The sequence below is a fragment of the Lethenteron reissneri genome, chromosome 26, assembly GCF_015708825.2.
Source record: "Lethenteron reissneri isolate LAM-NWPU_2019-01 chromosome 26, ASM1570882v1, whole genome shotgun sequence".
NCBI classification, from domain to species: Eukaryota; Metazoa; Chordata; class Hyperoartia; order Petromyzontiformes; family Petromyzontidae; genus Lethenteron; species Lethenteron reissneri.
This window is the reverse complement of record NC_083804.1, coordinates 13,791,471-13,849,841: the sequence shown is the minus strand read 5'-3', so window position 1 is coordinate 13,849,841 and position 58,371 is coordinate 13,791,471. Positions and strand designations below refer to the sequence as shown.

Below are 58,371 nucleotides of genomic sequence, written 5' to 3'. Positions count from 1 at the left end.
GGTGATTTTTTTTACAATTGCCACAACATCGTATGTCGAGTGTATTCCCCTCCTAGAAGCTGTGTGGCAGGTCGAAGTGTGAACGTGCTGCCCTCTGCTGTGCGTCGACCGGTGCTCTTGAAGGACGATTCTGGGTGCAGCTCTTTGATGTCCAAGTCCGCGGGACGTTTTTTCGCACGTGGAGCTCGTTGCACGCCTCTCAAAGAGTTCCGACGTCACGTGACGCGACGTCAGGATCACAATCTGTGTAAGATTGTAATAATTGAACAAAATGCAATCCATTCAAAGCGGGACAATTTTTTATTGATTACTAAAATTACAACAACATTAAACACAGTCTTAAAATATTCTTAGGTTTTTTTCGGTAAAGTCACGTAGGTAAAGAAACATTAAAAAGTAAAATAAAATAAAAATCACGACGTTTCGGAGGCAACACAAGCTTCCGTCTTCAGGTGGTACCGTCACAGCCACGACAGCTGTATCAAGTAAATGAGAGATTGCAGAAGCTACCACTCCGTTTATATAATGGTTGGAGAAGGTGGTGGGGCTTACTTTTAATGTTTTTTACCTACGTGACTTTACCGAAAAAACCTAAGAATATTAATCATTGCAGTCACGAAAGCTTCAAATCTAGAACAGTCTTAAAAAAACACTGCGACCTTAAACAGAAACATCATTAGTATCCGACGTTTCAGACACTGGTCCATCTTCCTAGAACTTATAATTGCCGTTAGCCGAAACGTTGCCTATAATATACAGTGTATGCTTTTCAGGCCACACACAGCGTTGTATGCATGTTGAACTTCTTTCACACCGCACGTAGCCAACCGTGCTAATCGGAGGTGCGTGGGAAGGACAGCAAACTAACACACAAAATTAAGTTCTAAAGCAATGAGTTTGCAATCGAGATGATTTAAAAGTGCATAGCTCCAGTGGCTTTCTAAAATCGGACTGGAAGAGCGTTCCAGACGGCCGTAGAAGCGCATCTGGAAGCGCCGCGCGATGCCGCTGATGCTGCGAAGATGATCGGAGTTCGCATGATGATGGTTTATGTCCCGTGAAGAGATCCGCAACGTATTGTGGTTCATTTGTGGCAATGGGCTGCGACCTTATGATGTATTCGTTCGGCAACCAGAAGTCAATGTTATTGATGAATGTGCTGTTAATTGGTTTTTTACCCTTTTATCTGGCAACAAAACTTACACCTTTTTTACGAGGAGTCATGTTTGCATAGACCACAATACCTGCAGTCATAATGCTGGTATTGTGGTCTATGCAAACATGACTCCTGGTAAAAAAAGGTGTGAGTTTTGTTTCCAGATAAAAGGGTAAAAAAACAATTATCATATTTTTTACTGGCAAATGAGGTACCAACGGTGAATGTGTTGTTGTTTGTCCTTGTGCACCACTGCCAATGTAGCAGCAGCTGTAGCAGCATCACCACCGGATAGGTAATTGCGTTCCACAACTACAATGGAATATGTCCCCCGAGTGACTCTGTCCACACTCGGAGCTCTCTGCAATTCTTGTAAAATGAGATCGCGAGTCTCAATGGCTCCTCACCTGGTTAAGTGCAGGGGCCATCGCCTCTCAGCGAATGAGTCACCGTGAAGAGGGGAGGAAATGCACGCCCTCTCTTGCCCATGCATGACCCAACAATTGCTTCTCGTAATGGGGGGGGGGGGGTGATTCCTATAAATGAACACAAGACGAGGAAAGACGAGAGAGACGAGAGACCCGGGGGAACGAGGACTCTTTACCTACTGCGCAGGGCTTCCCCACAATCTGGTCTGTAATTTTTTTTGGTGGCCAATTAATTAAAGACCCCCCCCCCCCCCGTGGTAAAATCTGCCCGGGGTCTCCAGGAATCTCGAGGTGACTCTGACCCTGTGCGGTGGGGTCAAAGTCCCAGGAACACTCGGTCGCCTGCGTTTTCAGCTGCCGTAGTATTTACACACTGGCTAGGAGATGGTATCTCCCTCGCCTGGTATATAATATACAGTGTATCCAGGCCACACACAGCGTTGTATGTACAGTATGTTGAACTTCTTTCACACCGTACGTAGCCAATCGTGCTAATCGGAGGTGCGGGGGAAGGACAGCAAACTAACACACACAATTAAGTTCTAAAGCAATGCGTTTGCAATCGAGATGATTGAAAAGTGCATAGCTCCAGTGGCTTCCTAATATCGGACTGCAAGAGCGTTCCAGACGGCCGCAGAAGCGCATTGTGGGTTCGATCCCGACTCTGACCGCGTGTACATTTGGAGTGTGCGTGTTCTCTCTCTCTCTCTCGTGGTGGTGGTGGTGGTTGCGTGGCTTTTTCTTCGGGTCCTCCGGTTTTTTTCCTCCACATTTCTAATCAACACCACGGCGTTCAGATGATTTGGCCGCTACTTTCAATTCCCACGTATTGATGCGAAGCCACTTTGCTGGGCTATCAATCGTGACAGCCAGGTGGCATCCGAAGAAGAGCTGCGTAGCTCAGTGGGCTTTGCCTGTCAAATTACAAACAGTTTCGTTTTAACGGAGTGCACGGGAGGGTTCGTCTCTGTCACGTCGCCTTCAACCACCGCACTCACCGCAGGTCGCAGCGATTGGATCTCTCTCTCTCTCTCTTCTAGATTTTTGACAAAAAACAAATAACTCCCACTGTAGTTATTTTGCTGTGCCTTTTTACACCCGATGAAGGAAGCTTGTGTTGCCTCCGAAACGTCGTGATTTATGATTTTATTTCTATTATTTCTATTATTTTTATTATTTATTTTATAAATACGTGTTTTATTATTTTTTTGTTTTACCTACGTGACTTTACCGGAAAAAACCTCAGAGTATACTCTCTCTCTCTCTGCTTCTTGCCGCGCATCTTAGGCTCCCCCTCGGCAGGTCTGTATGCGCAGCTTCTTTCGCACCGGACGTAGCCGACCATTCTCATCGGAGGTGCCGGGCAAGGTCAAGAATCTTAAACACAAAAAGCAGTTCTCAAGAAATGAGTTTGTCAATCTAGATGATGATGATGAATTAAAAGTGCACAGCTCCCAGTTGGTTTCTTAATATCGGTAGGAAGAAACGTTCCAGACGGACGCAGAAGCGCGTCTGAAAACGGGCGACGCAGTGACAGCCGTCTTTGTTCCACAAGTCGCCAAAAGCCGCCTGCTGCGAAGATAACCGGAGTTCGCGTGATGATGGTTTATGTTCCCTTATTATTCTATGATAATAAACCCTCCACGTTTACTGGCATGAGAGCGTTGATACCAGGTCTAGCCGGAGTTTCTTCGGGAAAGCCGAATCATTCGTTGGATATAACGCGAAGAAAAAACACAAATCCGTACGGCAGATAGGTCAGAAACCCACGCAGCTCTCGTTTATATAATTACTAAGAGCTTTAGACGTATTACATGGCACGCGATCCACAACAGATGCATTTTTGTGTGGGGTTAGATCGCGTAAATTATAAATGTGCCGTTAAACCCGCCACCACCCGACGCAGCCAATTCATGAGCTTGTGTCACGTAAAACAAAACGTGCCAATTCGTGACTCGTCCAGCACACCGCTTGTGTGTTGGAGAGTAAACCCACGAACATTTTACATCTCGTATTCTTGGTTCTTTCGGTAAAGTCACGTAGAAGGGAAATAATAAAATTACAAAACATTTTTTTTTAATATTTCCATTATTTTATTAGTTCCCTTCTACGTGACTTTACCGAAAGAACCAAGAATATGAATCCCTGCAGTCACGAAAGCTTTAAGTCGAAATTTTACATCTCGTTTCGCCGGTGATTACAATCAGCCTCTGAATGATCCAACGACGCCCTCAACTCGCCAAATCGTCACCCTTTAGGGGCGAGCGCCGCCGCGCGTTCACAGCCGAGAAGGCAGCGAGCGACGTTTGAATCTCGGTAACGAACTTGTTGGGTGATGGGCGACCGGGTACCGTGCGTTGAACTTCTTTCGCACCGTACGCGGCCACAACCGTGCTGATCGGAGGCTCTGCTGCGTTGGCGATGGTACACAAACAACAACGACAATAACAAACAACTCATTCGTCAATAGCGTGAGCCTTCAAAAGAAAAACAAAAATCTAACCTATAAAATACAACGATTCAGGCAGTGACTTCTGTACGTGCTGTGAAGAAGGGCCATTGCCCGAAACGTCGCCTTTTGTATAGTTTTCTTGACGAATGTGTTGCGTTGTTATATCTAGGATACATGTATATATATATTTTGTAAAAAAGTTGCTAAGGGGTCGTCCATAAATGACGTCACGCACCTGGAGAGGGGGAGGGGGTCAGACATTTGTGACGATGTGTGACGAGGGGGGGGGGGGGTGAGAAATGTGACGTCACATCAAAATGTGCAACTTTAATTAAATATAGACAACACGTTCTACTTAATTAAATTAACTTTTTTAATAAAACTTTTCTCCTACAACATCAGAGTGCAGCGCCACATTAAATACGCACTACAATGACAATAGTTTAAAGCGATTTGAAGCATGTTTTATTTTCAAAATGGAAATATGGTTTTGGGGGGGGGCGGGGGCAGAGCTTTGTGACGTCATATTTGAGGGGGGGGGGGTCTGACTCTTTGTGACGCCGTGTATAGTGTAGTGTATAGTAGTGTAGTGTATAGTGTAGTGTATAGTGTAGTGTATAGTAGTGTAGTGTATAGTGTAGTGTATAGTGTAGTGTATAGTAGTGCAGTGTATAGTAGTGGAGTGTATAGTAGTGTAGTGTATAGTGTAGTGTATAGTAGTGTAGTGTATAGTGTATAGTAGTGTATAGTGTAGTCTATAGTAGTGTATAGTGTAGTGTATAGTAGTGTATAGTGTAGTGTATAGTAGTGTATAGTGTAGTGTATAGTAGTGTAATGTATAGTAGTGTATAGTGTAGTGTATAGTAGTGTATAGTGTAGTGTATAGAAGTGTAGTGTATAGTGTAGTGTATAGTGTAGTGTAGTGTATAGTGTAGAGTAGAGTAGTGTAGTGTATAGTGTAGTGTATAGTGTAGTGTATAGTAGTGTATAGTGTAGTGTATAGTAGTGTAGTGTATAGTAGTGGAGTGTATAGTGTAGTGTATAGTGTAGTGTATAGTGTAGTGTAAAGTAGTGTAGTGTATAGTGTAGTGTATAGTAGTGTCGTGTATAGTAGTGTATAGTAGTGTAGTGTATAGTGTAGTGTATAGTAGTGTAGTGTATAGTAGTGTATAGTAGTGTAGTGTATAGTGTAGTGTATAGTGTAGTAGTGTACAGTAGTTTATAGTGTAGTAGTGTATAGTAGTGCAGTGTATAGTGTAGGGTATAGTAGCGTAGTGTATAGTGTAGTGTATAGTGTTGTTTAGTAGCGTTGTGTATAGTGTAGTGTATAGTAGCGTATAGTAGTAGTGTAGTAATGTAAAGTAGTGCAGTGCTAGATAGAGTCTGTCGCCGGGGAATGGGAGGTCTGGACCTCCACGACTCAACATGCTGCTGTAGTGTATAGTGTAGTGTATCGTAGTGTATAGTTTAGTCGTGTATAACCTAGTAGTGTATAGTGTAGTAGTTAATAGTCTATTGCGTAGGAGTGTATATTCTTTGGGTCTTTCGGTAAAGCCACGTAGATAGAAAAATAATAAAATTATCACGACGTTTCGATCGCAATAAAAGCAATCGTCATCTGGTGAAAAAATATAGTTTCTGCTTAGATTAAATATCGGCCGTTCTATAAGATTCGGGGGGGGGGGGTGCGTCAAGCGAACGTACGCAGGTGAGTGGGGGGGTGTAAAAAGTCCACGTACGTACAGGGAGGGGGGGGGTCAAGTTTTGACAGATTTGTTGTGTACGTGCTAAATGACTGACCCCTTACTCTCCAACACGCAACCGGTGGTGCTGAAGTAGTTTAACGCGTAAGCTTTCGCGAACAATACCATCCACAATATAGGGGGAGAGGGCTCGCGATCTAACCCAACAAAAACTATTCAGGTGCTGAAGTAGTCACAAATTGGCACGTGTTGTTTTACGTGACCTACCTTACCAATTGGTTGGGTCGGGTGGTGGCGGGTTTAACGACACATTTAGAATTAACGCGATCTAACCCCACATTAAAAAAATAACTTTATAATGAATAATAATATTGGTGGCGAAAGCCGCCACTTGCTTTTTGTTAAATCTCCCTGGCTGCCATCCGACTTTCCCAGGCAAACATCGCCCCCTGCCGGATAATGGTTTTGTAGCGAAAAATTCAATCCCATTACCAGCTCCCCGTCGCCACAATACAGCCACTCGTAGTGAGATGGGTGTGGGGGTGTGTGGAGCTGGTTACTCGGGCACCGTATAAATCTGTCAAGCAGCGTTTTTGTAAAATTAAACAGTCGGAGACGCGGGCCACCATCCGTAGAGTTTTCCTGCAGAGTTTGTGTTATTAAATTTGACGACCGAAGGCCACATTTTAATTTCCGCTGACGACGAGACGCACAAATCTCAACACTTTGGTCATTAAACACTGCCTCCGTAAAACAAAACAAAAACATAAAAGAAAGTTGCGTGGGTGAAACTGTTGTACGGCAAGGACTAAAGGTCTCTGGAAATAGCGCGGAGATCTCGTCAACATCGTTACCATCATCACCGTATTCCCAAACACCATCTACATATCCGTAGATTCGCTCGCCGATTCGCATTTTCAAGGCTCATTTAGTGGCCTACGTGCGGAATGCACAAGTATTGCCACCCCAATCGAGATCAGAGAAAGTGCCGCGGTGGCTAGGAGATGTTAACTACCTCGTCTGGTTTACAGGAGGTCGTGGGTTCGAGCCCGACCCTGACGCCTTTTGATTATTTGGGATTTTGCGTGTTTCTCTCCCCGTGGTCTCGTGGATTTTTCTCCGGGTCTTCCGGTTGATTTCCTCCACATTTAGAATCAACGTCACGCGTTGGGAGCATTTGGCTACTGCAATAAATGTGCACACGTTGATAAGCCACTTCGTTGAGCTATCATCAAGTGCGGCAAGCTGGCTACTGAGAAGTAGCTAAATAGCTCAGTGGGCCTCACCTGTTCAAAATAAATACAGTAGTTAAGTTTTAGTTTAGTTTAGAGACAAACTCCAAAATCCACCGTGACACAAATCTTTGGGGCACATTGATAGAGGCAGCACACTACAGGATCCCACAACCATCCTTACAGGGCATCGTTATTTTGCATTTGGCTCGGCTCGGATTACATTAAAAGAGGGGTGAGCACATGGAAGACCTTGGATTGAGACCATCACAGACTGGATGGGGATTTAGACCGCAACCGGCTTGGTCCGTGAGGTTTCGCACGTGGCAAGGCGGTGGGAGATCACGACCAGAGAGCTGCCGGTGTAGGTGGCCCGATGCGCTCGTCGTTATGAGCGATGAGTGGGTGGCACAGGTGGGTGGATGGATGGGTGGATGGAGGGTGGGTGGATGTGTGGATGGGTGGGTGGATGTGGGTGAGTGAGTGGATGGACAGATTGATGTGTGGATGGGTGGGTGGATGGAGGGTGGGTGGATGTGTGGATGGGTGGGTGGATGTGGGGGTAGGTGACTGGATGGATGGGCATATGGACGGGTGAGTGGATGGAGTGTGGGTGGATGTGTGGGTGGGTGGATGTGTGGATGGATGGGTGAATGGGTGGGTGGATGTGTGGGTGTGTGTGAGCAGCTCACACATCCTTGAAAGATCTGGACACATTCCCATCAGTGAGCTCCTCCGGCAGGCAAGACTGTGTTGGCTGTATCATGTCGCCCGCATGCCCAGCCACCGCATGCCCGGCCACCGCATGCCCGGCCACCGCATGCCCAGCCACCGCATGCCCAAGCAGCTTCTGTTTTGCCGCATAGAGGGGACTAAACGGGCACGACATGGGCTGGAGAAGAGATGGAGCTGATGCGTTACAGGAGGATGTGGAGCTGAGTGGAGTTGCCGATGAGTGGTACCAGCGGTGTCAAGATCGGCCTCTGTAGAGGAGGCTCGTGAAGGACGCTACTGGGCAGTTGGAGGCAGTCGCCCTCCAACAACAACGGAGGGCAGAGGAGCGACGCTCACAACAACGAGCGGAGCGCCGGGCGGATAAAATGCAGCAAGTTGGCACAGTAGGGGGTACAGCTGGTGTGCATCTACCAGTCATCTCAGTCAGCCAACCCATGGCACCTGCTGGGTCTGTCCCAATAGCCTCTGTCAGCGAGCCTTCGACACTTCACGTGGTAGCCGCAAAGTGCACCTAGCCTGGCACAGGTGCCGTGGTGACGGCACCGTCACTTAGTGGCGAATAGCGGGTGTTGGTATCGGGCGGGTGGGTGGACAGATGGGTGGGTGGATGTTATCTTATTTTTTAATGTATATAGCGGCCTTGATTAAGGCGCTGAACAAATAATTAGCTCTTTGTCGATGTGTTGAAGGCTCAAGTTGGAGGCTAGAGGGGACGATGAGAACGGACGACCATTGCTGTTGAAACAACACGCAGCGGTTAAGCGTCTGTGATCGTTTGCCCCATATGTGTTTGTACAGTATATATGTTTACTGTATTTGTGTATGTTTTTGGCACCGTTAAATCGATGTGCCTATTTAGGTTTGCTCAGAAGATCGGCGGTGTTGGTAAAGGCATATCGTAAAGGGAGTGAGGCAAATGCTACATCTAAATGATGTGTTTTCAACAAAAAATAACCTCATCAATAACACAGCCCACTTAAAGACCGGCACGTATACACGGATTGCATCAAGGTGCACCTAGCATGGCACACGCGGCGTGTTGATGAACCAACGGCGGTTGTTGTTGTTGTCGTATAGATGTCGACATCCTTCACACTGTTTTTAGAATAAACGTATAATTACGATAAGTAGCGTTCTGTATTGTTTTGCCTTGAGCGCAGGGAGACGTGTGTCCCCTCACCCATGGGGGGACAACCCCAAGGGGGGGCAACCCCAAGGGGGGACAACCCCATGGGGGGGGCAACCCCAAGGGGGGACAACCCCAAGAGGGGGCAACCCCAAGTGGGGGCAACCCCATGGGTGGACAGCCCCATGGGGGACAACCCCATGGGGGGCTCTGCGGGTTTTGGGGGTTGAAATTTTTGGCACCAAAAATAAAATCTCCGCGTGCACGCGCGGCGCGGGGCGGGGCGGGGCGCGGGGCGGGGCGCGGGGCGGGGCGCGGGGCGGGGGGGGGGGCGGGGCGAGTCCCCCTCCCCCCATCGTGGAGGAGGGGGTAGGGGGGGCGGTAGGGTAGAGAGGGGGAGGGGGTAGGGGGGCGGTGGGGTAGGGGGGCGGTGGGGTAGGGGGGGTGAGGGGGTAGGAGGGGTGAGGGGGTAGGGGGGGGCGGTGGGGTAGAGAGGGGGAGGGGGTAGGGGGGCGGTGGGGTAGGGGGGCGGTGGGGTAGGGGGGGTGAGGGGGTAGGAGGGGTGAGGGGGTAGGGGGGGGCGGTGGGGTAGAGAGGGGGAGGGGGTAGGGGGGCGGTGGGGTCGGGGGGCGGTGGGGTAGGGGGGCGGTGGGGTAGGGGGGTGAGAGGGTAGGAAGGGGGAGGGGGTAGGGGGGCGGTGGGGTAGGGGGGCGGTGGGGTAGGGGGGTGAGGGGGTAGGGGGGCGGTAGGGTAGGGGGGGTGAGGGGGTAGGAGGGGGGAGGGGGTAGGGGGGCGGTGGGGTAGGGGGGTGAGGGGGTAGGGGGGTGAGGGGGGCGGGGTGCGCATCAGGTTGTGGGGGGGAGGGAGCGAGGCGAGACGGGAGAGAGAGCGAGGAGGGGGGAGAGAGGGGAGACAGAGCGACGGTGAGAGAGGGGAGAGAGTGGCAGCGGGGGGGGGGGGGGCGAGGTGCGAGATGGAGAGAGGGGAGAGATGGGGAGGGAGGGCGGCAGAGAGAGTGAGAGGTTAGCAAGGGCGATGGGGGAGAGGGAGCTGGGGGAGAGAGATGAGAATGGAGAGAGGAGGAGGAGGGGGGGTCCCCGCGTGGGGGAGGAGGGTGGGGGACGCATCAGGTTGTCGGGGAGAGAGAGAGGTGGGAGATGGAGCAGTGGGCGATGGAGGAGGCCGTGTGCTCGGTGGCAGATGACGGGGAGCTCTGCATGCTGATGTGAGCTACCTGTCGGAGGCCGTAGGACTGCGAGGAGGGCTGCGTGCAGATGCAGCACTTGTCGTAGTAAAAAAAACATTACAAATGTTACATAGAAAACAGAGGGAACATAGACATGGAGTAGGGAGAGAGGGGGTAGAGAGAGAGGGTGGGTACGAAGGAGGAGAGCAGAGCGTGAAATCTTTTGTGAAATCTTTCATTTAAAAAGGGGGGGGGGGGCACATAAAGCAAAGCGTTGGGAAAAAAACCGAAATGATGAACGAAGCAAAGTGCCGACTACACCGAGCATCTTCTTGTTTCCTCTGATCGTAAAAACAAAAGAGAGCGCGCGAGGTGCGAGATGGAGGGAGGAAAGGGATGGGGGAGGGATGGAGGGAGGGAGAGAGGTTAGAAAGGGAGATGGGGAGAGAGAGGGGGGATAGAGATGTAGGAGAGGGGTGGGGGCAGAGGTTAGAGAGAGTGGGAGATGTGGAGGGAGGGAACATTGAAAAGGGAGGCGGGGAAGGAGAGAGGAAAGAGGGGGAGAGTGGGTGGGAGAGGAGAGAAAGGAAGATGAAAAAAGATGTTGAGCGTGAGCATATGGTGCGAGAGATATGGGGGGAGATAATATAGTCGGAGGAGAGAGAGGGGGGGGAACAGGTGGAGAGGAAAGAGAGACAAGAAGGAAATCAATAGAGAGGAATTGGAGTGAGAGAGAGGTGGGGGTTTACATAAAGCAAAGTTTAAAAATTTAAATTAAAAAAATTACGAAATGATGAACGAAGCAAAGTGCCGAATACACCGAGCATCTTCTTGTTTCCACTGATCGTAAAAAAAGAGAGGGCGACTCTTGTATGTGAGCGAGGGAGAGCGCTTGAGAGAGAGAGACTGTGTGAGGGGAGAGCATTCGGGAATATTTGCGAAAGAAGAAGAGAGATAGAGTGAGGCTGTCCAATACTAGAACGGCAGGGTGGAGAGCGAGCTGAGCGGAGGGCGAACTGCAGGGAGAGGGCGGAACGGGGGGAGCTGCCGGGAGAGACGGGAGAGCGAATCGAGAGAGGAATAGGAGAGCTCTTGAGAGATAATAGAGAGAGGGAGGGAGAAAGAGAGAGGCAAAGGGAGAGCTTTAATGAAGAGGGGAGAGGGTGCGCAAGCTGTATGGAGAGATAGCAAAGAGAGCTCTGTTGGGAGAAAGCGAAAGGAGAGGGGGGAAACATCGAGAGGGGGAAGGTGAAAGGGAGAGCGAGAAATAGGAGAGCGAGAGAGTGCAGGGGAGAGCTGTAGGGAGAGAGAGGGTGAAGGGGAGAGCTGTAGGGAGAGAGAGGGTGAAGGGGAGAGCTGTAGGGAGAGGGGGAGAGAGCGAGAGAGTGCAGGGGAGAGCTATAGGGATAGAGAGGGTGAAGGGGAGAGCTGTAGGGAGAGCGAGAAGAGAGAGTGGAAGGGGGAGCTGTAGGGAGAGGGAGAAGAGAGAGCGAGAAGAGAGAGTGGAGGGGAGAGCTGTATGGAGCGAGAGAGCGAGAAGAGAGAGTGCAGGGGAGAGTTGTAGGGAGAGCGAGAAGAGAGAGTGCAGGGGAGAGCTGTAGGGAGAGCGAGAGAGCGAGAAGAGAGCGAGAAGAGAGAGTGGAGGGGGGAGCTGGAGGGAGAGCGCCGGGCATCGCCTCTCCGGGGCGGGACGCATGGCGGGCGAGTGCACGCGATGAAGGAGGAAACAAGATGAAGATGAGGCGACGGGGAGGAGGAAGAGGAGGATGCTGCGTGAGGGGCTCTGGCTCAACTTGGATTCAACATGTAGCAGCAGCAGCATCGCACGCGTATACATCGCGAACAATTAACGACGACGACGACAATATTGATCATTAAAAGAACAACAGGCAACAGTATTCCCGTCATTTAAAACCAACCCCACGCACGAACCGGTTTTGACCTCAAGTTGAGGTCGCGGTGAAGAGAGAGAGAGAGAGACACACAGGGGAAGCATTCAGCAGGTGAGCGTGTTTCATTCCCTCAAATGTAACCTACATTTCGTGGTAAATATGGTCATCTGCATTTTGCTACGTGCATTACCCCCCCCCCTCTTCCCCCGGCTTCGTGCTTTTGAAACGGGTCAAAATGTGCAGTCGAATGGGCGGTCAGCACCGTGCATCGCCGTGCCGTCCCTGCTGCCGACGTCCTTGTCGTTGTTGTCGTTATAATAATAATGATGATGATGATTATGTGTGGCCGTGGTGGTGGTGTTGTGGGGACAATTAAACCGTCCACGCCTCCCCCGTCCCCCCACCCTCTATAAAGTCCTACAGGCGGCGGGGGCCATCACCATGTCGTGCTCAGATGCTGCCATTAAAAGAGTGACAACGCGTGTCGAAGAGACATCTGGAGAATATATATTATATACACACATATGCATATATATGCTTTTCTGCTGTCGCGTGTGATAATGCTTTGGCAGCGTAAATTATATAAAAAACAAACTAAACACATTTGTCAAAAAACACTGCCCTCACGTGAATATATATGCGTGGTTTGCGACGTTTCGGCCAATGGGCCCTTCTTTCATAGTTCACAGCAGAGAGAGAGAGACACATTCGTGGCCGGAGCGAGAGGCTGGACCAATTTTTTTGTTGCTCAAACCCCCGCCACCACCACCCACCGCCCCGAATTGATGACGTGATGGGGGTGTTGTGCAGTCGTTGGTGACCGGAATGGTGCCATGAAATTCATTCGCACGCCACAGGTTTTGGTGGATTTGAACGGAGGAAATCAGTTCACCTTGGGCCAGGTGTATCTGGCATGGCGCTGTTATGGGACCTCTGAGAGAGGGAGACAGACGAATACAAACACAACACCCAGAACCGAGGGCTTATAATAAACGCGTGCGCTCAGCAGGACTGGCTAGACGTATCTGACATGGCCATGACGAGACATTCGAGAGAGGGGAAGAGAGGCAACACGCTCCGGTGGATCTGTGGTGCTGCTGGTTCGGTGTCTCGGACGTGGACATCGTGAACACAAAATGACATAAACATCCAGCTCCAGGGGCTTGGGGCTCTGCCGATGATGAACCAATGGAGAGAGAGGAGAGGGTGACACACAACAACCGCCATTCGCCACTAAGTGGCGGTGACGTCACCACGGCGCTTGTGCCAGGCTAGGTGCACGTTGAGGCCACGTGAAGTGTCGAACGCCCGCTGGCAGGAGGGTCACGGGGCAGACCCAGCAGGTGCCACGGGTCGACTGACAGATGACTGGACCGATGCAGCTCACCTGTGCCCCATACTGTGCCAACTTGCTGCGCTTTAGCTACCCGGGGCTCCACTCGTTGTTGTGAGGGTGACACACACACACGTAGACCCAGGACTTGAAACCCGGTACTGTGTGGTACCGTGTTTGGCTCTGGCTCCGACACGGCCATCGTGAAGCCACGTAGTCACACAACCCCCGTCGTGCACGCGTGAGCGTTCGTCTTCATTGGGTTCGCGATTAATATGTGGCGGTGGGGGAGGGGTCATTGATAATGAAATTGTTTAAATAGCGGCGATTAAGAAGCCAAAATTTTCTGCCTGAAACTCCATTGAAGCGTGCTAATTGGTGCGCTCGTGTAAACTGTGTACTGTCAAAATAAATAGAGTCCTCACATGGCAACGTATGTGTATTGAATAACGTAAAAATCTATATATGTGTTTTTTTTACATGAGGAAAGCTTAAACTGAGTGTCAGGACTTTCGTTTACAATTGGAGATGTTCGGCAACATTCCTCGGCCCATCTCTGGATGGCTCCAGTAATCTTAATTGAGAATCAAAAAGAAAAAAAATCATAAATCTTCCCATTGGTTAATTGTTCTGACACCAGAGGGAGGCTATACAAATTGTAATATCACTACATGTTTTATTTTACCAGGTAAGGCACACCGAACTATAATTTGAGCTCTTTTTCAGAAGCGAACCTGGACAGTCGCAAACGACAGCTCAACGAAGTGGCTCAATTAATTATCATCGCCGCGTGGAAATTGATAGCGACCGAATGACTCTAAACGCCTGACGTTGATTCTAAACGTGGAAAAGGCGCGTTTAAGACCCCGGAGAAAAATCCACCTGTGCGTTTGTTGACTCCACGGCAGTCTCTCGTGACCATCGACCTGGCAGAAGAGGTTGCACTCGCTTGTGATCCAGCACTTTGATGGCAAAGGGGGTTTGTGCATCGCGTAGAGAGATGTCAACTACCTCGCCTGGTATACAGGAGGTCGGCATGGCGCACGAGGGGGTCGGTGGCCGCCACCACACACGGCCGCTTCTGTCTCCCCAGTGGCGATGTTTACACACAGCACCAGGCACTCATTTGAGGCTGAGTCGTCCTAGGGGAGGCCCAGAAGCGGTTCAGATAATCGTCACTTGGTGTTGACCGTGAGCGGGAGTCGAACTCGGGTGGCCGGGTTCCTAGCGCTAGGGTAGCGAGATGTTAACTACCTCGCCTGGTATACAGGAGGATCCTAGCAGGATCCGAGGTTCGATTCCAACCCTGACGCCTGCTGCTGTATATTTGGAGTTTGCTGTATTTCTCTCCCCGTGGTCGCGTGGATTTTTCTCCGAGTCCTCCAGTTTTCCCCCTCCACGTTTGGAATCAAACGTCACGCGTTAAGAGTTATATGGCTTCTATAAATGTCCACGTGATGGTAAGCCACTTGGTTGAGCTATCATTGTGTGTGTGGCTCGTGTGCAGGGTGTTGTGGGGCATGTGCAGGGTGTGTGTGTGAGTGTGTGTGGCTCATGTGCAGGGTGTGTGTGTGTGTGGGGCATATGCAGGGTGTGTGAGTGTGTGGCGCATGTGCAGGGTGTGTGAGTGTGTGGGGCATGTGCAGTGTGTGTGTGGCATGTGCAGGGTGTGTGTGGGGCACGTGCAGGGTGTGTGTGTGTGTGGGGCATGTGCAGGGTGTGTGAGTGTGTGTGTGTGGGGCATGTGCAGGGTGTGTGAGTGTGGGGCATGTGCAGGGTGTGTGTGTGTGTGGGGCATGCGCAGGGTGTGTGTGTGTGGGGCATGTGCAGGGTGTGTGAGTGTGGGGCATGTGCAGGGTGTGTGTGGGGCACGTGCGGGGTGTGTGTGTGTGTGGGGGGGGCATGTGCAGTGTGTGAGTGTGTGAGTGTGGGGCATGTGCAGGGTGTGAGTGTGTGTGGGGCATGTGCAGGGTGTATGAGTGTGTGTGGGGCATGTGCAGGGTGTGCGTGTGGGCAGGTCGCTTCTGAGTGGTTGGTGCCTTACACTGTAAAATAAAAAAATGTATCATTTAGTTTGATGATGCAGCAGTGTGGATTTGTCATCCCGTCTGTGTATCACAGCTCTGCGTGCTGTCCGTCACCTTATGTGTGAGTGTGCTCCGTGAGGTTTTCTCCTAACACTGCACTGCCCACCCCACTCCAGACTTCCTCCCGAACGAAACCGAACCAACTTCACTTAACAAGCAACTGGCCCCAAAGTATCCCAAATGTAGCAAGGGCAACTCTTGCAAACGAGTCTTGAGACTCACCGAGACCTTTCCTGGGTAAAAGTAATGCATCTATCCTTGACCTGCATTGGTCAATGATAGACGGGTCCCCGTCATCGGAACATGGATCATTATCATCATCAGCTGCAGCGTGATCTGCAACAGGTGGACACCTTCTGCTACACACAGATAGATACATTTATACATGATACATTACAGCCCTGCATTGGTCAAGGATAGACGGGTCCCCGCCATCGGAATGTGGATCCATCATTATCATCATCATCAGCTGCAGCAGGTGGGCACGTGCCGTCTCGCACAGCAGCGACACTTGCGGCTTCGAAACGGCAACCACTGCTGCGGTAATAACCCCCTGAACCCCTCGCCCCGGACTCGAACCCTGACCCACAGAGAACGCTGGGGACTCGCGTCCTTCACCTCCACCATCAACTGCCACGAACCACCATCAGCAACCTCCTCCTCCTCCATCACCAACCACCATCACCAACCTCCCCCTCCTCCATCACCACCATCACCAACCTCCCCCTCCACCATCACCACCCTCCACCATCACCACCATCACCAACCTCCCACTCCACCATCACCACCACCATCACCAACCTCCACCATCACCACCATCACCAACCTCTCCCTCCACCATCACCACCATCACCAACTTCCACCATCACCAAGCTCCTCCAGCCGAGAAGTCTCGGAGCATCGACTGCGGACGTGGGCGGCGCCATGAGCGGCGGTGAGCGCCGGACTGCAGGCAGCCGTCGATGATGTCTTACGTGCAGGTGTGTGCTGCGTGCAGGTGCGTGCTGCGTGCAGGTGCGTGCTGCGTGCAGGTGTGTGCTGCGTGCAGGTGTGTGCTGCGTGCACGCGCGCGTCTGTGCCGACACGAGGGAGACAAAGGCGGCCGGGCGTGGTGCTGGCCACCCCCCACCCCCCCTTTCCCCCCTCGTGCACCGTGCCGGCCTTGGATAATAGCACTTGCCCCCCCCCCCCCCCCTCAACAGTCTGTCGAGGCTATACGGGGGATCTTTGTCTTTGTGTGGACCCACACTAGGGAGACAAAGGCGGCCGGGCGTGGTGCTAGCCACCCACCACCCCCTCGTGCGCTGTGCCGGCCTTCGTAGGTGGTGCTACTCGCTAACAGCTCTTGCCCCCAAATAAGTCTGTTAAGGCTACACGGGGAGTCTTTGTCTTTGTTTGCATCGCCACTGGGGAGACAAAGGCGGCCGGGCGTGGTGCCGGTCACCCAGCATCCCCTCGTGCGCCGTGCCGGCCTTTGTAGTCGCTAACAGCACTGCCAAGGCGATACGGGCGATCTTCGTATCCTCCACTCCTAGGTCGACTCAGCCCGAAACGTGGTGAGCGGAAAGATCACCACCGGCTAAAGGAGAGTAGGGGACGGCGGAGGTGTTGGTCTTTGTGTTGTTGTTGTTGTTGTTCTCCGCTTGCTGCATATCGCAGCCATCGTCACCGTCATCAGCGGCCACGGTCAATCCACCTCCGGGTGAAATCCTCCCGAAGCCGCCGTCACCTGTAGCGTGAACGTGCGCGCGCGCGCACACGTGCGTGTATGACGCATTGCACCTTAATAGGTGCTCGCTAAATACAAAGTTCATTTGCCTTTGCCGCTGTAGCCTTACAACAGAGTGCTGGGGGCAAGTGCTGTTAGCGAGCGGCGATCTGTGAAGGGGTTGGTTGGGTGGGTGGACAACACCACGCCCGGCCGCCTTTGTCTCCCCAGTGCTGATGTTTACACGTCGCTTATTTAAGGCTGAGTCAACCTGGGGGGGGGGGGGGGGGGGGTGGGATCCTCAGGACCGGTTCAGATAGTCGTCACTTGGTGTTGGCCGTGAGCGGGAAATCGAACTCGGGTCGCCGGGTTCGTAGCGCGGCGCGCTGACCGCTGCACCACCGCTCCCCACAGACGACACAGACGACAGAGACGAAGATCCCCCGTATAGCCGTCAACTGGTGGGGCAAGTGCAGTTAGCGAGTAGCGCCTATGAATGGCGGGACGGCAAAGACGACACACACACAGTAGACACACACACACTAGACACACACACACAGACGACACACACACAGACGATACACACACACTAGACACACACACAGACGACACACACACAGTAGACACACACACACTAGACACACACACAGTAGGCACACACAGACGACACACACACAGTAGACACACACACAGACGACACACACACACACAGACGACACACACATTAGACACACACACAGACGACACACACACAGACGATACACACACACAGACGACACACACACAGACGACACACACACAGTAGACACACACACAGACGACACACACACACACAGACGACACACACACACACAGACGACACACACATTAGACACACACACAGACGACACACACACAGACGATACACACACACAGACGACACACACACAGACGATACACACACAGACGACACACACACACAGACGACACACACACAGTAGACACACACACAGACGATACACACACACAGACGACACACACACAGACGATACACACACAGTAGACACACACACAGACGACACACACAGACGACACACACACACTAGACACACACACACAGACGACACACACACAGACGACACACACACACTAGACACACACACACAGTAGACACACACACAGACGATACACACACACAGACGACACACACACAGACGATACACACACAGTAGACACACACACAGACGATACACACACAGTAGACACACACACACAGACGATACACACACAGTAGACACACACACAGACGACACACACACACAGTAGACACACACACACAGACGATACACACACAGTAGACACACACACAGACGATACACACACAGTAGACACACACACACAGACGATACACACACAGTAGACACACACACAGACGATACACACACACAGTAGACACACACACACAGACGATACACACACAGTAGACACACACACAGACGATACACACACACAGTAGACACACACACAGACGACACACACACAGTAGACACACACACAGACGACACACACACAGTAGACACACACACACTAGACACACACACACAGACGACACACACACAGACGATACACACACACTAGACACACACACAGACGACACACACACAGTAGACACACACACACTAGACACACACACAGTAGACACACACAGACGACACACACACAGTAGACACACACACAGACGACACACACACACACAGACGACACACACATTAGACACACACACAGACGACACACACACAGACGATACACACACACAGACGACACACACACAGACGACACACACACAGTAGACACACACACAGACGACACACACACACACAGACGACACACACACACAGACGACACACACATTAGACACACACACAGACGACACACACACAGACGATACACACACACAGACGACACACACACAGACGATACACACACAGACGACACACACACACAGACGACACACACACAGTAGACACACACACAGACGATACACACACACAGACGACACACACACAGACGATACACACACAGTAGACACACACACAGACGACACACACAGACGACACACACACACTAGACACACACACACAGACGACACACACACAGACGACACACACACACTAGACACACACACACAGTAGACACACACACAGACGATACACACACACAGACGACACACACACAGACGATACACACACAGTAGACACACACACAGACGATACACACACAGTAGACACACACACACAGACGATACACACACAGTAGACACACACACAGACGACACACACACAGTAGACACACACACAGACGATACACACACACAGTAGACACACACACACAGACGACACACACACAGACGACACACACACAGTAGACACACACACAGACGACACACACACAGTAGACACACACACAGACGACACACACACAGATGACACACACACAGACGACACACACACAGTAGACACACACACAAACGACACACACACAGACGACACACACACAGTAGACACACACACAGACGACACACACACAGTAGACACACACACAGTAGACACACACAGTAGACACACACACAGTAGACACACACACAGACGACACACACACAGTAGACACACACACAAACGACACACACACAGACGACACACACACAGTAGACACACACACAGACGACACACACACAGTAGACACACACACAGTAGACACACACAGTAGACACACACACAGTAGACACACACACACACAAACGACACACACACAGTAGACACACACAGTAGACACACACACAGACGACACACACACACTAGACACACACACACAGTAGACACACACACAGACGACACACACACACAGATGACACACACACACAGATGACACACACACACAAACGACACACACACAGTAGACACACACACACAGTAGACACACACACACAGATGACACACACACACAGTAGACACACACACACAGTAGACACACACACAGACGATACACACACAGTAGACACACACACAGTAGACACACACACACAGACGACACACACACACAGTAGACACACACACAGATGACACACACACACAGTAGACACACACACAGATGACACACACACACAGTAGACACACACACACAGTAGACACACACACACACACACAGTAGACACACACACAGATGACACACACAGTAAACACACACACACAGATGACACACACACACAGTAGACACACACACACAGATGACACACACACAGTAGACACACACACAGATGACACATACACACAGACGACACACACACAGTAGACACACACACTTAGACGACACACACACAGTAGACACACACACAGATGACACACACACACAGACGACACACACACAGTAGACACACATACAGTAGACACACACACACAGTAGACACACACACAGATGACACACACAGACGACACACACACAGACGACACACACACATATACACACAGACACACACAGACGACACACACACAGTAGACACACACAGACACACACAGTAGACACACACACAGTAGACACACACAGACGACACACACACAGTAGACACACACACACAGTAGACACACACAGTAGACACACACACAGTAGACACACACACAGACGACACACACACAGTAGACACACACACAGTAGACACACACACAGACGACACACACACAGTAGACACACACACAGTAGACACACACACAGTAGACACACACAGACGACACACACACAGTAGACACACACACAGTAGACACACACACACAGATGACACACACACAGTAGACACACACACACACTAGACACACACACAGACGATACACACACAGTAGACACACACACAGTAGACACACACACAGTAGACACACACACACAAACGACACACACACAGTAGACACACACAGTAGACACACACACAGTAGACACACACACAGTAGACACACACACAGACGACACACACACACTAGACACACACACACAGTAGACACACACACAGACGACACACACACACAGATGACACACACACACAGATGACACACACACACAAAGGACACACACACAGTAGACACACACACACAGTAGACACACACACACAGATGACACACACACACAGTAGACACACACACACAGTAGACACACACACAGACGATACACACACAGTAGACACACACACAGTAGACACACACACACAGACGACACACACACACAATAGACACACACACAGATGACACACACACACAGTAGACACACACACACAGATGACACACACACACAGTAGACACACACACACAGTAGACACACACACACAGTAGACACACACACAGTAGACACACACACAGATGACACACACAGTAGACACACACACAGATGACACACACACACAGTAGACACACACACACAGATGACACACACACACAGTAGACACACACACACAGATGACACACACACAGTAGACACACACACAGATGACACATACACACAGACGACACACACACAGTAGACACACACACTTAGACGACACACACACAGTAGACACACACACAGATGACACACACACAGACGACACACACACAGTAGACACACACACAGTAGACACACACACACAGTAGACACACACACAGATGACACACACAGACGACACACACACAGACGACACACACACATATACACACAGACACACACAGACACACACACAGTAGACACACACACAGACACACACACAGACGACACACACACACACAGATGACACACACAGATGACACACACACATAGACGACACACACACACAGTAGACACACACACACAGACACACACACACAGTAGACACACACACAGTAGACACACACACACAGACACACACACACAGACACACACACAGACGACACACACACAAACACACACACACAGACGACACACACACAAACGACACACACACACAGATGACACACACAGACGACACACACACACAGACGACACACACACACAGTAGACACACACACACAGACGACACACACACATAGACGACACACACACACAGTAGACACACACACACAGACGACACACACACATAGACGACACACACACACAGTAGACACACACACAGACGACACACACACACAGATGACACACAGACGACACACACACACAGTAGACACACACACAGACGACACACACACACAGACGACACACACACATAGACGACACACACACAGTAGACACACACACACAGACACACACACAGTAGACACACACACAGACACACACACAGACCACACACACACACAGTAGACACACACACAGTAGACACACACACAGTAGACACACACACAGACCACACACACACAGTAGACAAACACACACAGATGACAAACACACAGATGACACACACACATACACACACACATACACACATACACACACAGACACACACAGACGACACACACACATACACACATACACACACAGATGACACACACACACAGACACACACAGACGACACACACACACAGATGACACACACAGATGACACACACACATAGACGACACACACACACAGTAGACACACACACACAGACACACACACACAGTAGACACACACACAGTAGACACACACACATACACACATACACACACACACAGACACACACACATACACACATACACACACAGACACACACAGACGACACACACACATACACACATACACACACAGATGACACACACACACAGACACACACAGACGACACACACACACAGATGACACACACAGATGACACACACACACATAGACGACACACACACAGTAGACACACACACACAGACACACACACACAGTAGACACACACACAGTAGACACACACACATACACACATACACACACAGATGACACACACACACAGACACACACAGACGACACACACACATACACACACATACACACATACATACACATACACACACATACACACACACACATGCACGTGCGCGGTAAATACAAGAGGTGGGGGGGGGGGGCGTGTGACGCGCCTCTCCTCCGTGGTGATGTTATCTCGTCACCATGGCGACCGGAGCACACGGGAGCGAGGGGGGGGGCGATTGGGTCGAGATAAATGATGGAGAGCGAGGGGAGAGGTGCAGCCAGAGGGAGAGAGGGAGGGGGAGCTGGTGGTGCTGGTGGTGGTGGCGGTGGTGGCGGTGGTGGTGGTGCTGGCGGTGGTGGTGGTGGTGCTGGTGGTGGTGGTGCTGGTGGTGCTGCTGGTGGTGGTTCTGGTGGTGCTGGCGGTGGTGGTGCTGCTGGTGGTGCTGGTGGTGGTGCTGGTGGTGCTGGTGGTGGTGGTGGTACTGGTGCTGGTGGTGGTGGTGCTGGTGGTGCTGCTGCTGCTGCTGTGGGACACTGGGTAGAGAGAGAGATGAACAGTGGGAACATAGACATGGAGTAGAGAGAGAGGGGGTAGAGAGAGGGGGGGGGTAGAGAGAGAGGGGGCAGAGAGAGAGGGGGGATATAGAGAGAGGGGGTAGAGAGAAGGGGGGAATAGAGAGAAAGGGGGTAGGGAGAGAGGGGGTAGAGAGAGAGGGGGTAGAGAGAGAGGGGGGGTAGAGAGAGAGGGGGTAGAGAGAGAGAGGGGGTAGATAGAGAGGGGGGGTAGAGAGAGAGGGGGTAGAGAGAGAGAGGGGGTAGAGAGAGAGGGGGTAGAGAGAGGGAAGGAGTAAGAAGGAGGAGAGCAGAGCATGAAATCTTTCGTGAAATCTGTCATTTAAAAGGGGGGGGGGGGGCACATAAAGCAAAGCATTGGAAAAAACAAAAAAACCCCGAAATGATGAACGAAGCAAAGTGCCGACTATACCGAGCATCTTCTTGTTTCCTCTGATCGTAAAAGAGAGAGAGAGATGGCGGCAAGACACACACAGAGAGAGAGAGGTGGGGAGAGAGAGAAAAACAAAATGCAAATTGAGAAAACCGTGAGGAAGAGAGTGGGGAGGGAGGAGAGAGGTAGAAATGAGAGCGGCTGGAAGGGAAACATGGAGAGAGAGAGGCGAGGGGTGGGGTGGGAACTGGACAGAGAGTGAGTGGAAAAGATGAGGGGAGGAGGGAGTGGGGTTATGAGAGAGGGCGACAGCAGACGGACGAGAGAGGGAGGCAGAGGGGGGGGGGGAGACATGGATAAGGAGGGCGATAAGGAGAGAGATAAACTGAACACGTCGATAATGGGACACTGATGATCAGACAGGTGCACGCTTCAACTGTTTGCATCATCAACATCATCACCACCAACATCACCAACATCATCACCATCATCATCATAAACATCATCACCAACATCATCAACATCATCATCACCGACATCATCACCAACATCAACATCATCAACATCATCACTATCAACATCACCACCGTGTTGTCCACACTGATGGGTATATTAATCGATCTCTGTGTCCTGGTGTTTGTCTGTGGCGTGCACACAATCGTGTGTAGGGGTGCGTGCGTGTGTCCGTGCACAAGTAGAAAGATCCCGTCCCTCCCCGTGTAGCCCACATTGACTCTTGGGGCAAGGGCTTATTATTGAACGCCGATTAAGGTTGGCACGTCGCACGACAGCGTGGTGTGGCCATAACCACGCCCGGCCGCCTTTGTCTCCCCAGTGCTCACATCTGTATATGTCACGCAGTTTGGTCGTGGTGGTGGTGCTGTTTGTGAACGTCATGGGGAGCGGTGGCGCAGCGGTTAACGCACTCCGCAACGAACCCGGCGACCAGCGTTCGATTGCCCCACACGGCCAGCGTCAGTGGAAAATATTTGAACCGCCCCTGGGTCTCCCCTAGGTCAACTCAACCTTAAAAGGGTAGCTAGCTGCCACGTGTAAAAACACAGGCACTGGGGAGACGAAGGCGGCTGGGCGTGATGCTGGCCACCCAGCCCCTCGTGTGCCCTGCCGGCCTTCTTCATAGCTGCTACTCACAAACAGCACTCGCCCCTAAACAGCATGCTAAAAGGCTATACGGGGGATATTGGTTCGTCAAAAGTGGATTGAAGGCAAAGGTGGCCTCGTGTAGCATGGCACGGTTTGCCTCGGCTACACCACCACCGTTATTATTTAATCGTTGCAACTTAATGGGTGCTCGCTAACAGCATGCGGCCCGAATTGTGAGTCCATCACCTGACAATTGTTGACCTCTCTCTTTCTCTCCCTTTGTCCCTCTCTCTCTCTTCCCGCCCACCCTCTCAAAGGACAGTTGGACCCGAGAGATGGGGTGAGAGTACGTATACACACCACCAACACGTCACACACACACACACAACAACACGTCACACATACACCAACACGTCAACAACAACAACAACAACCGCCATTCGCCACAAAGTGGCGGTGACGTCACCACGACGCTTGTGCCAGGCTATGTGCACGTTAAGGCCACGTGAAGTGTCGAACGCCCGCTGGCAGGAGGTCACGGGACAGACCCAGGTGCCACGGGTCGACTGACTGAGATGACTGGCTGATGCACCACCTGTGCCCCCTACTGTGCCAACTTGCTGTGCTTTAGCCACCCGGCGCTCCGCTCGATGTTGTGAGCGTCGCTCCTCCGCCCTCCGTTGTTGTTGGAGGGTGACTGCCTCCAACTGGTCAGTAGCGTCCTTCACGAGTCTCCTCCACAGAGGCCGATCTTTACACCACTGGTACCAGTCATCGGCAAGTCCACTCAGCTCCACATCCTCCTGTACCAAATCACTCCATCTCTTCTCTAGCCTGCGCCGCGCCCGTTTAGCCCCCTCTATCCGGCTGAACAAAAGCTATTTAGGCATGCGGTGGCTGGGCATGCGGGCTACATGACCCAACCAATGCAGCCTTGCCTGCCAGAGGAGCTCACTGATGGGACTTTGTCCACATCTTTCAAGGATTTTGTGAGCTCCTCACACAATCGAATATTGTTAAACCCAGGATGGATCGAAGGCAGGCCAGCCTAAATGTTTATAACCGACGAATATGTTCCATCAGGGGGGTCCACATTTCGCAAGCGTAGAGAAGGGAGGGATTGACCGTAGCCAAGAAGACCTGAAGCTTCGTGTGCAGCGACAGACCAGGTACAGTGAGGGAAAAAAGTAACATTTCTGACATGCGTTTTTTTGGATTTTGTTGTTGTTATTCTGTCTCTCACTGTTCAAATAAACCTACCATTAAAATGATAGACTGATCATTTCTTTGTCAGTGGGCAAACGTACAAAATCAGCAGGGGATCAAATACTTTTTTCCTCACTGTAGCTTCCACACAGCGTTACGCAACCGATGAAAGATAATGCCACTCGACTGATTCGGAGTGAGACGTCTGCTGTCAAACCGGAGCCGGTCATGAGCATACTGCCCAGGTATGGGAAACTCTCCACTCTCTCCACAACTGCCCCATTACCAATTGAGAGTTGTGGGGGTGGAGTTTCCGATGGTACAAAAATACAAAGGCAGGTGCTTAGTTTTGGTGGGGCTGATGGTAAGGCCCCACCTGTTAGTGGCAAGCTCCAGGTTCAGCAGCAGCGCCTCCAACTCCTCCTCTGAGTGAGCAGCAATTACCAGATCATTGGCATACATAACATGGTTGACCAATAGGGAGCCATCCCTTGCCGCAACTGGGCATCGATCAGCCTCCCATTGTATCTGTACCAGATGAAAATTCCTCCATACAGCCATCCAAGGCTTCACAAACTACGTGGTCGAAATAGATGTAAACAAAATGTGAGAGCCAGAGGACATCCCTGTCGCACTCCAAGGTGATCAGGAAATGGCTCCGACTCCCAGCCACGTAGTCCGCTCACCATCATGAAGGTTCTTAATGATCATGAGCAGCGGGTTAGGGACTCCGAAAGCACGAAGAACAACCCAGAGCCCATACCTACTGATGGTATCATAGGCCTTGACCAGGTGAATAAAGCAGAGATGTAGGTCTTGTTGGAATTCTCTACACCTCTGCTGTAGCAGACAGACAGAAAATATGGCATCTGTGCAGGACCACCCTTTCCTAAAACCTCACTGGGGCTCCTCAAGCCTCTCCTCAGCATGCCTGGCAAGGCGATGTTGAATAATCCTTGCCAGAACCTTTCCCGGCACACTGAGGAGTAAGATGCCCCTGTAGTTGTTACAGTTTGTGCAGTCCCCCTTCTTTCAAAGGGGACCACCAGGGCATCCTTCCAATCGTGCGGAACCCAGCCAGTGGTCCAGACTGTTATGATCTCATGTAGGGCAGTCTGTGCACAAACTGAGCGAAGACTCTGGTAAGCCTCCTAATGAGGAGGCTTACCAGAGTCTTCGCTCAGTGGGATGCTGTCGACGATGAGAGTGGACCTGTCGCTTTTTCTCAGCCAGCCTGAACACCTCCTCTGTCAGCCAGGATCTCTGAGGAGGTCTGGACCGTGTACCTAAAGCTACCATTGCAGTTGCATGAGCCACAGTCCTAAACCTCGCCCATTTCCCGTCGACATCAGGAGGAGTGAGGGACGATGCCAACCCCAGCCGCAAGCGATGATGAAATTCTCGCTTGCAACTTTCATCAGCTAGCTGAGACCATGCCATTATGGGTTTGAGTGGGGTCCTGGGTGTACACCCACCACCGGAGTGGAAGAATTGCAGGCGCATCTTACAGATGACAAGTCAGTGGGCAGATCAGCTCCACAGTAGGTCCTGGTGTCAAGGACATGGGCCCGCATCCGCTGTTCCGTCACTATGTAGTCCAGCAGATGTACTTACTTAGACCCGGCATGCGTCCATGATGTTGTGTGGATGCGCCGATGCTGGAAAAGCGTGTTCGTAATTACAAGCCCATGGGCTGCACAAAAATCTAGCAGCCTCCTGCCGTTGTTATTGAGCTGATCTGGCCCATGCCTTCAAATCACTCCAGACCAGGTGCCAGCATCATGACCAACTCGGGCATTGAAGTCACCCAACAAGATGACTCTATCCCGAGGGGCCACTTTCGCTAGCACCTGTGACAGGAGGTCATAGAAAGCATCTGACTTATCGGCCTTGCCTGCATCCCTCCACGGATGTTCGTCTTCGGTGGGGGCATGGAAATACAGTTCACCATGGGAGTGAAGTTCACCATGGGAGTCCAGTTTACCATGCAAGTCCAGTTTACCATGGAAATACAGTTCACTATGGAAGTCCAGTTTACCATGCTAGTCCAGTTTACCATGGAAATACAGTTCACTATGGATGTCCAGTTTGCCATGCTAGTCCAGTTTACCATGGAAATACAGTTCACTATGGATGTCCAGTTTACCATGCTAGTCCAGTTTACCATGGAAATACAGTTCACTATGGATGTCCAGTTTACCATGCAAGTCCAGTTTACCATGGAAATACAGTTCACTATGGATGTCCAGTTTACCATGCTAGTCCAGTTTACCATGGAAATACAGTTCACTATGGATGTCCAGTTTACCATGCTAGTCCAGTTTACCATGGAAATACAGTTCACTATGGATGTCCAGTTTACCATGCTAGTCCAGTTTACCATGGAAATACAGTTCACTATGGATGTCCAGTTTACCATGCTAGTCCAGTTTACCATGGAAATACAGTTCACTATGGATGTCCAGTTTACCATGCAAGTCCAGTTTACCATGGAAATACAGTTCACTATGGATGTCCAGTTTACCATGCTAGTCCAGTTTACCATGGAAATACAGTTCACTATGGATGTCCAGTTTACCATGCTAGTCCAGTTTACCATGGAAATACAGTTCACTATGGATGTCCAGTTTACCATGCTAGTCCAGTTTACCATGGAAATACAGTTCACTATGGATGTCCAGTTTACCATGCTAGTCCAGTTTACCATGGAAATACAGTTCACTATGGATGTCCAGTTTACCATGCTAGTCCAGTTTACCATGGAAATACAGTTCACTATGGATGTCCAGTTTACCATGCTAGTCCAGTTTACCATGGAAATACAGTTCACTATGGATGTCCAGTTTACCATGCTAGTCCAGTTTACCATGGAAATACAGTTCACTATGGATGTCCAGTTTACCATGCTAGTCCAGTTTACCATGGAAATACAGTTCACTATGGATGTCCAGTTTACCATGCTAGTCCAGTTTACCATGGAAATACAGTTCACTATGGAAGTCCAGTTAACCATGCTAGTCCAGTTTACCATGGAAATACAGTTCACTATGGATGTCCAGTTTACCATGCAAGTCCAGTTTACCATGGAAATACAGTTCACTATGGATGTCCAGTTTACCATGCTAGTCCAGTTTACCATGGAAATACAGTTCACTATGGATGTCCAGTTTACCATGCTAGTCCAGTTTACCATGGAAATACAGTTCACTATGGATGTCCAGTTTACCATGCTAGTCCAGTTTACCATGGAAATACAGTTCACTATGGATGTCCAGTTTACCATGCAAGTCCAGTTTACCATGGAAATACAGTTCACTATGGATGTCCAGTTTACCATGCTAGTCCAGTTTACCATGGAAATACAGTTCACTATGGAAGTCCAGTTTACCATGCTAGTCCAGTTTACCATGGAAATACAGTTCACTATGGATGTCCAGTTTACCATGCTAGTCCAGTTTACCATGGAAATACAGTTCACTATGGATGTCCAGTTTACCATGCTAGTCCAGTTTGCCATGGAAATACAGTTCACTATGGATGTCCAGTTTACCATGCAAGTCCAGTTTGCCATGGTAATACAGTTCACTATGGAAGTCCAGTTTACCATGCTAGTCCAGTTTACCATGGAAATACAGTTCACTATGGAAGTCCAGTTTACCATGCTAGTCCAGTTTACCATGGAAATACAGTTCACTATGGAAGTCCAGTTTACCATGCTAGTCCAGTTTACCATGGAAATACAGTTCACTATGGATGTCCAGTTTACCATGCTAGTCCAGTTTACCATGGAAATACAGTTCACTATGGAAGTCCAGTTTACCATGCTAGTCAAGTTTACCATGGAAATACAGTTCACTATGGATGTCCAGTTTACCATGCTAGTCCAGTTTACCATGGAAATACAGTTCACTATGGATGTCCAGTTTACCATGCAAGTCCAGTTTACCATGGAAATACAGTTCACTATGGATGTCCAGTTTACCATGGAAATACAGTTCACTATGGAAGTCCAGTTTACCATGCTAGTCAAGTTTACCATGGAAATACAGTTCACTATGGATGTCCAGTTTACCATGCTCGTCCAGTTTACCATAAAAATACAGTTCACTATGGAAGTCCAGTTTACCATGCAAGTCCAGTTTACCATGGAAATACAGTTCACTATGGAAGTCCAGTTTACCATGCTAGTCCAGTTTACCATGGAAATACAGTTCACTATGGATGTCCAGTTTACCATGCTAGTCCAGTTTACCATGGAAATACAGTTCACTATGGATGTCCAGTTTACCATGCTAGTCCAGTTTACCATGGGAAACCTGCGGCCCCGGGGCCGCATGCGGCTCATCAAGGACTGTATCGTGGCCTAATTTATCAAGGACCCACCCTCTCGTATTCACCACGTGGCATTGCGGCTCTTGAAGTATTGGAGGTTATTTTTCACCGAAAAAAAAAAAAACGCAGGGCGAGTGTGGGCAACAGATCACTTAATCAGAATCAGAAGAATATTTATTTAGACTGGAGGAGGAATCCGACGTGCCATGAAATTCTTATTTCACAGATGTCCAGTCGGGGCGGGTCACAAAGTTAAAACAACAGACAATACAACACATGACAGGAGTGGAAAATGTAGGACAGGTAAGCAAGTCGCGAAAATAAAAATAAAATGAATTGAGTACATAAGTACAATTAGCAAACGTTTTTCAATTCCTGACAATTTTTCAACACTAAATGCAAGCTTGGGCAAGGCAGAAAAACAACAGCAACAACAACAGCAGTCCCAGACCACAGCAAGACAACAACAACAACCACAACAACACAGTCCCCCGATAAAATTAAAGAGCGTAAATCTTAGAAGTAGTTCTGCGAAACGCCGCTTTCCAAGGACCGCTCTCCGACACGGCCTCATGCACGACTGTGCGAGAATGGCTTCTCGCGACACAACTGGGACTAAAGACGTCTTTAACAACAACAACAACCCCGCTAGTCTCTCGTTATCCATTTTACGCGTGCTCAGCAATATTAACACTTTCCTGCTCCCGCGCAGAAGCCTCGGCTCACAAAGTGGACAGCAGCAGTGCCACGCCAATCAACATCAACCAAACTCCGCCCACTGTGTGTAAAGATATTGCAACTACTGTACTGTAGAGGCGATCACGTGGATTTCGGATTAACCGGAGCAGCACATTTGTTGTAAAGATTTCCAAGAATAATAATATATAACTGTTTTTAGATTGCTAATTTGGGCTGAAGGGACAATCTCAGGTGCGCTGTCAATCCACAAATCGGATAAACCGCACGCTGGTAATAGAGAATCTACCACAGAAAATGTTCCCCGTGGCTCTCACTCCATTTACGCTAATGAACGGTAACGCGATCAAATTGTCCTTCTAAGCTGCGAGGCCCTCCGTCATTCCACCACAAACGAGATTGCGCGCGCGCACACGCACACACACGCGTGTACACACGCGTGTGCGCGCGCGTAACGGGCGTCTGCATGTCGATTTCGAATTGCTAGCCCGTGAATCACGCGGGCCCCGCTCTCTTGCACGAGAGGGCTCGTCACCGAGGCTCGAGACTTTGTTCGCTAGAAGACGTGTCCTGCTCCGTCGCGATGTTCGGTCGATTCGACTCGCGGGAACGCGGTTTGCCTGCGGGAGACGGAAACCGGATTGGCCGCAGGAGAACCATTGCTCGCGCGGGGATAACACTCAAAGCTCCACACACATGGATCCTTGAATCCATTGCTGTACTTTGCCATCACCCCCGTACACCTCCCCGAGCCCAAGCCTACGACACCTGTGGTATTTTGATTTAAAGCTTTCGTGACTGCAGGGATTCATCTTCTTGGTTCTTTCGGTAAAGTCACGTAGAAGGGAAATAATAAAATAATAAAAATAAAACATAATAAAATACAATTCTCACGACGTTTCGGCCACAACGCAAGCAGCCGTCCTCAGGTGAAGAACAGGTCTGTCAGAAAGACAGCGTCTGAATGAATGATTCATGCAGACGCTGTCTCTCCGACAGACCTTGCGTTGTGGCTGAAACGTCGTGAGAACAATTTTATTATGTTGTATTTTTATTATTTTATTATTTCCCTTCTACGTGGCTTTACCGAAAGAACCAAGAAGATGAACCTGTGGTATTCTTATTTCGTACGGCAAGGTGATGTGAGCCACGTTACATTCATCGGGTGCGCCTCAATAACCTCCTTCCATTCTTCGCTTGCAGCCTCACCTCCATCGCCCATTCTCTTCGTCTTCCCTCCCCTCCCCTCGCCCCCCCCCCCTTTCACCCCTTCCCATCCCTCCCCTAACCTTTCGTCATCCCTAAGCATCCCTCTATCGCTGTCACTCAATCCTCAACCCTTATAGCCACGCCCCTGCCATCCAAGTCATTCTATTCTGTTAACGTTTTTTTTTTTTTAAACTTGTGTCGTGCGCCTAAGCCATGATCAGAAATCGAACTCAGGCTTGGCCAGGGTTCGTCGCGCTAACCGCTGCGCCACCGCTCCCCGCAATACGGCAGAACGCTCACTCGCTCGGCTGGCTGGCAGTAGTCGATTATCAGCGTAAGGCACTACCACTAGAGTAGAAGTTATCGCTTGTTCATAATAAATTCCAAGTATAATTGTACCCTACGTTACTAAAATCCGACGAATGGTTGTTGTAGAACAAAATGAAGGGCAGATGGATGTGACGTGCCCAAGAAATACCCGGGGGAGCGTTCGGGACTGGTTCCGTCTGAAAGTACACAGCACTCAAAACGGCAAATAGAGTTTGATTGTACAGGGCGCTGTACACACGTTCAGCATCGCGGGGAGCTCTACGGGATGGTCCAGATGTCTCGTGTCCCCCAATTAATGATAACTGCATATTCTCTGCACACGCTCAGATGTATGTTGATTAACTGCGAATAGCCCAACCAATAATAGGTTCTGCAATTTAGCAAATTAGCATGATCCATTGTAACGTATATGACGAAATTAACCCCCCCCCCCCTCTTGTTTTCGCATTTGATAGGACCACAGTGATGGCATCACCTTTACCCCCTCTATTTAAGACCGAAATACTGTAGGAGGACTTTCTTCACAACTCTGGCTATCGCCTGACGAGGCTGGTTGTAATTACTGGCGAAACGTCGCAGTACTCGAATTGTAAATGTTCGTGGGTTTACTCTCCAACACACGTGTGCTGAACTGGTAACTAATTGGCACGTTTTGTTTACGTGGAAAACCTTACTAATTGGCTGTGTCAGGTGGTGGCAGGTTTAACGACACATTTATATTTACGTGATCTAACCCCCCCCCCCAAAAAACTGTATTATGGATAATATTGGTCGTGAAAGCCTAATACGTAATAAACTGACCCCCAATTAATATTGACCCCAAATTTACTTTTCCTTTGCCTATTAACTTCTCTTTTAAATAAACCTTCCTTGAAAAAAATATAATTAAGGTTTAGAGGATTCACTGGCGGGGGGGGGGGGTCACAAGACATCTGGACCAGTCCCTGTAGTATAAAAACAAAATCTAATTGGGCAATTAAATCACTGCATCTCAGGCGGAGCAAGCTAACTCGAATATGTTTCTTCATTAAATTTCGATTGTGGCACTGACAGTGTCTTCCATCCCCCCCTCCCTCCTCCATTGATTCCTCCATCTGCTACGACTGCATATGATTGGCAAGTGCTGTTAGCGAGCACCTATTAGGGCCCGCAAGGCACAAGAGGGGGATGGGTGGCCGGCACCACGCCCGGCCGCGTTTGTCTCCCCAGGGGCGATGATTACGACACACCACACCAGGTACTCATTTGAGGCTGAGTCGACCTAGGGGAGGCCGAGGACAGGTTTAGATAGTCGCCATTGGTATTGGTCGTGAGTGGGAATCGCGCGCGGGTCGTCGGGTTCGTAGCGTCACGGTGGCTAGGAGATGTTAACTCCCTCGCCAAGCGTGCAGGAGGTCGTGGGTTTGATCCCGACCTGATGCCTGCTGCTGTATATTTAGAGTTTGCGTGTCTTTCTCCTCGTAGTCACGTGGACTTTTTTCTCGGGGATCCTCCGGTTTTTCCCTCCACATTTAGAATCCACATCACGCGTTGCAGAGTATTTGGCAGATATACATTTCCACACGATGATAAGCCACTTCCTTGAGCCATCATTTGTGACCAGTAGCGCAGCATGCTAACCGCTCCCCACACACGCTCGCACGCGCGCACACCCGCACACGTGCGCGCGCAGGGTGTGTCGTCTCGCGTGGCCGAGCTTCTCCGGTACCGCTGGAGCTTCCCCCAGTCCTGGAGCCGCTGCTGGAGCCGCTGCTGGAGCCGCTGCTGGGCAGCGCTGTGCGCCTGCCTGGAGCCGAGCCACGACCAGGAGGAGGTGCAGATCCTGGGCCCCTTCCCGGCGCCCACTCCGCCCTGGCTGTGAGTCCCACACGGAGCCACCAGAGCCTCCTGCTGAGTGGGGCGCGTTCACAGAGTGTACCCAACAAACACTGGCACATCCACTTTGACGCGCCCTCTCGCTCCGTGTCTCGTCGCGCGCTCTCGTCGCAGGCTGGAGGAGCGCGATGGCGACGCGGAGGCCATGGTCGTGTCGGCGCACGCTCACCCCGCGGCGGCTGCCGCCAGGGACGGCCCCGCCAGGACAACGTCGCTGTCGACGTCGTCGTCGTCGTCGACGTCGTCGCGAGTGCCCTCCTCCTACAGCCTCGCTAGCCGCAGGGTCTCCGGTAAGATCTGGCACCCCACCCCCACCGCCCCCCGGAGATGTCAAAATATATCCCAGAAAGAATTCCGACATCCATAACCTCAACACGGCGCCTTTCGTCCGCCTTGCTCAGATCTGCCCGGTGAAGCTGGTTGTAATCGTCGGGATTGATTCTCCCGACACGCAGGCAACGTGCCGATCGGCACGTTTCGTTCACGTGGCAAACCAGCTAACTTCACTATTTGTTTTTTTATTTCACCAGGCAAGGCCCACTGAGCGACCTAGCTCAACGAAATGGCTTATCAAGTGGACATTTATAACAGCCAAAATAATGTCAATAATCTAAATGTGGAGGGAAAAATCGGAGGACCCGGAGAAAAATCCACGTGACCACGGAGAGAGAGAGAGAGACACGCAAACTCCAAATATACAACAGGCGTCAGGGTCAGGATCAAACCCACGACCTCCATACCAGGCGAGGTAGTTAACATCTCGCCACCTTGGCACCCTTTCTGATTGGCTGCGTCGGCTGGCGGTGGATTTTAACGGCGCATTTATATTTACGCGATCTCACCCAAAACAACAAAGGCAAACCTCGATTTACGAATTATTCTGGGCAAACCTGAAACGTTGCATTCTGGTGCTATGGGCGTGCAGTGCGTGTGCTCTCTCTCTCTTTCTCCTGGACCACCTCCACTGGCTCCTCTCCCGTGAGCGAACCGACCGTGCGCCATGCGTTGTGCGGACCACGCGCGTATTTAACGAGACCGACGGTGAGAAGCGTTGGGGCCGATGGAAAGAGCGGCTCGCTGTGATGGGGAGCGATGGCCTCGATTGAAAAGTTGTGACCCCCGTGGCGAGTAGCCATCGGTTGGGGTTGGTAGGGAAGGTGGAGGGTGGGGGTGGGGCAATGGAAAATATTCCATGAGAAATCAAGCTCTGTGGGGGGGCTGAGCTGGCAAGGGTGGGATCCTAGGTCCTGGTTCCAAATGCTGTTTCCAGCCACCTGCCCTTTGAACTGGAGTTGATTTCTGGGTACGTTCGCTCCTACGGGGGTGACATTCCGCTGCTTGCAGTGAGCGTTGCAAATCGGATGTTGTCCTCGCATCGCCCCGTTCGATCGCTCACCCCCCATCGCTTCCGTAAACCAACCACCCCGTCGCCCGCCGGTCATCCATCTCATCAACCACCCCCTAACCTCCCCCATCATCTCCCACCATCACCCACCCTAATCACGCATCTCCATCGCCTCCCCCCACCCCATCGCGTCCATCGCCGCCAACGTCGTTCGCCAGGCCTGGACTCGTACCGCCGCTCCAGCTCCTCGGCGCCGGACAGCCCGGGGCCCCGCGTCACCGCGGCGCCGCTGCCGCCCGACCCGTGGCCCCGCCCGGGGCCGGGCCGCACCGAGGCCGGGCGGCCCGCGCAGCGCGTGGTGGCGGCGCCGCCCCCGTCGCCGACGACGACGACAGCGTCGCGGCGGCACGACACCCGCGGCTCCGTCCGCCACGCCGAGCGGCCCAGCAACATCGAGCCGCGCCTCTACCGCGCCGACTCGGGCGCCGGCGGCGGCGGCGGAGACGCCGGCGGCGACGCGGACTCGCTGACCGACGAGGAGGTCCTGTCGCGCTACCGGCTGGGAGCGCTGCACTTCAGCGCGCAGTACGACCTGCCGCACGGCCGCCTGCTCGTGCGGGTCATCGAGGCGCGCGAGCTGCCGCGCCCCTCGACCCGCACGCGCCACGGCCACGGCCCCGGCGAGGGCGTCGCGGGCGCCGTCGCGGGCGTCACCTCGCTGCGCCGCCGCGATTCGCCGCCGCCGCACTCCAACCCGTACGTGAAGCTCTGCCTGCTGCCCGACCAGAAGAACTCGCGGCAGACGGGCGTCCGCCGCAAGACGCAGGACCCGCTGTTCGAGGAGCGCTACTCCTTCGAGCTGCCCTTCGTCGAGGCGCAGCGGCGCACGCTGGCGCTCACCGTGCTCGACTTCGACAAGCTGTCGCGCCACCGCGTCGTCGGCAAGGTGGCCATGCCGCTCGCCGAGGTGGACCTGGTCAAGGGGGGCCACTGGTGGAAGCCCATCGTGCCCAGCTCGCAGGTGCGCGCACCTCTCCGCGGAGGCCCAACAAATCCCCCTCCGGTTAAATCTGCCCGATCGGGGTGGGGCGCTTGTAATCACCTTCGCTGAAACACATCACGAAAGTACCCGGATTGTCAGGTGTTTGTGGGTTTACACCCTCCACCAACACGCACACATCAAGGTGTGTGCGTGTGTCTTTGTGCTCAGGGAGTGACTAATGGGCAACATTTTGTTGTGCGTGACAAACCTTGCTAATTGGCTATGTCGGATGGTGGTAGGTTTAAGGACACATTTATAAAACTAAACTATTTTTTATTTTACTTTACGAGGTAAGGCCTCACTGAGCTGTATAGTTCTTTGTCAGAAGCGACCTAGCTATCACAAATGATAGCTCAACGAAGTGGCTCGTCGCGTGGCAATTTATAGCAGCCAAACGTGGAGGGAAAAACCGGACAACCCGGAGAAAAATCCACTCGACCATGGGGAGAGAGAAACGCAAACTCAAAATATACAGCAGGCGTCAGGGTCAGTTTCGAACCCACGACATCCTGCATACCAGGCGAGGTTCACTCCTGATTGCTAATAAAGCTAAATGTGGCGCTTGGGCAGGACACGTCGCTCGAAAGGACGCTAGCCGGTGGTCGAGACTAATCGCAGAGTGGCAGTCAAGGGAAGGAAACACGAGCAGAGAGCACATCCAGCGGAGGGATGGAGGGGGCGCTTGACACATTGTTGCAGGAACTGATCCACGTTTATATTCTCCATCGAGGTCCCCGAGATCTTAGAGTCTCAGAAGGCGCTCTGACTAAATATAAATTAGATTGCTGTACAGTACTTCTACGCTTCCACGTCCGCGCGCCCCGCTTTCACCGAGACGCGCTGACCAGCGTGGTGAAGTATGGTCAAATAGCCCGTCGGGTCCCGCGCTATGAGACCTTGGTGCTGACCTACAATCCACTCGATGGGTTGGCCCCGCAACATTGACAACGAGGTGCCGCAGATCTTGGGATCGCCGTCTTTGAAGCACTCCGAGCTCAAGGACTCCGTGCCTGGGGGTGATCGCGATTTTGCCCCGCGCTGTGCAGCCCCCAGACTATGGAACGACGCTTTGCCCTTGCTGATAAGACGGAGTCGTTAGATTTATATTTAAAACTCTTGAAATTGGCCTTTATACACCCCTGCCTATATCTGGCCGTTCACCCTGCGGGTCCTGCTCGTTTCCTGGCTTTCCATACAACGGCGGTGGCGCTTTGGTGCCATCTACGGATGAAATGCGCCGACTTACAAATGTAAATGATCATTATTTGGGGCATAGGACCGTTCGAGTTGTTGATGGTTTGGGGAGGCCTTTTTGTCCAATGGTGGGAGGACAAGATCTGATGACGACGACGACAATGACCACGATGAAGACGATGACGATGACGCGCGTGCGTGCGTGTGTGTGGGACCGCAGAGTGGGGAGCGGTAGCGTAGCGGTTTAGTGCGCTACGCTACGAACCCAGTGACCCGAGTTCGATTCCCGCTCATGGCTATCACCGGTGACGATTATAAATGATCTGAACCGGTACTGGGCCTCCCCTAGGTCGACTCAGCCTCAAATAAGTAATCCGGTGCGGTGAACATCGCCGCTGGGGAGACAGAATGCGGCAGGGTGCGGTGCTGGCCACCGAACCCCTTCGTGTGCAGTTTGACACGTCTGCTTTCGCGACCAATATTATTCATAATCAACGTTTTTGGGTTTAGATCGCGTTATTTATAAATGTGTCGTAACCCTCCACCACTCGACACGGCCAATCAGTAAAAAAGTGTCACGTTGACAAAAGACAAATAGTTCACTGCTTTAGCCCACCGGTGTGTTGAAGCATGAAACCACAACATTTACAATTTTTGAGTAGCACGATGTTTCGCTGGTAATTGCATCCGGCAATTCGCCAGAATGGTGAGGCTCTGCGCTCTGGCTCCCGGTCTTAAATAGAGCAGCAGCAGCAGCAGGGTGACGTCATCATTAACTCATCAACTCATCAGGTGCAACGATTTGAGGCCACGGGTGCCGGTGGCTTCCATGTGCTCTGCTGCTCGCTAACAGCGCTTTGCCCCGACAGTTTGTTGAGGGGTGGGGGGGGGATCTTTGTCTTTGATTGCAGAGCGAGGTGGAGCTCGGCGAGCTGCTAGTGTCCCTCAACTACCTCCCCAGCGCCGGGCGACTCAACGTCGAGATCGTCAGGGCCAAGCAGCTCCTACAGACCGACATGGCGCAGGGTTCAGGTTCGACACTGGGCCCTGGTGCCCTCGGCTCTCCACCACAGAACGACTCTTACCGTACTGACTGACCGTATTCTTGCCATCCTCCCTGGATTATGACGCAGTTATTTGCCCTGGATTTTAAAGCAGAGGTCTGGGGCGTGTTGCGTCTTACCAGCCAATTTTTTTTTTATGTGGGCGCGAGAGAGATGTTAACTCCCTCGCCTGGTGTACGGGAGATTGTGGGTTCGACCCTGACCCTGACGCCTGCTGCTGTATTTGGGGTTTGTGCGTTTCTCTCCCCCCGTGGTCGCGTGGATTTGTCTCCGGGTCCTCCTGTTTTTCCCTCCATATTTAGAACGAACGTGCGCGAGAAGGATTTGGCTGCTACACATTTCCGCGTGAGAAGTCATTTCATTGAGCTATCATTAATGATAGCCAAGTCGCTTCTGAAAAGAGCCGTGTTACTCCGTGGGCCTTACCGAGTAAAAAGATAAATCAAGAGTTTGCGTCGTTTAAATCGTTTTAATCTGAACGAGACAACTGAGTTACCATGCGATCATTGTGTTACCGAAAGGTACGTTGTAATCTAGTTGATCGGTCCAAACTTCCGGAAGACGTTTGATGATTTCCATGTTTTCTTCGAGGTGTTAGTTCATTCTAGGTGCTTGGCTTTCGTCATTTTTGGTGTTGACGCAGGTCACTCGTGCGGACGAGACTCGTGCTGCCCTCCTTTTAGTTCTCACCGAGTTTAAGCAAAAGTCAACAAACGTATTTCTCACAGCATAATCACCTTCTGGAAGATCGCTTCCCCCGCAAAGTACCACATTCTCTCAATTATAAAACACGCCCTCGTTTTTTTTTCCCAGCGTCCGTTCCGTGTTTCCTAACTTCATCATTTCTCGATATCTGACATCCTCGTTTTACCCTTTTTTCCCCGAGACACCCTTGTACTCTGAATGATGACCGTAACCCTCCTCTTGACTCCCACGCGTTTCATTCAATCAGGGTTTAGCAACAAGCAAAAAAAAGTCCAGCCGTAATCTGGTCCCGAGCGTCGTAAACGGCGCAGATTCTATTTGAAGACCGAGATTGTGTTTGTGCGCCCGTGTGGTCCGTGTGTGTGCTCGTGTGTGTGCTCGTGTGTGTGCTCGTGTGCGTGGGGAGCGGTGGCGCCGACGTTACGAACCCGGCGGACCCAAGTTCGATTCACCGCTCACGGCCAACAACACCGGTGACGATTGTCTGAACCGGTCCTGGGCCTCCTCTAAGTCGACTCGGCATCAAATGAGTACCTGGTGGGGCGTGTAAACGTTGTCACTAGAGAGACAAAGGCGGCCGGGCGTGGTGCCGTCCACCCACCCCCTCGTGTGCCGTGCCGGCCTTCATAGGTGCTACTCGCTAACAGCACTTGCCCCAGCAGTCTGTTCAGGCTATATGGGGGATCTTTGTCTTTGTGGATCGGTAGTGCAGCAGTTAGCGCGCTGCACTACCAACCTAGCGACCCCAGTAAATAGTGATGATTATTTGAACCGGTCCTGGACCTCCCTTAGGTTGACTCAAATGAGTACCCGGTGCGGTGTGTAGTAAACATCGCCACGCGGGGGAGACAAAGACGACCGGGCGTGGTGGCGACCACCCAACCCCCCTCGTGTGCCGTGCCGGCTTTCGTAGGTCCTCCTCGATAACAGCACTTGCCCCAACAGTCCGCTAGGGCCACCCGGGGTACCTTCGTCTTTGCATGGCTTATTTGTGTCCCTCAATTTGATTTGGCGCTCTCGATGCCACGCGGGGGGGCTCTGCGAGCCACTCGCTCCACCGCTGAGCCACCGGCCCGGTTTATAATCTCGGTGGAAGGTGCCTGACCTTTGATGCCATCCAAGGACCATTTGTGCTGCTCAGCTCATCCTGAAGGGGCCTCTGTCCTGTGTGCATGTCCGATTGACGTTTGCCGGAGGGAGTTGTTGAGGTTGCCGGAGGGAGTGAACTCTCTCTGTCGCTCTCTCTCTCTCTCTCTAACCACTATCCGAGAACACCAACCCAATAAACTACAGATCCTATTCTTTTTTATTTTAGCAGGTTAGGCCCACTGAGTTGTGTAGCCCTTCTTCAGAAGCGACCTGTCACAAATTATAGCCCAAACGAAGTAGCTTAACATCGGACATTTATAGCAGCCAAATACTCAAAAATGCGCGATGTTGATTCTAAATGTGGAGGGAAAACCCGGAGGACCTCGAGAAATATCTACACGACCACGGGGAAAGAGACACGCAAACTCAAAATATACAGGAGTCAGGGTCGGGATCGAACCCACAACCTCCTGCATACCTGGGCGAGGCTGTTAACATCCGTGTACGAGCACAGGCACTGGGGTGGCTCTCAAGAGAGCAGGCGGTGCAACTGCACTGAGGCTCGTGCCTTAGAGGTGCCCAGGCGCCATACTACGAAGACAAGGTGGGGGGGGAGGTGCAAAATGGACAGGGGGCAGGGGCCCATTGCATTCACCCGAGGCGCCCACCCACCACGCTAACGCCGATTCGGCTGGAGCAAGTGACTCCTCCTTTTAATGGAAAGTTTCGTTGTAGTTGCTGGCCAATTTGTGTTTGACGGCAGTGGTTCTCAAGCGGTGGGTCGCGGCCCCTCTGGAAAAGCCTTCCCACAGGAGGGGCGGTGGGGGGGGGGCCGGGGAGCCCAGTCTGTGGCAAGGATACCGTGCAGGAGAAATTTTGAATGCCACGACAAACAAGTCGAGGACCGCTGCGGTTTTTGCAGGCGTCTGCGCCTCCCGCTCACTTTTGCAACGAAAAAATCAATGCAATTTCTGCCCCCCCCCCCTCCCACACACACGGTGGCCAGACCCGTTTGCGAGGGTGCAGCTGGTGCACGCACTCAAGGTGGTGAAGAGCAAGCGCACGGCGTGCATCCACGGCACCGTCGACCCCTTCTACAACGAGTCCTTCAGCTTCCACGTCACCCCCGACCTGCTGGACGACGTCAGCCTCGTGCTCACCGGTGAGTCCAGTCGCCGCCCGGTCGCGCGAGGCCACTGGATCCCCAGATACCCGGACCCTGGCTAACGGACCCTGGCCAACGGCCCCTGGCCGACGGCCCCTGGTACCTCCGACCCCCGACCACCGGTCCCCGTGAACCGCTTGGCGCGAGAGGAAGGGCCGAGGAGGGGATTGAACTAAAACTAAACCAGTGTGTTAATTTTTTTATTTTACCAGGTAAGGCCCACCGAGCTATGTACGATCTCTTTTTCAAAAGCTACCTGGCCACACGTGATTAGAGCACAACAAAGTGGCTCATCATCATCATGTGGACATTAACAGCAGCGGCGATATTCTCTAAACGCGTGATGTTGATTCAAAATGTGGAGGGGGAAATCCGGAGGACCCGGAAAAAAAAATCCACGGCACCACCGGGAGAGAGAGACACCGCAAACTCCAAATATACAACAGGCGTCAGGGTCGGGATTGAACCCACGACCTCCTGTATACAAGAGGCAGTTAACATCTCACCACCGTGGCACCAAAAGAGATGGCGCCAGGGTTAGCGTGGGGGATTAAGGCTGGGCTTCAGGGTTTGGGTCGGGGTTAAAGCCGGAGTTGGCATTGGGGCTAGGCCAGGGGTCAGCAACCCGTGGCTCTGGATCCGCGTGCGACTCTCTGCCAGGACCGCCGCTCCGTGACGTTGTTCATTCAGGACTCACCGTCTCGTATTCACCACGTCGCATATTGCGGCGCTCGAAATATATTGAGGTTTTATTTTTTTGTTACCGAATTCTAAACGAAAAAAAAACCCGGATCTTCTTGTCATTGTGTTTGCCGACCCCCGGGGTTAGGGATGAAGACCTGGGCTGGGACTTGCGTTAGTGTTCAGGATAGAATTAATGATAAGGGTTCGGGCTACGGGTAACAGGAATGGGTTCGGTATCGCAGTTCACGTTCAAGCCAGGGTTAATGATAAGGATATAATTGAGATTTGAGTTCAGCGTTGGGTTAGGAGGCTGTGGTTAGCACCAGCGTTTGGATTTGGATTAGGTTGACCCCTAAGATGGCTGGGGCTCTACGGCTCGGGCAAATGCTTGGCTCTGGCGCTCGGTCTGTACGTCCGCATGCGTTGTGTTTATGCGTCTACGTGTGCGCATCTGCGCGTGTGTGCGTGTGTGTGCACGCGCACGCCATAAAATGACTGCATCTCACAGGAATGGAACCATTAATCAAGCTATAAACCAGTGGACACACTCACGCAGAGCCATAGACCCAGCCCCATTTAGCCTGATGGAGCCGAGCTGCAACAGCTGTTAGCGAGCACCTATTAGGTCTGGCGGGGCACACGAGTGGGGGGGAGTGTGACCAGCGCCACCACAGCCGGGCCACCGCTGTCTCGCCAGCGCTGATTGTTGGCGCGCCATCCCGCTTCGCTCGCATGTGGCCGAGTTGACCGGGGAGAGGCCCAGGACACGTTGCGAATATTACCGGCCACCGACGGCGTGTGTCGACGACCAAGGGTTGAAATCCAGGTCACTGGGATTCTAGCTCAGAGCGCAAAAACCCAGATGAACATCTCGCCGGATATTTTTTCTCGGGTGGCTGGCAGACTGCGCCAGAGTCGGTTGATTGATACGCGACTCGTGGCCAAAGCGAGAGGTGCTTGCTGGATTCGGCGTTGCCCGTGTGCGGCACTGTTCTCTCGGGTCGCCGACAGAGACAGACTTGCCCGAAATGAATCCCCGCTTGTAACAACTGCAATCGCCGCACACACACAAGTCGCAGTGAATTCCTGCTCAAGTGAATTCCTGCTCAAGTGAGCATTGAAGTGGTTTCTCATGCCCCGCCAAAGTGGCTAGGAGATGTTAACTACCTCGCCTGGTCTACAGGAGGTCGTGGGTTCACTCCCCACCGCCGATCCCTGCTGTATATTTGGAGTTTCCGTGTCTCTCTCTCTCTCTGCCTGTGGTCGCGTGGATTTTTCTCCGGGTCCTCCGATTTCGCCCTCCACATTTAGAATCAACATCGCACGTTTTAGAGTATTTGTCTGCTATCCATTTCCACATGACGATAAGCCTCTTCGTACATCTATCATTTGTGATCGCCAGACCGCTTCTGATAAAAGAGCTACATAGCTCAGTGGGGCCTTACCTGGTAGAAAAAAATAGTTTTGGTGTCAATTCCACATTCCTATGGCGGGGGTGGTGGGTGGGTGGTGGGTGGGTGGGTGGGTGGCGGGTGTGAGTCTCTCCTTGCGACGACTACTGTCAACGTCCACCACAAAGCCAGCGCTCATCGACCCCGGATTGGTGACGGTCCCGGGTTCAAGCCCCGGTTAAGATTGCATCCCGGAGACGTTCACGACCGCGAGCCGCCGCTCCCACCGCTGAGCAGCGCCGAGGGGTGCACGAGCCTGCTAATTTATGGGGCTCCTCTGCGCTGGATTTTCCCCGCGCGCGCATTAATCTCACTTTGGGGCCGGGCGCGCGCCTCCCGGTATTGAGCCGCCGTTCACCCGCCCGAGTGAGCATTTTATTTACCGTGCACTTACTGTCACGCTCGTCACGGAACCGCCCGACTCGCCTACACGCACGCGCTCGTCACCCTGCGTGTCACTCTGTGTGTCACCCCGTGTGTCACTCTGTGTGTCACCCCGTGTGTCACTGTGTGTCACCCCGTGCGTCACCCTGTGTGTCACTCTGTGTGTCACCCTGTGTGTCACCCTGTGTGTCACCCTGCGTGCCACCCTGCGTGCCACCCTGCGTGTCACCCTGTAAAAAGTGGTAAAGCTATTCTCATTAACTGGGATTGTTTGTCCGCGTGTTTGTGCCTCGTATGGGTGTGTACGCGTCATGCACAGCACAGCTACCCTTCGTTTTACGCAGGGGGTTGTGGCCTTGAAAAGCGGCGCGTAACTCAACATTGCGTCGATTAAACAGAATCGAGACGCGCGGACAAGATCTTTTAAATGGCGAGCGAGAAGGGAGATGCTGACTGCTGCTGCTGTTGCTACACCGCAGGCATCATCGCTACTCCGACTAACGATCAGATCCCAGCGCGTTCCGTACACCGCAAGCCAACGCGTTGAAGCGCGTTATCTCAACAATAGTGCGCGCGCACGCGCAACAACGAAAAGCGTAAATTATGAAAAAATAAGGAGAGCTTTTACCCTTTCTGGCAATAAAACATTCGTGTTAAGATGTTCAAACACCAAATACCATTTTGCGAGGAATCAAGTCTGTATTAACCACACAGACTTGTGGTGATCATGAAAACAACACACGGCTCTGATAGTATACGCACTAAATTTCGATTTAAAGCTTTCGTGACGGCAGGGATTCATATTCTTGGTTCTTTCGGTAAAGTCACGTAGAAGGGAAATAATAAAATAATACAAATATTAAAAAAAAATTCTCACGACGTTTCGACTGCAACAAAAGCAATCATCATCAATTAGAATTAGTATACGCACTGTCTTTGATTGGCCTACACCAGAGACGGCTTTCTTCGTGACCTTCTCTCGCCAGTGTCAGACCAGAGAACGCCAAAAGACGAACAGCACAGAGACAATGCAACTATCAGGGCATTTTTAGCTCGTCGTTAGCAGCTACAACACGGAAGGCTTTTTTTCCCACTATCAAAGTATTTTATTGCCAGCAAAGGCTGAACAACCTATTCTTATTTTCTTATTTTGTCATACTTTGATCCCGGCAAAAAGGTCCGAGGCGTGAATCAATCGAGCGCGCTGCTTCAAAAATCGCGTTACGTCAACGCGCGTGAGACCCCCCCTCCCTTCCTCCCTCCCCGATGTCGCCACGAGAGGGCGGTCGTTGTCTCTGGCCCATCGCCACACGGGGGGAGGGGAGGGAGTCCCTTGCACAACTGCAATAGAGGAGAGTGGCGCGCGAGACGTCACCTGTTGTGTTTTCTGTCGTTTCTCTCCGATGGCGCGCCGAGACGAGTCGTACTTCATCGCCCGTCCTCACGCGTACGGCTGCGCGCGTTGTATGCATGCATGTATGTATGCGCTGTATGTATGAGTGTATATATGCACGCGTAGATGTATGTATGTATGGTGTATGTATGTATGTATGGTGTAAGCGTCGTGGTGACGTCACCGTCACTTAGTGGCGAATGGCGGTTGTTGTATGTATGTATGTTGTATGTATGTATGGTGTATGTATGTATGGTGTATGTATGTATGGTGTATGTATGTAGGATGTATGTATGTATGATGTATGTATGTAGGATGTACGCATGTATGATGTATGTACACATGCATGTTGTATGTATGTACTGCGTGTCATCGCGCAGTGTTCGGCCGGAGCGCGCGGACCAGCAGCGAGCTCATCGGACGCGTCGTCCTGGGCCGCTTCCCCAGCGGCGCCCCCGAGCTCACGCACTGGCGCCGCGCCATGGCCTCGCCACGCACGCCCGTGGCGCAGTGGCACAGCCTGCGCTCCCGCGGGGCCTGCGACCGCGTCTCGCCGGCCTCGCTCGCCGTCACCTGACGCGCGACGCCGGCTCCTCTACCTGTGGTGTGGGGTGGTGGTGGTGGGGTGGTGGTGGTGGGGTGGGGTGGTGGTGGTTGTGGTGTGGTGGTAGTGTGGTGGTGGGGTCGTGGGGTCGTGGTGTGGTGGTGGTGTGGTGGTGGTGTGGTGGTGGTGTGGTGGGGTGGTCGTGGGGTCGTGGTGTGGTGGGGTGATGGTGGTGAGGTGGTGGTGGTGGTGTGGTGGTGGGGTGGTGGTGGGGTGGTGGTGAGGTGGTGGTGGGGTGTTGGTGGTGGGGTGGTGGTGGAGTGGTGGTGATGTGGTGATGGAGTGGTGGTGGTGGGGTGGTGGTGATGTGGTGATTTAGTGATGTGGTGGTGGTGGAGTGGTGATTGAGTGGTGGTGGAGGAGCTGCAGGAGACGAACCCATACGACGCACCTGTAAGGCACCTCGCATGTGCGCGCATGTGCGCACACCTGCGACTGACTACAGCAGACGAGCACGCACACAGGTAGCTACTTAAGGGGAGGGGGGCGAACACACGCACACGAACAACTACAGGTGAACACACCCCGCACGCCTGCATAGCGCAGGCCCTTCAGTTCACTAAAGCACGCGTACGCCACATACCCACGTGTCCGCCACATACCCACGTGTCCATGAGCGTGTTTTAGCAGAGCGCCTGTGACGCAGCACACCTGTGACCACATGGGTGGTGATACACGGCTCACCTGTAGGAAGGCACACTCACACACGTGTGGTAGAGTACACCTGTGGTGACGCATCACACCTGCGGCGACGCGGCACACCTGTGACTACACAGGAGACATCGCACTGCGCATCTGTCGGGCATCGCGGACACAGCGTAGGCCGGCACGTGGAGGCGACATCGGGCCCAAATAATTTCTCTCAGCGGCCTGAATTTTCAGCCCGAGTTCAGTTGACAAATACACAGAAACGCGCTGCTGGGATGATCACTCGGGTTTCCAGTGCGAGTAACGAAGCTCGCGGAAACTCGCTACTGGAGAGACGAAACGACCTTTGTTTGAAACCGTGGAAGAATCTATTAAGGCCAGGAGACCTGGGGAAAAAACGACTAAAACTCATACTAATAGGGGGTTTCCCCTTTTTTCTGGCAACAAAACGGACACCTTTTGCAAGGAATCATGATTACATTAACCACAATACTTGCAGTCAAATGCAAACAAAAAACAATACTCTGATAATTTATGCATTGTCCTTGAAACTGAGTGGTCCACACCAGAGACACCTTTCTTTAGAGCCTAGTCTCATATGGTGTTCGACCAGATGACGCCAAAAGGCGCACAGTTCAAAGACAACGCACTACCAGAGTAATGAGAGCTCGGGGTGAGCAGCTACATCACGGAACCTTCTTTGCCAGTACCAAAATATACTACAAGTATTGTGGTTAATGTAAACATGATTCCTTGCAAAAGGTGTCAGTTTTGTTGCCAGAAAAAAGGGGAAAACCCCTATTAGTATATTTTGGTACTGGCAAAGGAGGTCCCATGATGTAACTAAAACTCAATTCGGCGAAACCAATTCAGAGCGCAGCAAAGCAAAGTGTCATCGTCACCTGCAGCGCGCACTATGTGCTGCGTCCCATGTGCCGCACACCTGTGTACTCTGCTCCTGTGCCGCGCACCTGTGCCGCGCACCTGTGCCGCGCACCTGTGCCGCGCACCTGTGCCGCGCACCTGTGCCGCGCACCTGTGCCGCGCACCTGTGCCGCGCACCTGTGCCGCGCACCTGTGCCGCGCACCTGTGCCGCGCACCTGTGCCGCGCACCTGTGCCGCGCACCTGTGCCGCGCACCTGTGCCGCGCACCTGTGCCGCGCACCTGTGCCGCGCACCTGTGCCGCGCCCCACGTGCTTCCCGCCTGTGCTGCCCGCCTGTGCTGTCCGCCTGCGCGCGTAAAACCACATTTCACACGGCACCCTCGCGCGGGGGACCAATACGTGCAGCGCACAGGGTTCATGCGCGCAACGCAGCACGACGTCACCGCAATGAAAACGCAAACGGCGATATGCAACACGTTAAGCAATACAAAAAAACAAACAAATCGGTACCATTGGAACCTCATTTGCCAGTAAAAAATATGATAATTGTTTTTTTACCCTTTTATCTGGCAACAAAACTGACACCTTTTTTTTACAAGGAGTCATGTTTGCATTATGACTGCAGGTATTGTGGTTAATGCAAACATGACTCCTAATAAAAAAAAGTGTCAGTTTTGTTGCCAGATAAAAGGGTAAAAAAACAATTATCAAACAAATCGGTACTTTATAAAAACGCGGCAACGGTACGACCGTTGCTGAGTTCGATGACGACGATTGACGAGGATGATGATGATGATGAGGGGGCCAGCAATGACGCGCGGCGCAACGTTTTCGCGAACCAATCCGCGGACGTCTCCCCTTATCCCGAGCAGTTACTTTGCGCGAAAAAAATATTTTAAAATGCATATATATATTAATATATCTTTAAGCAATTACTTCATGATGGCTGATTGTAATTTCGTTGACGGCACACCGTCTCGGTGACGCCGTCCCATTTGGTTCAGAGCTGCAAACTGTGATTCATCGTTTAGTCGGCGGCGGAGACATCTATCGTTAGTCGATAAGGAGTTGCGTGTACGAGTCGACCGTGTTTATTTCGCAAAGCATGCTGCCTCATTAGGATTTCGTAATAATGATTATTAATAATAAGAATGATAACACGGGCGGCATTCGCCTGTGCTCTGTGAGCAGTTAAAACAACCGGGCGAGATTTTTATTTAAAGCTTTCGTGACTGCAGGGATTCATATTCTTGGTTCTTTCGGTAAAGTCACGTAGAAGGGAAATAATAAATTAAAATAAATATAAGACAATAAAAATTCTCACGACGTTTCAAGAAAATTTGAAATTTTCTTGCTGTGGATTTCACACCTGATGATGATTGCTTGTGTTGCAGTCGAAACGTCGTGAGAATTTTTATTGTTTTATATTTATATTATTTTATTATTTCCCTTCTACGTGACTTTACAGAAAGAACCAAGAATATGAACCGGGCGAGAGTTCTGTATCAGATGAATCGAGGGATCTGTATCAGATGACACCAGGGTTAACCGGATGAGACGAGGGTTCTGTATCGCATGAGACACATCTACTGTGAGATGGGTTTGCGTGGTACGCGTCTCTTTGGCAATTCTCTTCTGAATGGAAGAGAGCCGCCCAATACTCTGACGCGTCACGTTGGTGATGTCACTAAAGTCTTATGCCTGGCCATGACCTTACATGCTTTCTTTTAATTACCAAAGCTTCAAAACTCGTGTTGGACAGCCTGGGATACATAGTCTAGGTCAGTATTTGAAACGATTTTATTTTTATTTGACCAGATAAGGCCCACTGAGCTGTTTCGCTCAGCAGGCGTCAGGGTCGGCCTGGCGATCACAAATAATGGCTCTGCGAAGTGGCTTATCGTCATGGGGAAATGTATAGCGGACATCTACTCTGAACGCGTGTTGTTGATTCTAAATGTGGAGTGAAAAACCGGAGTACCCGGAGAAAAATCCACGCGACCACGGGGAGAGAGACACACGCAAACTCCTGTATACCAGGCATAGGTAGTTAACATCTCGCCACCGAATAGCGACGAGAGAAGAGCTGCTGTTTGGATTGTCTTCCTTTCGCCCACATTCTCGACATAAATACAGGTATCCCTCGATTTATGAAAGGGATGCGTTCTTCAAAGAGCATGCGTAAAAACGACATTTTCGTAAATTGGAATTGCTTTTCCCATCCGTTTAAAAGAAACCCTACTACCTCCGATCGGCACGGTGCAAATATACACCGATATCACTTTTCACAAGACAAAAATAATAGATGACATGCCGCCTTCTGCTGCGTCGACTTCGCCGCGTTTGATGACCTCGCGGCACGTGGCCAGAGCGAAGCTCTGGCCACGTGCCGTGAACGCGAAACGTCGTAAACACCTAAACGTTCGCAAATCGAGGGATACCCGCGATTCAAATCGCACGCTTTTTAAACATCGAAGAGAACCCGTGTCACTTACGCCAAGAACACCTCGGCGAGTCTCAATATTTTTTATTTTTTAGTCTAAAGAGGCCCCTTGCCTGCCTTGCGGCGTCAGTTGCGTGACAACTTCCGCGCGAGAGGAAACCGGAGTTCAGCTCCGCACAGACGGAGTCACGAATCCAGTGCGCTGTCACCGCCATCTCCTGGCCCACCGCGCAGCACAATCCCGCCCCCCAAAAAAACCCACCCCGGCGTCCGAAGGCAAGGGGCAGCCCCAGCCAGCCGAGCCGGGCGGTCTCCCGTCCGAGTACTTAGCGGGGTTCAACCCCCCCCCCCCCCCGCTTCGCTGTGGCTTCCGAGATCGGACGGGAAGCGAGGCGCACCTCGAAGGGCGTGGTTCACTTTGACAGCGGGTCAAGCGGCGGCTCGTCGTCGTTCAGCATCCGTGCCGCGCGCGCGAGAGAGAGAGTTTATTTTAGCGTTGCTAAATATTGTGCATTAAACTATTATACAAGCAATCTTTACGTTACGTTCACACACACACACATTGCGGTGCTTATACTTGAATATACTTCGTTCATATGCATCATTTATGACGAGTGACGGTTACGGTAATGCACCTTTATTTGTGTTTAATTCGCGTTGCTTCAAATGGACGTGGTCGCTCACTCGCGTCGGTGTTTTGTCGGCGCTACGGGGAAGCCGAGGGCAGCAGGGGGGGGGGGGGGCAGGAATGACGTGCCGATTTACGCCGAGTCCGATGTGTGGTTTTTCTTTTTGTGGAGTCATTCGGGTTGCAATGTCACGGGGAGGGGGGGGGGCTTCGCGTGCGCATGAGCCACGCAAGCCCCCTAACAGCCCCTGACCTCCCGTGACCTCCTCTGATGATGATGATGATAATAATGTCATTTACACACCCAGAAAAGCCTCACAGAGTCTCAAAACAGATTTTATTTTTCAAGAGGGTCCTGGTACATTAGGGTGTTTGACCAAATGCCTTTTTTAAAATATTTTTTTTAATTAGTTTTTTTTGTTGTTGTACACATGAACGTAGGCCCACAGCAAAAGGGGTTGGGGTGACCAAAAAAAGAAACAGCCGGGGCAAGAGCATCCGTGAGGCTTGCGCAGCCGACGCGTTCAGCAACGTTCCACTCCCGTGTTTGGAGGGAATCAGAGTGTACAGTGACACCCCGATGTTTACGTGTCCCCCCCCCCCCATCTTTCACGTCGTTTGGCAAACATGTGCGTCGCCGATCTGCGTCCGCCACGAGCCCAATGCTGATGGCATCGCCTCGTCCCTTCTCGTTTATCCGTCGCCTCTCAACCTTCGCCTCCTCCACCTCCCTACTGCCCCCCCCCCCCACCCCCCGTAAGTCGTTGCGATTTGACGCTGTTTCGACATTTGAGGGAACGTAAACCCGCCGGGGTGTTACTGTACCTGGAATAAATAAAAAAACCCACCACCCAATTCAAGGGGAAATATTTATATTTTTTAGACTCCGTGCAGACATGTCAGCAGCCACGCCTGCTGTACTGACCATCTCCTGACCGCCCCATATCTCAGGAGATTGTTGAGTTTCAACCCTTGCCCTTCCAAAGCTCCGGGGGACGCTCACTTCGGGACAAGTGCCGTTTGCGAGCAGCTGTTATTAATTCCTGCGCAAGCTTACATGCCTCTAATGTGTCCACACGGCGTGTTCTGTTCTGCGTTGTCAAAGTACTTTGACGTCTTTCGTTCTGTGCGCTGTTGTTAGTGTTGTGACGCTTAAAGGGAGCAAAGGGTATAACTGTCTACGCATTTTAAATTAGGTACGTAACGACTCAATAATAATAATAATCGACACGTCCGCAATTGATTGCTTTTTAACGCCGATGGCATGCAGTTCGCGAAATCGAATCGTGCCTGCAAAAGCAAAGTCGATCATTTTCTGATGTATGCAAATCATATGCAAAGTATACTGCCAATTGAGACATGCTCGGCTTAACGCGAGGGAACGAGGCAGAATAACAACAACGAACGAGACCGCAAGCGAGGCAAGGAGAGAAGATTGGGGTCTCGAGTCATCCTCGATCGTAACAATTCTCTGCGTCGGCTAGCCGGCGAATCATTGCATGCCCGACGATCTGGCATCGCTACTCACGACGATGACGGGAGACGTCGTCGGGACGGTCTGTATGCGTCCACTCTGAACCTTCGGGTCAAGCAGCCCATCCCTGCCCCCCCTGCCCCCCCCCCCCGAAATGGTCCCCCCGGATCTCGTCGCCTTGAATATCCCGTCGCTTACGTTCACAACCGCAAACGCGCGCACGTAGTTACATTCGAGTAATTATACATAGAAATATTGATTTTCTCAACCGATGTGAAGAAAAAAATTCGAACACGACAAACATACGAAACCGTGTCGCCTATACGACGAACCGACCTGTGGCAAACGAGCGACGTTGATCTTCGTCGTCTGCTTTTGTTCCGATCAATGTCTCACAGTGTCGACGGTTCGCGTCGAGCCATTTGTGACAACGCCGCTGTCACCTGCTGGCCCGCCGTTACGTGCGTGCAGGAGTCGCGCCCAATATGCCAAAAACAACAACAACAACAAGTATGACGCTCGTACCCGCAAAGGGGGTCGCCGTGAATACCGAACGTGAAGAGGCGGAGTTTGAAGTGCCCGCCGTACCTTTCTTCATTATTGACAACTTGCAGCTCAGCACACGGCAGATGCCTGCGCAGCGCGACTCACGACCTCCTCTTGATACCAAGATCCAGGATGGTCGTCGTGTCTATTCGCCGCTTCTCAGTGGCAGCCCCAACAGTCTGGAACGCTATCCCCTCTGCACGTTCGCAGCATCACCTCAATCGCCTCCTTCAAGAGACACTTAACAACTCACCTCTACAAACCACGCGCTTTCGAGCGACTCTGAGCTTGGCTCCGCGCCTTTGAGTTGCGGCCGTTAAGTCCGCAAATTTGCGCGCGTTATAAATTGCATTATTATTATTATTCGAGGCAATGAATGAGGGACCAGGCGATTTACGAAGACCCCCTTAGCCGTAGCAACACTCACCAAGCTCCTCGTCCTACCTCGAACCCTTTAAGCACGTCCGTCAACTCAACACCCGAACCTCGCTCTCTAAACAAAACCCTCCCTGCTCATAACCCTGACCGACCAGACCCTAGCCGTACACGTACCCTGACGTGTCGATAAACCCGTGGTCCTTACCACGACCATATCCCAAACCGAAGCCCTCAACCCCTGGCAATGAACCCGGTGCCCCCCCCCCCTCCACCTTTCTTAACGGAAGTTTCACATTCGGTGCTCACGGCATCATTCAACGGTGTAAAACCAATCTTCGACAACAATGCCAAGTGCAGAATTGAATGATTCAAACACCACGCGACGTTCTAAATGGGAGTAGGACTCGACAACTCGTGCGTGATTGAGAGTGAAACCAAGACGACGCTCGACTGGGGGAAGCGATTTGAATTCACAACGAGTGTGGGCTTGGCATTCAGACACCCAACCTCTTGTGGGAGTCGGTGAATCTGTCTCGGACTTGGGTTTTCGCAATTTCAGCCCGGAATCGGATATCGCACATCGGCATGGAGCGAGCTTAATCGTACGAGGTGTAGGGGGTCCGAGTTTGTAAGCCTTCTGTGCTCGAGGAATCAAGCAGCACCGATCCATGCACCACACACACGGACGTAAGGACCCGCACCCCTGAGCTCGACATGAAAAGTTTCCATAAAGAGAACAACCCTCAAGTGGGAACCATCACCTCTGAACCCCGCACTGTATCATCGATTGCGCAGCTCCGCTATTATCTTCGCGTGTGGCGATAAGACGCGATTCGACATCCGGTTGCTTAGCGCAAGGACCAGCGGCTCGCAATCCAAAGGTAGCGACTTCCAATCTGGTTTGAGGTGGGGGTGGAGGTGAACTCAGCCCATCATTCCTTTGGGGTTGATAAAAATGAGTATCATTCTGCGGGCAAGTCAAACAGGAGTTTACCCGACGGGAGAGACTCACCCTTGCCAAAAGGAACGTGGAATTTCCACCACAGGCTCAGGGCTGTCAACGGGAGGTGAACGCCGACTCACTGCTCGTTTGAGCAATAATTTTTTTCTTGGGACTAGTTTGAGCGATACGTGTTTATTTATTTATATTTGTGCCGCCGATATTCTAACGAAGTGGGTTCTTCCTCTGCAGGGTCGTGCGTCGTCAGTGTGGGGTTTTTTTGTTTTTTGCTGCGGTGCGAGCTTCGTTTCTGTTCACCTCTTCAGTTTCTTGGCGTCTCTTTTCTTTGACGCTCTGCAATGCTCCGCGAGCCTCTGCACGTCGCGCAAAACGCCAGCGTCCGTCACGCGTATGCGCAATGCGTTTGGCAACCGCGCAAATTCGTGTCATTTGCGTGAAGCTCGGCGAGAGCCCGTTGAGAAGTGCGACGTTCGCACGCGTTGTTAGAACAGACGATGCTACAGCACACAGGCACGCTTCCGCGGCCGTCTGGAACGCTCTTTCTTCTCCGATATTAGGAAGCCGCCGGGAGCTATGCACTTTTGAATCAACCAGATTGACCAACTCATGTCTTTGGGACTTATTTTTTTGTGCGTTTAGTTTGTTGTCCTTCCACCCGCACCTCCGATTAGCGAGGTTGGCCACGTTCGGTGCTGAGAAAGATGCTCAAAGGATTCAAACTCACAGCCACAAACTCAACCTTCTCGGGGCAATCCTGTGCCAAGTCCAGGAGGGGAGCTCCTCATGTTGGCTCGGTACAACGAATGGGTTTCCACTTGTGGGTTGTTCTCGTTCTGAGCTTTCAAAATGTTGTAAAGGAGGGGTCGGGCAAAATACGACCTTTTTGTATGTTGACGTTTCTCCCAAATTAGACAAATGTAATAAAATACAAGGCTGTCGTTTAAAAAATAATATATATAGTTGTCTGTGTTCAGCGGTCAGAACTAAGCTATGTGCGTGGCGGTGTCTGTGTTAATCGTTTATGGGTGACTTAACAGCCGAACGATTGTTCAAAAAGGGGGGTCAACGATTCCGGAAATGGTCCTCATCGTAGCCTCTCCCGTTATTCGTACTCGGAGCCGCGCTGTTCGTGTTCCTGCAAACAAAAAATTAACATGCTTTATCGACGCACGGAATATGAACACACATGTACACACACACGCCCTCATACCTGTATAAACATTTGCAATGTGTTTCCAAACTGAAAGATGCGAAATTACTTAATTTGTATTAACAAAAATCATTTTTAAAATGTGTTTAGTCTTAAATGGATTAATACAAAAATATACAGTATTAAAGCAGGTTTAAACCAAAAAATAAGCTATCTATATATTTTCGAAAGCCACTTATTCGAAAATAAACCACTTATTTAAGCAACAATAATTCTCTCAACGTAAACCCAGCGATACACGCTCACACGAAACACTCGCACGCTTGAGCGTGTGGTTGCGCGTATACTCACGGTTAGGGAAAACACTTGTGCCAATCGCAGGATCGCAGCTTCTGTTGTCCAGCAGTCGTTTTCATGAAAATTTTTGAATTCCTGTGCAATGTTCGTGGGCAAAAATGCAACCAGGCCCGTACTCATGGGTTGGCGCGGCGGTCTTGAGTGTGCTGAGCCACCGGCAAACCACTTCGGTGTACGGATGGCAAAGGTTCGAGCCCCATCTCGAGGAAGTAAAAACATTTTGGGACGAGTGGAAGCCAAGGTTACACCCCCCCCCCCCCGCCCGCCGCCCCCCACACTAAACTCAAAATTGGTTGCACATTCTCGTTGTGAAGTATTAACGGTGTGAAAAGTGTCCGTGGTGCCAAAACTCTCTGCCGCCAACTTACGCGTGTGGTTCAGGTCTGCCGATGTATTAATAAACGAGCTGGTGCATTTACACAGGGTACCACAAAGAGCGGCACACACCTTCGTGCCCACTCATATTTACACAATGCAAATCGATGGCACGGCTACGTGGCATGAGCGTGGCTTGACCACACTCCTGGGTGCACTTTGAGATTCTGTTTCACGTTCCGAAAAGTAGAAACGGGCGATCCAAAGGGGGCCACCACTTCACGTCGCTGGATGAAATAGTTGCGCAGCGCGGCTTCTGTAAACGTCGTCACTTTATGTAATTCCCGCTGTATTGTATTTCTACCGTACTGTAACGTTAATGTAAAAATAAATCTGCAAATGAAAAAAACAGAAACACCGCTTTTTATTGAACGCGAGTCACCACAAGCGTTGCTGTTGCTCTGGAGACTGGTGGAAGATCGATGTTCGGTCGTCGCGTTGATTGAATTCGTCGTGTTTTCTCACTTAACAGAGTGGGCCGCGCGAAGGTGGCCACCCTCAATTAAACTTTCCTTCTTTTAGTTAACCCAAGAGATGTGGATTGCGTAAATCCTTGGCAACCGGAGGACTACTTTCTTTTAGGATCGGTGGCACTAAGCTCAGGACCAGGAGATGGCGGTCACCTTCGTGGGCCTGCGAAATAAGCCAAAGTGTTGACAAAGCGAATGGGTATTCTTGGTTTTTTCGGTAAAGTCACGTAGAAGGGATATAATAAAATAATGAAAATAAAACATAACTAAATAAAATTCTCACGTTTCAGCCACAACACAAGCAGCCGCCCTCAGGTGAAGAACAGGTCTGTCCGAAAGACAGCGTCCCAAAGAACACTGCTAAGCTTGGCAGCGTATTTTTAAGCTGGGTGGGAGGAGCAGAGCGCCGTGACAAAGGAGTTTACATATCAACAGAGGAATTTAGTATATTGACGCTAAAAAACTGCAACTACCCTACTACCATACAATAAACCGATGTGAAAAACTAAACATATAACTACATCAATATAATATAGTTTTGTTGCCAGATATTAGGGTAAAAAAACAATTATCATATTTTTTCTGGCAAATGAGGTTCCAATGGTGTAAATGCTTGACCCCGAGCTCTCATACTCTGATGGTGCATTGTCTTTGAGTTGTGCGCCTTTTGGCATCATCTGGTCCAACCCATGTGAGACTAGGCTCTAAGGAAAGCTGTCTCGGGTGTGGACCAATCAACTTCAAGGACAGTGCACATTATCAGTTATGTTTTTTGTTTGCATTATGACTGCAGGTATTGTAGTCTATGCAAACATGACTCCTTGTAAAAAAGGTGTCAGTTTTGTTGCCAGATAGAAGGGTAAAAAAACTTATATTTTTTACTGGCAAATGAGGTTCCAATGGTGGTACATCAATATAATCAATGTACTCAATATACTCTTCAATAAGCTGAGCTATTAACATTTTAACAAGCTTTAAAACATTAACAAGCTTTAAATAGAAGCGATTGGGATTCGTCCATTTCCCGCAACTGTCTTTTTGGGTTTCGCCTCGGCTCGTCAAGAGAGCCGCGACTGTTGTTGCAAGAGGCAGACGGCACGGCACCTCTTGGCCTTGCCGACTGCTCGAGGAAGGCCACCCACCCCACTCCCTCGCGCTGCACGAGAGCTCGTGGCCGCCCAGATTTGCTCGCCACTGGAAGACGGATAATTTGACTTCGGTGTCAGGACGGCGGGCGCGAAAACGAAGATCTCTGGTGAAAGATGTGTGAAGCGTTGCGAGCATAACAACAGCATCTATTGGC

General features: G+C 51.3%; 1 protein-coding gene across 1 annotated transcript; it reads left to right on the top strand.

Moving 5' to 3' along the window:
• The first annotated feature begins 11,673 nt into the window (after positions 1 to 11,673).
• SYT17 (synaptotagmin 17) lies at positions 11,674 to 46,746 on the top strand. Its single transcript, XM_061560721.1, has 9 exons — positions 11,674 to 12,021; positions 15,922 to 16,310; positions 25,307 to 25,330; positions 34,430 to 34,614; positions 34,747 to 34,922; positions 36,196 to 36,998; positions 39,125 to 39,245; positions 42,078 to 42,233; positions 46,529 to 46,746. Exons 2-9 carry the CDS (start codon positions 16,293 to 16,295, stop codon positions 46,723 to 46,725), a joined length of 1,680 nt encoding a protein of 559 aa, XP_061416705.1. The 5' UTR covers positions 11,674 to 12,021; positions 15,922 to 16,292; the 3' UTR covers positions 46,726 to 46,746.
• Positions 46,747 to 58,371: the final 11,625 nt, after the last annotated feature.

Bases quoted from the DNA above. Each gene is read 5' to 3' on its own strand.
- SYT17 (XM_061560721.1), top strand. The intron at 34,615-34,746 runs GTGAGTCCCACA...CTCTCGTCGCAG, and splicing joins GCGCCCACTCCGCCCTGGCT to GCTGGAGGAGCGCGATGGCG. The intron at 42,234-46,528 runs GTGAGTCCAGTC...GTCATCGCGCAG, and splicing joins CGTCAGCCTCGTGCTCACCG to TGTTCGGCCGGAGCGCGCGG.